Source organism: Bubalus kerabau, chromosome 12 (assembly GCF_029407905.1).
Source record: "Bubalus kerabau isolate K-KA32 ecotype Philippines breed swamp buffalo chromosome 12, PCC_UOA_SB_1v2, whole genome shotgun sequence".
Classification (NCBI taxonomy): Eukaryota; Metazoa; Chordata; class Mammalia; order Artiodactyla; family Bovidae; genus Bubalus; species Bubalus kerabau.
The window spans coordinates 86,252,758-86,314,591 of NC_073635.1; the positions used below are offsets into that span (position 1 = coordinate 86,252,758).

Below are 61,834 nucleotides of genomic sequence, written 5' to 3' on the forward strand. Positions count from 1 at the left end.
GTGGGCGTGGTTCCCGCCAGAGTGAAGTTGGCAGCGTCGTGATGGGATGAAGGGATCCGGGTAAGGAGGGCCAGCCCGCTTCGCTGGGAGGAGGATGAGCAAATGTTTAGTGTCTTAACAATTGCTACCTAAGGAGAAGGTACTTTAAATACAGCCACATGCAAGCAAAAAGAAGGGCATTAAACTCATCCAGAACCAACGTCATTGTCTTGCTAAGAGCTGATCCTTTTCCGGGCCCCTCTGTGTAAAGTTTGTTTCTGAGTCATCTGTAATACGGGCAGACAGGCAAGGCCCAGGTGAATATTGAAGAGGCCTGGAGAGGAGGTGTTTGCCCATAAACGGAGACTTTTGATGCTGAGGACAAGCTTTACTCATAGACTGCTTGGACAACTACATAGGCAGTACGATCTACGGAGTCTGAGATCTAAGTTCTAGCCCTGATAATGCTCAGTTACTTCTGTCTGACTCTTTGTGACCCCATGGACTGTAGCCCACCAGGCTGCACTGTCCATGGGACTGTCCAGGCAAGAATACTGGGGTGGGTTGCCATTTCCTCCTCCAAGGGATCTTCCTGACCCAGGAAGTGAACCTGTGTCTCTTGTGTCTCCTGCATTGGCAGGCGGGTTCTTTAACAGCTGAGTCATAGGGGAAGCCCAGGCATCTTCTTACTAGAGCAAAATATGTCTCCTTACATCGTAATCACAAAGCAAGACTGAAGGTTGTGAGCGCTCTAGAAGGTACTGCGTCCTATGTAAATATAAATATGCATATTTGTGTGTGTGATATTTCTAATTCCCAGAGCTTGGCACCAAAGCAATATTTAGTGCCTTAACAATTGCTACCTAAGGAGAAGGTACTTTAAACACAGCCACACATGCAAGCAAAAAGCTCCTGGTGGTATTAATCTTTTTCATCCCATTTGCCTCTTGCAGGTTTTAAAGCACATCACAGAGGAAAAATGTAAACAAACTAGGGAAGGGAGGCAATGGAGTGGAGCAGAAGTTGTATATTTTAATCAGGAAAAAACAAAAAAGAGGAAGGTAATTGAAAGGCAATCTGGCAGTATTTATCAACATTTCAAATGTGTATTGCCTTTTGTATAGCAATTTCACCACTAGGAATTTGCCTTATGGATATACTTGGAAAAATACCTCGAGATGGTGAGGATGTATAAATTAGGGTAGGTGGGCACAGGCTGTGGTAACCAACCCCACCCCCGCCCCAGATCTTCTGGCTTACCATGTAAACTTGAGTCATCCCACGCAGAGCACAGCAACACAGACCAGTGGAGGCTCTGCTCCATATGGTCACTCAGGATCCAGGCAGGCCAGACCCAGCCTCCCCTGCCTTTGAACTGTGCCCTCTGGAACTTGTGGCAGCCTCATCGTGACGGCTGGGGAGGAGGGAAGCGTGGCAACCCCTCACCTGCTCTTTTGTCCTTCATACGACATCCCCATCGCCGCCCATTGCCTGCAACCTAATTGCAAATGAAGCTGAGAAAAGCACAGGAGTATGTAATTAGCCAATGAACCCCACTGTCTCTGCCACTAACCGTGAGCTACACATGATGTATTGTGTGTCCAAGCTGAAAAACCAAATTTTGCTAGTGGCCAGTGATTTAAATAAGCTGTGATATATTATAATATGGTGGTTTAAAAAATGAATATGTATGTTCGAATAAGGAAAGACCTCCTAGATGTATTATTTAGCAAAAAAAGAAAAGAAACAAAACATGGACAATGTGCAAAGTGTGATCTCTAGAGACATCATTCAGAGAATGCACTTATGCAAGTATACAGTGCTTTTCTGAACAGACAGACATGGTTCTGTTCACCATGGTTGCCATGAGGAATGAAGGAAGGGACAGGAAAAGAAAGATAATTTTTGCCAGATGCAAGCTCAGTACTAATTTTACCCAAAATAAGATAGCTAAAAAGATAACTCTAACACACTAGTTACTAATATTATGAAATTCTTAGTTTTCTCAAGATTGATCATGGTATTTTGGTTCCATGAGGGGGGAATCTTTGTTCTTTTATTTTAAATATGTTCTTGGCCATGCTGCACAGCACATAGGATCTTAGTTCCCTGACCAGGGATCAAACCTATGCCCTTTGCACCGGAAGCTCGAAGTCTTAACCCCTGGACCTCCAGGGAGGTCCCGGGTTTGTGTCTTCTTAGATGCTGAGCGGTGAAAGGAAGTGTCATGAAATCTGTAACCACTTTCAAATGCTTTAGCCGGAGAATCGTGTGCATGCGCGCACACACATGCCCGCAGAATACACACTTATGTGCAAAATGTGAATTGTTGAATCTGCATGGTAGCTCTGTGGCAGTTTACTGTTCTGGTCTTTCAGCTTTCTGTATATCTGAGAATTTTCAAAGTAAAAAGCTAAGGAAAATGAAATAATTAAAAAGCTTGGCACCTTAGGACAGAGAGCTTCAAAGATCCCCCGTCTTCCTGATGTAGGCAGCGTTCACAGGTTGCCGTATTAAAATGTCAGAAATCAGGCATTAAAATCTGAAATGAAGATGCATCACAGAAAGAGTGGAGACCACGGTCTGGTGGAAGGAGCTCTCTGGAAGGATTTCTGTTCAGGCCTAGGAGAAGCTGGGAAACCTTGGTAAAGGTAATGAGACCCTTTCAACTGCTTCATCACTGTCGTAATCATGCTACCTTCTTGGCTGGAGATGCTGTTTGAAAAGTTGGGTTGCCTTGTATCAGATTCTTTTCTGGAATCTGTTCTTCAAGTTAACCTAAAGGAGACTCTTAAAAACAGTGCAGGGGGATGAAAAGCCCAGCGACTGTAATTCACTCCCTCCTGCGCCCTTGAGTTGGTGGTGACTCGCGAGAAGGCGTGTCCCTGCGGGTCATCCTCGGGGAGGCAGTGGTGCTGCCTCGCAGTGTCTGGGGGCCTCTCTCCACATCCCAAATGGTGCTACACACAGACTCTTGTCCGTGGCGCTCCATGCAGGCCGCGGTGTTTCCCGCATTCAGCAATCGCATGCAGCCAAGCCTCGTCCCCATGGCGCAGAGCCGAGGGGCCCGGAGGAAAGGAACCATCACGGGCTACCTTCCATCGTCCGACAAAACGAATGGTAACTTCCTCTTTGAATGTGACACACGTGCTCCTAGAAAGAACATGCGTGGTGCCATCTTGTCTTTTCCTGACCACAGTATGGAGGAATCCATGTGTTACGTGTGTCACTGATGACAGTGAGATTTCTGCAAGATAATTAAAGGAGTTGGTGGTTACCTTTTCTTCTCTCTGCTACAAGGAGAGAAGTTAAAAGGCAGAGCCCTGGTCTCGACAGGAGGAGCCCTGCGTCTGCTCGGCTAAAAACCTTCTGCTGCAAGAAACTCTGGAGGTCAGTCTGGCAAGCATCCCAGACACTCAGACTTCATTTTTTTTCCTGCTGTTTTTGAGCTCAGCGCTAACTACTGTTAGCAGACAGAGAGCTCTCTGCAATTCTTTCCTCAGAACTAGCTACAAGAAAACTACCAATTATAGCCAAGAAACAGTCTTTCAAATACACATACACATTGTAATGTGGGCTGGAAACCAATTGGAAACGTTTTGATTTGCCCTTTAAGGCCAGAGGCAGGCGCTTGAGGCAGACTCTGAAGATACTTTGAAGAACTGTTACACTAAATTTAGCATCTGAACCAGCCCGTTGGCATATATGTAATGAAAGATTTAAAAGGAAAGAAATGTAACCCACAGTAACAAAGACATAGGCTGCTAATGGACAAATACTTCTTACAAAAGATGCTCTGGGAATAAATCATAGAGTGGTTATTAGAGTTGTTACTCCCCTCTTTACATGCGTTTGAGATGCTTCATTTTTATTTGTGAAGGTTTTGAATTGACGACTGGACTCTGAGCTCTCTAACAGGAGGAATCTTCTGATTCATGTCGTCATTTCCAAGGCTTAGGGCCCCGCCTGGCATATATTAACTGTTAAATAGATGCATGATGGGTAAGTGGGCAAGTTAAATGTGTGTGTGTTTTCAGTGGACAGAAGCTTCTAGACTTGTGTAGAGCCTACTGGGCCCCTTGTTAGTGTCTTGGACCAATCTGGTAAAAAGGATCTCTCTGAGGATGCTGAAAGTGAAAGTGAAGTCACTCAGTCCTGTCTGACTCTTTGCGACCCCATGGACTGTAGCCTATCAGCCTCCTCTGTCCATGGGATTTTCCAGGCAAGAGTGCTGGAGTGGATTGCCATTTCCTTCTCCAGGGGATCTTCCAGACCCAGGAATCGAACCCGGGTCTCCCGCATTGCAGGCAGACGCTTTTACTGTCTGAGTCACCAGGGAAGCCAAAGTCACTGCTAATTCTGCTTCTTTGTCATGATTATCTGCTAATCTGTAAGCGTTCACTCCCAGTAAGCTACATAGATAATAGGTTTTGATTTGTTGTGTTTTATAAGCTACACGTCAAAATGGGATGCAAGGAATTAGGTTAAACCTTGTGAGTGAGTGTCCCCAAAAACCCACTTTCAGACGACTGTCCTCGGAGGAGGAAGGAACAGCTATGCACTTCGCCTGGAGCCGGGGGGGGGGGGGGGGGGGCGGGGTGGGTGGAATCCTACAAGGAACCAGAAGCTCCAGACGGGTGTCCCCAGTTCTGAGAGTTGTATGCATTCTCTCAGGCTCATGACACTTCATCAGAAGGATACGAAGGAACCTAAACACAGTAAATGCCACGTGTAAAACAGAAATTTGCGGTGATGTTTGTAGAAACCGCTTACAGACTTCTCAGCATCTTGAACAATATGCAGATTGCCAGGATGACAAGGGGACCAAATACCTTGTAGACTGGAAAGAGGACCTGGCGCAGGAGCTTCTCCTGTGCTGTCGCTGTTGCTTTCCCACCTGATGTGTCCTGGAGCCAGACATTAATCTCGACCACCTTTTTGTCTCCCTTTCATGTGGCCTTAATGAGGCTACTAGACAAAAATGATACACCTCAAAGGCATCTTCAGATTTCAGTCGATTTTAAGCAGTTTTCTTTGATGACCATTATCTCCTCGACTGTTCTTGAGTTTTTATAGATGGAGTCAGGGATGGCTTTAAAAACAACACACACAAAAACTCTGTGATGTCTTTATTATGCATGAATGATTCTTAGGAAATAATAGCGCTCTTAACAACCAAAAGATGTTTTTCAGTCAGGTACTTCTTTGCCACAGACTACAGAAGCAGAGGTGTAAATCAGAAAGGAGGTATTAATAATAAAGACGTGTTCCAGCAACCAGCACGGAAAGAATGAACTACTGAGCAAGTTCATCTCAAGTACAAGGAAAACTTAAGTGAACTTGGGCTCAGTTAACTGGTGGACGAGAACATGACCAATCGCTACCACATTGCCTGACCCCTCATGAAATCTTTAAATAGAAGCTGGGAGCCTGCTCAGAGTGGCCTGACAATGTTTTTAAATAAAGAAAAAAAAAAAAAAAAGATTTGCAGGCATGCTTTGTTCTACTGAACTTAGCTTGACTGCCTTTTGTTTGCTGTTGCTACAAATTGAATGTTTGGGGCAACCTTCAACCAGCAAGTCTGTTGGAACCATTTTTTCCAATAGCATTTTCTCACTTGGTGACTCTGTTACATTTTAGTAATTCTTGCAATATTTCAAACTTTTTCATTTCTATTATATTTGTTATGGTGTGGTCAGTGATCTTTGATGTTACTGCTGTAATTGTTTTGGCATTTTTTAGCAATAAAACAATTTAAAAATTAAGGTCTGTACATTTTTTAAAACATAATGTTATTGCACACCTACTAGACTATGTGTGTGTGTGCTCAGTCACTTTAGTCGTGTCCGACTCTTTGCAACATCACGGACTGCAGCCCACCAGGCTCCTCTGTCCGTGGGATTGTCAGGCAAGAATCCTGGAGTGGGTTGTCATGCCCTCCTCCAGGGGATCTTCCTGACCCAGGGATTGAACCTTCATCTTCCACTTCTCCTGCACTGCAGGCAGATTCTTTACCGCTAAGCCATTGGTGCTAGACTACAGTATAGTGTAAGTATAACTTTTTTATATGCACTGGAAAATCAAAAAATTCATGTGACTTGCCTTTATTGCAGTATTTACTTTGTTTTGGTCCTGAACCAAACTCGAACTATCTCTGAGATGTGCCTGTTCTTAAAAATTATGGCTAAAAGGCTGAACACACAAGAGCAGGGCTTCCAGTTCAGTCAGTGTGTGCAGATTGTTAGAAGTTGGATCTTTCTAGTTTTAACGGCAGGAAGGGGTGGCGAGCAGCCGAGCTCGAGCCGGAGGTGGACTCTCGTTGGGGGAGGGGTCAACGGTCAAGTGCAGCCCCAAGGGGGGTGGGGTTTGACAGTGAACTGTCTTCAGAGCTCTGTCTGTGGGATGCCAGGATAAATAGGAGCTTGCATTGAGATCCTTTTGTACAGAAGACTGATGGCTTTGCTGCGAATCCTGTAAAAAGCTGAAAGCGACCTTCAGTGTGTCGGAGACACGCCCTCTCACTTTACAGGTGAGGCTGCTGGGGTGCGGAGCACAAAGTGATTTGCTAAAACGCCATGGAGTCAGTGGCAGTAGAGAGAGAGCAGGAAGCCAGGTCTTACTTTCATTCATTTGACACATGTGTTGACTATCTACGATTGTCCATGAACTGTGCGGCTCTCCTTATTCTTCATGTCACACACTTACGTCTATAGAGATTTTTTTTTTTTTTGAGGAGTTTGGTTGTTTTTTAAAATGTGTGTGTGTGTTTGTTGTTCAGTTGTGTCTGACTCTCTGCAGCCTCCTAAGACTGTAGCCCACCAGGCTCCTCTGTCCATGGGATTCTCCAGGCAAGAATACTGGAGTGGGTTGCCACTTCCTTCTCCAGGGGATCTTCCCAACCCAGGGATAGAACCCAGGTATCCTTCACTGCAAGTTCTTTACTGTCTGAGCCACCAGCAAAGACCCCCCTCTTTTAAAAAAATACATTGTATATATGTATAATTATATATTATATACATATTTTATATATATATATAATTAGCTTCATGTGAAGAACTGTTTCTAAGAGATTCTGTTAGTTCATTTACCACGGTATAAAAACCTTGAGGTGAATACATTTTTCAGCTTTGGGAGCACACTTTTATCACTAAAAAGTGAATTCATTTATCTGTATTTTGCTAGAAAAAAATATAATATTTTAACATCCCCTTGATCACTGATAAATGCTTCATTACCTGGAAATATGAGGTAGGAAATACAAAAAGAGGAAAATATTTAGGAAATACAGAAATTGTGCCGTCAAGGGCATCTGTTGTGTAAATATCACAAACATTATGCCAAATTCACTGAAAACAGAAACAGAATACCATCCTGGGCCTTTGGATGCAGTTGCAATTTTGCCTCCTGTTGAGCCACCTGAAGACCTCTTTTCTACCCAACCAAAAGGCAGGTAATCAGTCTTTTCTATGTACATTAGCAGTCAGTTTTATTCCTCTGAATTTTATTTATTTTTTCTTCTTCCCCTGATTCTTCTCTGGGTTGGGGCCACAGACTGATACCAAGCTGCACGGCCGGACACTGATATTTTATCATTTTTTTTTTTTTTCTCATTTCCATTGTGAACGTTTATCGCAGTCTTTGAATGGACAACTGCTTTACCAAAAAGGAGACTGACAACAGGGAGAGTCGTTCCGAAGGGTCGTCAGCTGGCCGGACAACACTTGGGGATACAAGGCAGGGAAGTTGCAACCGCGGGCTTACCTTTCAAACAGGACGCAGGGCTCCTGCTTTTGTAACCTCTGCAAGGAGTTTCTGTATGTGACATTTCTTCTCTCTGATCAAGAAGAATCACAACTGTTGGGTACATTTTGTTGTTCTCAGTTGAGGCTGACTTAGTTTGGAAAGGATGGTTTCAAAAACAAAGTGGCAAAAATGGTACTATGCGTGTGACCACTGAAACTCTGTCAGGGGTCACAGCGCTAAGTTGAAAACAGTATTTTGTCATCAGTTTTTTTTTTACTCAGAGTAATCATTCCTGATCGGTATTGAACCTTCAGCTGGGGCACGTGGCTGTAAACTGTGCCTGAACCTTGGATTTGCACTGGAGGGGCAGTGAAATAACCTGATGGGGAAGACGGAACTACTACTCAAGCACCAAGTGAAACTGCAGGCCTCTGGAGAATTTTGTTTCTGGTTTTCGGAAAGAGAGCATTTGTTCGACAAACATGCCTTTAGCCCAATCTGCTGGGCCAAGGCTGCAGACGCAGACTTTCATGACAATCTCCTGAGGGGCTTCTGAAACACTCAGATTCTTCATTTGCTGCAGCCGTGGTCTGGGGCAAATCACTGTGGGCTGGAACGATCTCTGGGTCCTTACTTCAGGGGCCCTTTCTCATCCTCTCAACCTAAAAGGCTTTACTCCTTAAGGAAAGGATTAACCAGAGTTCATGTAGCCAGTGAGGGCTTCCGAGGTAGCTCTGTGCTAAAGAAACCGCCTGCCAGTGCAGGAGATGCAGGTTCGATTCCTGGGCAAGGAAGATCCCCTGGAGGGTCTCACTCCAATGAGGTTCTGAAGTCCTGGCCACTCACTCCAGCACTCTTGCCTGGGAAACACCATGAACAGAGGGGCCTGGTGGGCTGCAGTCCAGGGGGTCACGCGGAGTCAGACACGACTGAGAAGTTGAACACTCATGTGCTGCATAGCACCAGTGTAGGTGGAGAACTGAGCCCTTCATGGTCACCAGTCACTTTTTGGCTTGACCACAGCTCTGCCCTCGGAAATCGAAGGATGACCACGGTGGGGGTCTGATGATCAATACTAAGGCCTCAAAGACCACAAGATTGGGGAAAACACTTTGGGCAGCAGTCACCTTCCCCGGAAGGTGCACAGCAAGGGTGGCTAAAGCTAAATTCACTGCTTGCCTCAGCCCGGCATCACAACATTCGCTTTCATCCGTGCTACGCTTTCACAAAGAACGTTTGACTTTTTCCCTCCTCCCGGGATTATTTTGTGAAGGAAAGGGAAGCAAACTGCTCTGTTTGAATGGAAACCAGATCAATCCGGAACTAAGGTTGGAATAAAAGTCCTTATTCTGGGACTTTCCTGGTGGTCCAGTGGCTACGACTCTGTTCTCCTAATGCAGGGGGCTCCGGTTCCAGGGAAGCTATGGGCTTCCCTCATAGCTCAGTGGGTAAAGAATCTGCCTGCAGTGCCTCGGGTTTGATTCCTGGGTGGGGAAGATCCCCTGGAGAAGGAAATGGCAACTCTCTCCAGTATTCTTGCCTGGAGAATCCCATGGACAGAGGAGCCTGGCAGGCTACAGTCCATGGGGTCACAAGAGTCGGACACGACTGAGTGACTCTCATTTCATTTCCGGTTCGATCTCTGGTCAGGGATCTTGATTCCACATGTGTCAACTAAGAGCCCCCGCGATGCAAGGAAAGGTCCTGTGAGCCACAACCAGCACCCAGTGCAGACAAATAAATAAACAAAAATAGTTTCTAGAAGTCTCTCTTTTCCTCACGGCTGTTTTCACACTGCAGGTCAAACTGCTCAGGATAAAGAGGAGTCCACGTAAAACTTGACACTAAAATGTGAGTTCAGAAGTTTTACGGGGAAACCAAGGGGCTCACGCAGCAGTGTGGGGCAAGATGAGCCTTTATGCTGTGCGCACGGCCTGGTTTGAAAAATGGGCGCGTGCACGCCTATGGGCAGAAGGGTTTGCGTAACTGCAGTCACAGGGAAACATGGGAGGCAAATTAAAATAACCAACAGAAAAAAAAGCCAAAGGAAAAGAAAACAAGCAGGAAAGGAAAATACTTTGAAGGCGCTTTTTCCATAGGAAAAAAATATTTTATTTTTTTAAGAACAAATTCAGTTTGAAACAGGTTTGGAACGTGACTTCATTGGCTGGGGGCTAACTGCAATGTGGAACTAAAGCAGATCAAAAAACCTATGACAGGCTATCAAAATAAAACAAAGGAAAGAAAAAATATTTATAACTCAAGCATAATACTGTGTTACTTACAAATTGGACAACGAAATTTTAAATAAATATTCATGGTACATAATTACGGCACAAATATGCAGCAATTTGGCAACCTTTTATACCATTTTTTTTTCCTCATTACAGTGCAAAGGGGAATGACACTGCTGTTTAACAAGCTGTAGCTAAATACATTGCAAAATTCAGATTTTATACAAAACATCTTGCTTAGACTTTATAAAAAACCAACATTGCTCTATGTACACAATCTGGGTAAGAAAAGCCATTTCTGTCTTGTTTTTCATGAGTATTTTTATTAAAAAGGTGAATAAGGCTACTGTAACACCCCAAATCCATATACAGTAAAATCTGAACTTATTTACAGCATCTTCACTTAAACATTATGGTGCAAATTCCAAAGTCAGGTGACTAGGGATGAGAATACAAGGAAGGCATTTACAGTAACTTTCCAAAGCTGAACCAACTTCAGACAAAGGGACAGTTGGTAGATTGTCATATTCTGCACCACACACAAAACAGACGCACAGACTACTTGTCAACTGCTTGCAGGCAACTCTTCATCAACTCATCTGATTTTTTTTCACAGTTGAGCACATACTCAAAATGTAGCCAACTGATGGCGCACACCTTGGATTGCATTAAAATCAGACTGTTTCCCATTTTTCCCCTTCTTGCCCCTCTCCCCCATCCTAAAGGTCAATTTTTGATGGCTTACAAGAAAACCTTGTATGAATGCACGTACAGGAGAGGCCAGGGTGATGGAAAGAATTACATATGTACTGTGGCTGGTCACCATGGCAACCTTTCACAGAAATATGATATAGATATATATAATATATACTGTCGATATATATTATACATATATGTACACATGTATACCACACACCCACTCACACAAACACACACGCACTTTGGACCAACATCATTTTCAGGTTCAGGAAGTAGAAAGAAGAAGAATTTCTGTGACAACTCATTTTTGCAGGTATTCACTGGAGGTTTGAGAACCTTAAAATGCTGTTGCTTCATTTCTTTTTTTTTTTCTCCCAATTCAGAAAGCAAAGTGTTACCATAGTAACAGGGACTATGTTAAAGATGTCTATTTTGCATAGCACATAAAAAGTAGGTTTCCTGTTTACTCGCTTCTTTTCCCAGCAGGGAAGGGGCGAGGGGAGGGGGGAGAGAGGAAGGAAGGGGTTCAGGCTGAACTTTCAGCCGAAGCCCCCTGGACGTGACCCGGTGGATTCTAGCGAACACTTCAGCCCATGAGGCGAGGAAAACACAGCACAGAAGCTAAAGGCCGGCACATCTTCTCATTGTTGAAAACACGATGCAGTGAACACTGATTTCCTGGTATTTGGGGCTTGCACTTCCTAATCTATGGTGACGTGACATGCCTTCAGAGGACTTGGTTATTTTTGTGTTTGCTCCCATTATTGTTATTTTTGGAGTAATGTCGTTTTTCCCAGAAGTAGCAGTCCAATTGAAAAAAAAAAAAAAAAACAACCACGGAGCGTTTGAGACCACTTAATCACCACAAATGAGTTTCACATCTTCTGGTGTGGACTGTGTGCAATCTTAAAATATATATTAGTAAAACTCTTTCATTTTATATCCCTTGTGTTCTATATACCTATTATAAACACATCCTGCCTTCCTTCTCCTCCCCGGACATCATCATCATTTGGGTCCTCGGGACTCCTAGGAGGGTTGCCGTGTGTGCCTCACCCCGACACAGTACCGGGGACTGCAGTCTCGCTCAGTACCCACCCCTCGCCCCGAGGCCAGGGCGGCACCACCATAAACCAAAGTGTCACAAGGCGAGATGAGGAGAGGGGGTGGCAGGGGAGGAGCGATGAGGGGGTGGGGGGATCTGACCTTCCTTTCGGATATGAAGATGCCTTAATAATGTCTATGATGATGGAATTACAGCCCGTGTGACCTTTGGCTTTTTAAACTTCTAGGTCAGATTTGGCTCTCTGCTATTCTCCTAAAGGCTCTCCCTGTGTTAATAAAATGTGGTAAGTATAGCAGCTGGGTCCGCTTTAAACAACATCCAAAGCAGACCGACGACTTCCCTACAGCTTCACAGCTGTACGTCTATTGCCAGTACCAAGAAAGTCCTGCCCGAATCACCCTTCTCTCCAAGCCTGGTCCTCTACCAACAATGCCCCTTTGTTCCACCCGGCTAGAGAGGGACTATTTATTTCATTATTCCTGTGCATTGCTATTTGATAAGAGTGAATTCCTTCAAATGCACCCTAATCTACTGTGTGTGTCGTTGTCTCCTACTTGCCTCTTAAAAATCTGAGCAAAACCAAAGTGCTGTGCTCTCTAATTGGGGCTTTCCCTTCCCAAATCTTGTTTCAGAGGCGGCAGCACGGAACTGCCTTTGCAGACAGACAGCCTTTGCGTCTCCCCCACGCCCCCTTCTCACGAAACTCCTCGTCTTCCTGGGCTGACAGCCGAGCATCTGGCTGGAAGGCTCCTTTTTACCCGCAAACGCCATTCCTATCAACGTGTGGCCCCTTTCGCTGCGGCTGTTGTTGCAAAAGGATGGAGTAGGAGACGCCCAACGTTAATGTCCCGTGAGTAATGTGAGTGTGGCGTTGGGGGGAGGGGGGATCTCGTGTGAAGGCCTGCAGAGCCCTGGATGACAGAGCGTGTGCAACAGTGAGGACTAGAAGCCAGCGGTCTCCCGAGGCCTCACGCAGCCAGAGTCTGTGCGACAAGACAAGTCCGGGGTGCAACTCAGGAGTGAGGGATCAGGGGCCACGCCCGAGGCAGAGGGCGGCCCCGCCAGGCCTGGAGACCCAGGGGCCTGGGATGCTCCCAGCTCTCGCTCCTGCCCACCAGCCGCTCGGTCTCCCGGCTCCTGCGGAGGCCCGCGGGCGCGCGCGCTCGTGGTACCCAGTGGTACCCGGAGGAGGAGAGGGGCGGGGCGCGCGCGCGCGCACATCTTCTACGCGAGTCTTCCGACGGCCGGGACACATCCTCCGTCACCGCGGCCGAAACGCTACAGACTAGTAAGCTGTCCGACTCCACGGGGCTCTTCCGAGAAGGGGTGTCCCCGCTCCCCGCTGCGCGTCAGTCCGTCGCAGACACAGGGGGTCTCGGACCCTCGGCGGGCAGCAGCGGGGACAGTAAGTTTCCTCCGGGAAGTGAAGGCACCGCCGAGGCTCAGACCTTGTAGTAAATGTTCGCCGGGCTCTGCGGGGGCATCTCCTGGACTATGTACACCGGGTGCCCGTAGTCCCCGCTGACCTTCTCGTAGTGGGGGCAGAAGACACTGTCCGCGGTCCTTAGCGGGATGATGATGTCGCTGGGCTCCGAGCCGTTGTTGTTGCCGCCGCGCTTGGGCGTGGCCAGCGTGCTCAGCGACAGCGTGGCCGTGTGCTGCGGCGAGTGCTTGCGGTGCCGCCGGCGGTACTTGAGCAGCAGCACCACTAGCGTGATGATGATGACGATGAAGATGATGCATCCTGAAGCTATCCCTGCGAATAAGGCCACTTCGGAACCGAGGATATTGCTCCCAGAATGTCCGGCGCTGCTACCGTCTGTGCTGGAACCTGTGGGGAGGATGGGGGTGGGAAGAGCAGTCAGAAGAGTCAGCGCTGTCCCCAGGGGGGGTCTGGAGCGCTGCTGGGGATGGGGGGGCGGGGGTGGGGGGGGGGGGTGTGTCCAGGTGGTAAAACTCAGCGGGGGAACATTTCCCTGGCAGCTAGACTCTGGTAAAGCAATCACCTTGTTTATTAGCCAAATGCAAGGGTAAATCAGAAAATTGAAATTGACCAACTACTACTATATATAAACTAGAAAACCAACAAGGACCTACTGTAGGCGTCCCTGGTGGCTCAGAAGGTAAAGAATCTGCCTGCAATGCAGGAGACCCAGGTTCCATCCCTGGATCCGGAAGATCCCCTGGAGAAGGAAATAGTAACCCACTCCAGTATTCTTCCCTGAAGAATCCCTGGTGGGCTACAGTCCATGGGGTTGTAAAGCATCAGACACCACTGAGCAACTAACAATACAATAAAATACTGTATAGCCCAGGGAACGATACTCAGTATTTTGTAGTAACTGATAAGGGAAAAGAATCTGAAAAAGAGCATATATGCACAGCTGGATCGCTGTGCTACACACCTGAAAGTAACACGGCATGGTAATTATGTTTTGTTTAGTCACTAAGTCCTGTGAGTCTTTTCCGACCCCATGGACTGTAACCCACCAGGCTTCTCTGTCCATGGGATTTCCCAGGCAAGAATACTGGAATGAGTTGCCATTTCCTTCTCCAAGGGATTTTCCTGATCCAGGGATTGAACCTGCATCTCCTGCATTGGCAGGCAGATTTTTTTTTTTTTTTTTAAACCAGCGAGCCACTACTGTACTTCAGTTAAAACAAACAAACACCAAAAAAAAAAAACAGCTAAATGCAAATGGCAGAAGCCAGCCCTGGGGGGAGACGGGGCTCCAGGTGGGGCTTTGATGCTGCTCCCAGACTGCTTCATTTCCCCTCCATACATCATCGTCCATCAGCCGCGAGAACGGGCTGTGACAGGCAGCCCTTGATCTTGCCCCACGTCTCAACCCAGGTCAGCCAGCCTGCAGCCACCACAGGGCGCAGGAAAGGAAGTGGCCAGGTCTTCAGGACAGCGTCTGCCGCTCAGGCGCACCGCTCTTGGACTGCCTTCTGGCTCCCAAGGCTTCCTGGGAATCTCCAAACCCCCTGTGATTAACGACAAGCCCCGCCTACCCGCTGAATGGCGGGAGCGCTCGCGAAGAGGGCTGGGGCCTGGGAAAACGTTCAACCCGTAACTCGTTTGTATTACTTGATTTACACTTAAAATATATCTGGAAGGCAGTAGAAACTCTCACACGGAACAGACTGCCAACCTAAATGTTAAGCACTAAAAAACTGCCTGGCATCATTATATTATCCATTTATCAGTTTGTTATAAGAATTTGACACATCTTGTCATTGAAAGTTAGAAATAACAACTTCCCTCCTTGAGGCTTGGAAAGAGATGGAATATTGCTACAGATGCTAAATTCGTGCGACTACCAACCAGGCGTGCGGATCTGACGTCTGCTCAGCGACCACCACATAACAAGTTCATTCCGGTGGTAACAACACATAGCTATTTGCTCAAAGACTGCTAAAAAAGCGAACTTACACAACAGTCAGTTTTATTCAGTATTCTAAACTGTTGCCAGGACTCCCTTTAATATCTCATTTTACACTGAATTCGTGGGGAAAAAAATTGATGAAACTGCCTGAAAAATGCAGCATTGTGCAATATTTTAAGATGCTACCGCCTTAAATGTAGAAGAGGGTCAATCAGGCTCTCTGTGGATTGGATATAATTAGATGAGGCATTCGAGCCTTAATTATATATACATTAACACTGGCTTAAAGCTAATGTTGCAACCAGCACGATAAAGTGTCAGCCAATGAAAATAACTTTGATCTGAAAGAGCAGTGCTAATGATTGGTGCTGAGATTTGATGGATTCTGCTCTCTTGAATCTAAGACTTTCGTGGGACTGAACTATTGTATTCTGATTGGGTAATTAATAACAACTAACCGAGAGCAAAGATTACGGACTGCAGGAAGTACAAGTGCACGTTCTGGGGCAGAAGTACCCGCCGCACTCTGGTACTCCCCGCTGCGTGCGACACAGCAAGTGTGGTGCACGGTACCAGTGGCACACACAGACTAGTCACACACAAGTCACGCTGCTGTACCTGAATTTGGTTTGACAAAGGGACTTGTTGTTGAACTTCTTCCATTTGTACCAGCTTCGAATTCTGGCCTCCTCGTTGGATCACTATGCCTGGTTGACCCAGCGGAACTTGCATCTATGTGAAAAACAAGCAATTACTTACAGCACAGAGATCTGATGGAATCTACCTTTAGGAGCTGGATCTAAATCTCAAGAGGCACGAATAGCCATGAACATAAGATTCTTTATGCAAAGTACTGTGAGATGCAAGAATATAATTTTCCTTTGAAAGCACAACAGTTCTACTAGTTATTTCAGAGGTTTAGCTAGTGAGGCCATCTGTGGAAACTATAGGGATTCTTGCATTTGGCAGGCAGAACATTGCAGATGACATTTTAATTTAACTGAGCAAGTTGACTGACTACTACCCCAATTTCTAATTAGAAGAATAATTCTCTCTGCACAAGAGGTCATCCCTGTGTGAAAAGGCTCAGTGAACACAAGTCTTCCGTAGTCAAGAGGCAGAAATGGGCAAAATGGCAGAAACTCTAGTTTGCATTCTGGATATTTTAATTGTGAACCAAAGGGGGTGTTTTGCCTTGAAGAAGGAAAAATCTATCTGCAGATACAGACATGGCCATAGACACTGAACCTGACTGACCTCAACTTTTAGAAGTATCTCCAGTAAAAAGAAATGGGCTGCATCAACTTAAGGAAATCGGTCAGTGGCTCGAGGTGCGCAGAAAGGTTTGCTTTGGAAACTAAGCTGAAGAGTGAGTGGAGGCGCGTGTGTGCAGCCCTGGGGGCAGTCATACTAGCTGGGGGCCCAACCAGATCAGAGGCTCCGTGAATCAGCAGACGGTTTTTTACCTTGTCCAACTTTCATGAGGATCTTCATGGCTCTTGTCTGGCACACCCCTCCCTCCTGGTTATCCAGGCCCTCCAAAGACCCATTTGATGTAGCTGATCAAAAATAAAATGGACAAAACAAAAAAATAAAGAAAAAATCAGGAAATCAATAAGCCAAGTTTACATGAACATGAAATGTCTGAAAACAATTCGGAAAATAAGAATTCACTCTTAGTCACAGGTTTGCTGAAAGTATGGGATGCTGAAAGGCAAAACGAAAAAAATAAACAAAGAGCGATGGATGTCACCCACACTGCCGCACGTATGACCTCTGGTCTCCAATGGACTCAAGCGCTTTCTCCTCCCTTTATAATCAACGGATTTCGTCTGAGTCTGTAGATAAAAGGAACGGCATCTTCCAAAAGCTGACTATTTTGGAGTTCAGCCTCCAAAGAGCAGTACAGTAAATACGGTAATTTCAAAACGTGGTAATCATCACCCAGCACCTGCTTCCTCTACTACTGATTTCCTGCCTCAAGAACAATTACCTTGATGCTCCCTGATTGTCAAGCGTCCAAGTTCTATAAACACTCAAGAGAGCAGACTCCCACGCCCCTTTTTCTTTCCCCAGCCTTTCTGGAGCTTAAGAGGTTGTAGTAGAATTCACATCTTCCAGCTCTGGAGTTTTCCTCCTCCATCATTTTGTACTCGACTCGAATGAGTGGATGTGCTATTACCACCACCATCGACCTTGGCCAGACTCATCAACCAGACTCCCTGATGCAGAACTCTGGGTGGACAGAGGTACCCACATGTGCCCACTGCTCTGCGAGTTGCCTGGGACAGCTCAGGACATAAGGCAAGGACTTGGTTCAGGTCCACCAGCTCGATTCCCTTTCCACCTCAAGCAGGAGGGGGAAGGCAGGATGTCTTTTTTTTCCCCAGCAGTCCATGTCCTACTCTATTTGAAGACAAAGGTCTATCTCTTTAGGACAGTGAGTTCTCTGAAGAGCATTGTAACTAAAGCTGAAAAAAGACAGGCTGCTAGCTAACTTGCTGAGGGACAGGATTTAAATTACAGGTCAAGTTCCAGACGAGAAAAGGAGGTGGACGTTTAGACACTTCTATTCCTCCACAGTTCAAGGGCAGGGAACATAAGTGTTTCACATCCAATTCTGCCGTATAAATCCTTCTCTATTATTTTTTTTTCTCTCTCTCTTTTTTTTTTTTCCTTTTTTGGTCATGTTGTGTGGCATTCTGGATCTTAGTTCCCTGACTAGGGTTTGAACCTGTGGCCCCTACGGTAAGCCCAGATCCCTAACCACTGGACCCTCATAGTAGTCTCCCTTCTCTAATTACCAAAGTCGTGCCTACTAACTCTATACTTTTAAAAGTACTGAAAAGGGGACAGACTTTCTGATAAAAATACATCCAATGACATTCTTTTAATGGGCTGTTTGTTTCCCAAATGGCAGGGCAGCAGACAAATCTGGACAAGTGTGCATGGAAATATGTATGCTGTGGATAATTACCTGAGCTGGAAAACAAGGCCTGGGTTGACTCGCTTTTGTGTTCTCGAGTTACTGACTTTTACTTTCACTCTTTTCCTTAATAACAATGGCTGCCTCTTGTGTGTATAAATATCTCTTTGCTTATCTGAGTGCTTCCTTAAAGTCCAGGCTTACAATCATATCTTACTCTTCTGTTCTTGCTGATACTGAGCTTCTCCTGGGAAACTGGACAAAAATTACCATCATAATTTTTTTTTAAGAGTAAAAAGTAGATAGTATCCTCTTGTAGATGTCTGAGAAAATGTTTGGCAGATAAGTTAGAATAAATACCTAAGAAGCTTGCATGCTTTGGCGACTCTAAAAAATTTTTTATTTTTTCTTTCCATTTTCTGTCTTCTTTCCCTTTTGTTTTTTCCAAACCTGAGCTTAAATTTCAAAGTATCTTTTTCTCCCAAAGGCCTAGAATAGTATGGGTAAGTGTGAGCAGGCACTCTTTCTGAGCAAGATCAGAGCAGTTCTATAATTGTCACTTGAGTTTCCTCAATTTAGGATATGTGTTTATACAGAAAAAATGGTGAAAAGCTGATGTCTTTATCTGGCTGACAGTCTCAAAGGTTTAGTTACTTAACTGAAGTGGAATTCCCATCTTTTCTAATTCATACACACATAAATGCACCCCAATGCAAAGTTCAATGACTAAGTGTTTCTTGCTAAAACTTTAACATTGAGCTGACAAATGATAAAAATAAGATTTGAAGGTTGATACACAGAAGAAGAAGAAGAAGAAAAAAAACAGGTAAGGGGAAGGAATATAGATTTATTTATTTTAACCTTGATGTAAAACGATCAAAGATTCAGGTCTAAAAGTAAAAAATAAAGGAATACAGAAAGGATAGACAAGTCACAGCAGAGAAGAGTCACTGGTGAATAACATTCAGAACTGCATCTGCAGACGCAGAAACTACAGCAGACTTCCACTTTGTCAGTTTGGAAGCAGGAGGGGTGCATGTAATTCGAGTGACTTTTCTTTTGATTTTAATTTATAGGTCAGTGCCTTTTCTGAATACCAGTGCCTCCGTGGAGAGCTCCCGTTGGTTTACTCAAAGTGATGTCTGAGGAGCGCCTAAACGTAAAGAACTCCAGAAGTATTCAAATCAAAAGGCCATCTATAATTTAGCATCCACAAACTATACACAGCAGGCAGAAACTGTGTTGTAGCAGAAGACTGCTTTGCATCTCCAACTGAGGACATTTTTAGTCCTTGGGGAGGGGGAAAAAACCCCCTCAAGCCCTGGAGAGTCCCAGAAGGAAACCTGAAGATGCAGCTTTGGCTGAATTCTTGAGGCCAAGGCCACTGCTGGGGTGGGGGCTGGGGATGAGGGTGGAGGGGGGCCAGGAGCAGAAGACTGTGACCGCGGAAGGTTCTTCTCTCCTCTGGGCTCTGCATCCCTTCCCTCTAAGTCCACTTGGAAGTTGCAAAGTTACTAGAAGATATTGAAAATTTCATTCCTAATGTTTGTTTTAGCATCACAATACTTGGCTGTTTAAAACGGTGTGAAGTGGGGGGTGGGTGTGATGAATTAGGAGATTGGAATTGATACATATACCCTGTTGCTTTTTTTTTAACGTTTCATTTTGTATCGGAGTATAGTCCATTAACAATGTTGTGGCAGCTTCAGGTGAAGCCGGAAGGGACTCAGCCTTACAGGTATCCATTCTCTCCAAACTCACCTCCCATCCAGGCTGCCGCGTAACACTGAGCAGCGTTCCCTGAGCTGTACAGTAGGTCCTGACACATATACGCTATTGATACTCCATTGTACAGCACAGGGGACTCTATACTCAAAGCTCCGTGGTGACCTCGATGGGAAGGAACTCCAAACAAGAGGGGATATATGTGTTTGTATAGCTGATTTACTTTGCTGTCCAGTAGAAACTAACACAACTTTGTAAAGCAATGGTACTCCAACAAAAACTTAAAAAAATAAAAGGGGGCTAAACTTTAAAATACAGTTAAGAGGGAATTCCCTGGCAGTCCAGTGGTTAGGACTTGACATTCTCCTTGATGAGACCCCGAGTTCAATCCCTGGTCAGGGAACTAAGATCCCACAAACCATGCAGCTCGGTCAAAAAAAAAAAAAAGAATACAGTTATATGTTCCACCACGAAAGGATATTTGCCTTGAGTTAGGAATGATGTAAGCTGTCTGGAAAAACCCTGTTTTAAGATGTGAGTACCAATGGAAACTTCAGAAGGTAAACTTCACAGCAAGTTCAGTTATAAAATAACTCAAGAGTAACTTCAACTTATTTTATATTTAATCTCACAGTGAAAACTAATGTTTGTCTTCCTCATGACCTTCTTATCAAGGTATGTAGGGCATGTGGTCCTAATTCTAGAGGTGTCCCCTGCCCTCCCTCCGTCCCCAACCTTGAGAAATGGCACAGCTGAAAGTCTTCTGCCCTGATGACACCTCATTATTGGCCATGAACTCTGAAATAAAGCCTCAAGATTAATATTCTGATTTCTGCTCCAACAGCTAGTCACCAACAAGCTTTAAAAGGCTTAGTGGCTGACTTTGAAATAGAACAAGTGCTAATACTTGGGAGTAAAATCTACTTCTACTTCAGGAGACAGTTTTGCAATTATTGTTATTGTTGATTTGAATGTATTGGGAATTTTTAACTGGGAGAAGGTAAAAATAAATTGCTAAGCTCATTCTACTTAATTTTTCTTTGCTTCTCTCAGCCAGCATCATCTAATCCCACCACAATCATAGTGTGACTGTACTAAATGGATGAAATTGCATTTAATCATTTACAGAGAAAAAATAACATTGCTATATCTAAGCTTTTAGTACCCAGAGTTTTTACCCCCCTTGACTCAGAGAAAAACTAGATTTTATCAAATCAAAAATTATCAGAAGAGTATCTCTATCTAGTTAGAAAGGAGGGTTCATAAAGATACATGGGCATTTTATAGCCTGCTTTTAAAAGCTTTTGCTTCTGGGATCTAATTGCACTGAGCCAGTGTATTGAAATCACTCGCTTGTTCCCCCAGGGCCTGATTTTAAGTGGGTGGAGATCATGGCTCAGGGGGGGAGGGGGGGAATACCCTGAGTTCATATTGCCTAAAAGTTCTCTTCAGGTTTGAAAACTACTCGGCGAACATCTGTACCTGCCCATGTATTTATACTCGGACTTAACTGCAGTTTCTCCCTCGCTGCAGGTAGGCAGCGTGCTGGTGATCTGAGTAATAGAGGAGAACCAGTGGGCAAGGCAGACTGCATTTCTGGCTGTGTTTTTGGACTGTGCCCACGGAGAGGAAGTCCTATCACATTCTAATGTGTCTTCACTTGGTGGTTATGGCTCTGCACCCGGGGGAGGGTGAGCTGGAGTCCTGGATCTCGCTGTTTTTATTTCAGTCTTCCACCTCGGTAACTGGATGGAGAATTAACTGCTGGCTGCGTGCCTACGCATACTTGGGTCCGTCCCATGCACAGAGAGGTCAGCACCAAGAAATTCTACAGAGTGGGCGCCTCCCGATGAAGCACATCCATCATTCTTAGGTTAGGATGGAAAGAATGAAACATCGAGATAGCCTATGCAGGGTATTTCATACTACTTTATTTGTTTATTTTCATGGCCACACCTCTCAGCTTGTGGGATCTTAGTTCCTTGACCAGGGATCAAACCTTCGCCCCTGCATTGGAAGCACAGCGTCTTAGCCACTGGACCTCCAGGGAAGTCCCTAGACCATTTTAAAATGTAGCTTACTGGGATGGGGCTGGGATGGAGTGGGGAGCAGGGAAGAGGGGATTGATGGACATCCCCAAAGCAAATCCTTTTCTCATCAGAGAGATGCACCAAAGAGACAGATAATAAGCATACAGGGTCAGGAAGTGAGAGAGTTCAGTTTTCTAGTAAGAATAAAAACTTTGTGTCCATATAAAACTGCACATGACGTAATCTGCTCTTATTTGGTTATGAAACAAAGAGCATTTTATGAAAATCCTCTGTCAACATCGTCTTCTTGGCACTATTCGCGTCCTCTGTGTCATCTGATGCTGGCCTTGCTAATTTTGGTTTCTTTGGGCAGCCCTTCTACACACGGGTCTCCCGAAACTCAACTCAAGAATTGGAAGAACTTGAAGCCTACTACCTGGCACACTGAGGAACTAAAAGAAGCAAAACCAAGTGAGAAATGTGAAAAGTAAAGCGGTGTCACTAGAATACATGTTACACACAGACGGGGCGACTGTTTCCTTCCAGACAGTGGGCACAACTCTGAGTTTCTAAAAGAAAAAAAAAGAACTGAGCTGTGTAAGTTGAAAACCAGAAGGTTGAGAAAAATGTAACTACTTAATATGAACATACAACCCAGGGAGCTGAGATCTACCTATTTCGCGCCCTGACATGAATTCAAATTCAAAACATATGATGTATATTCAAAATATAAAAGACACAGGGATTCAGTTTCTAGAACTCAGTGTAGTTTAATGCCTTGGGTATCATCATAGTTATCCTTTAATATGCCAACTTCGAAGAAAAATTCTGAACATGGAAATGATAACAATCACTAAATGCCAAAAGGAACTTGCCCTTTGCTTTAACTAATAAAACAAAAACATCTGCATAATGTGTCAAAAGGAAGATGAAAAAAACATCACTTCTAACTTCTTTTTTATATGCTTTCCTCTGTGGTTTTATAGTTAAAGGAATGGCGAATACACCACCATGGTTTTCCAAGTCCTCACTATTTTTGCTTGGCGCAGTATCAAAACAAGTTCAGCATTAATTCAAATCATATGGCATTTCACCCCAGAATGCCTGATCTTAGAGTGAAAGTTTTATAGATATTTTTAAAAGTCTCGATTTGAAGGAAGAAAAATACAAAGGAAGATACAGGATGTGTGCATTTTTCACCCAAGGAAGCATTGTTTCAGTAATGATGGGAAGAGTCACTTGAACTTAACCCCACATCATTCTGGGTGTGTTTTGACCTTTTAAAACAGTAAATCAGGTATTTGGAGGTAATAACTGGCTTAGCCCCAGTGACTTCTACACAACACATTTAGTTAGTTTCTCCACTAGACAGAATGATTTGGAAAAATGAATTAAAAACCAGAGTCACAATTTAGCCCCTCCTCCCATATTAAAATACAAGTAAAGATACAAGTAAAGATACCTACTTTGCAGGTAGCGCTACTGGTAAAGAACCCCCTGGCAATGCAGGAGACATGAGACGTGGGTTTGATCCCTGGCTCAGGAAGATCCTCTGGAGAAGGAAATGGCAACCCACTCCAGTATTCTTGCCTGGGAAATCCCATGGACAGAGGAGCCTGGCGGCTATGGTCCATGGGGTCTCAAAGAGTCAGAGGAGCCTGGCGGGCTATGGTCCATGGGGTCTCAAAGAGTCAGACACGACTGAAGCAACGTAGCATGCATGTATCAACAAAGATATGGGTATCCAGTATAAATGAATGCTCTTGCATAAAATGGTATAATTTTATTTTCTCAATTTTAAATGTTCCCCATGAACAGAGAGAGGATATTCTACTGACAACTGAGTAATGAGAGTTTTGAAAAATGTAACAACCTTGAAACAGTTTAGTGAACTGCTTCTGCTTGTGTGTTCATGAAAACATTGTATGACATATTACTTTTCCAATATTACTCTTTGGGGAAACAGGGATGATGCAAAGATACCACTTAGAACTGAGTCTAAAGGTGCCAACATATGTTATTATATCTCCTACGTCATACGAGACTTGGATGTTGAGAGAATTCAACCAATCGCGAGAACAGTAATAATTGAAAATAATAAATATGAGATTTCATCACAGCTTACTCATAAAACCCCTTCCCCATGAGGAAGTATATACAAAGTCCAAGGTGGGGACAATCACTGAAGATGCTAAAAGCCATAGTCACCTTTGATGAGACAGCCCTGAACAGTCACTGACTACACAAAAAACCAGAGTGGAAAAAAATGGGAAAAGGAGAAGAAGTGAATGTGTGTGTGTAAGTGTGGGCACGCATTGCAGGTATATGTCGATGACAGAAATACCTCCCAGGCTCAACGGCTGCTCTGAGATTTCTCTGAGAAAGATCAAACAGTCCTGGAAATAAATCACCGGTCCCCTCTTTTTACAAGAGGCAGGCTTAAGTACATGGGGTCCTTTACGAGTGGCTTACTTTATTTTTCTCAAAATATGGCTTGCAACACCTTGATGTCTTGATTTTTCATAAATTCTGTTGTGGGAAAGCATTCCTTTCAGAGTCTAAAATTTTATTGCTACAAGTGATAATGATTTATGCAGGTAGGATCTCTCATTAGGCAAAACAAAAATCTCAACAAGATTTTTTTAAAAAAGAAAAAGCTTTGCATCAAGTGTGCTTTAAGAGACTGTCACAATGATTCAGAATTGAAAGAATGTGATCATTAACAGTAAAAGAATAATCACCTTCTACACACGACAGTCAACCTTAATATGGGCCAAAATCTACTTCAACAGAGGAATCACATTTTAAAAATAGGGTGCCAACTCCCTGGTGGCCTAGTGGTTAGTTAGGATTGCAGACTTTCATTGCCATGGCTGTGGTTCAAAAAAAAAAAAAATTAGGGGGCCAGATGATCACTTCAATAGAATGACCAAACTCACATTAAAAAAAGAATGAGGTCAGAGTTCTAAAGATAAAACATAATGCCCTATTGTCTATATTAGCTTTGCTTTGGCATTCTGATTTTTTTTTTTTTTAATAAAAATGAGACTTCCCAGTCAAGAGAGAGTGATAATATCTAATAAAAACATTTTGGCCACGAAGAAGCGTATGTTTGGGCAAATTATTTCCAGCACACGATTTCTAGCCCACTCCTGAGTGTTTAACGGTCTTCATCATTAAAATATCTTTGTGGAGATGTGGAAACCTCTAGATAGTGAAGGGTCAGAGTAAAAAGTTCATGGTGGGGCAGGCACAGCCCACAAGCCTCCTGCTCATCCCTAATCACAGGCAATGATATTAATGACCCAGTAATTGGGAGACCGCGGCACTGAAGTGGAAAACTTCCATCTGAGGCAGAGTTCATCTCTAGGTGGTAGGGCTTCACCAGAGACTGAATTAATGCTTGCTGACAGTTTAGAACATAACACTGCAGATGAGAAAATGCATAAAAGCTCAGATGGACATGATGTTATTTGCTTTGACCACCTAGAGACCAGCAGGAACCCCGATAAAGTACCCTGTCTGAATCTGCCCTACATGTGAACCTAATTCCATTCAGGGGACATGTCCTAGACTCCAAAAAGCCACATTTCCCACATGTTTGCATCCTTAAGTTCCTGGTTTAACATCAGGAACAATGAAACTGGGTTACTACACCAAGGCAAAAAGCCATTTGCAAAGCAGGACAGTCTTTAACAACACACAGCCTGGCTCCTCTGTGAAGTGGTCAACTGTGCTCCTGCCAGAGGTTCTGCCTGCCCACCCACCCATCCATCCCTCCCTCCATCCCTTCCTCCATCCACCCATCCATCCACCCCTCCCTCCCTCCATCCATCCATCCATCCATCCATCCCTCCATCCACACAAACTGTATGCTTGTACTTGGCTAAGAAAATCTGAAGTCTCTTATTACCTCTTTTGTACACTTGAGAGATTCTTTATTATTTTTAATTTTACTATTAGCCACTTCTCACTGACAGGCAAAGTACACTGCACCCTTGAACAACGTGAGGGTTCGAGGCCCCAACCCCCAGGCAGTCGGGAATCCGAGTCTAGTTTACAGTGGGCCCTCGGTACCCGTGGTTCTTCCATAGCTTTGAATTCAACCAACAGCAGATCCTAAGGTGCTGGAATAGTTCCTACTGAAAAAACCTGCACGTAAGTGGATCCAACCTGTTCAACCCGTGCTGTTCAAGGATCAACTGTACTTGATAAAACACAAAGCTCCGTCTTACTTGAGAAATGGAACTGACTGATAGCAGCTCTAAAAAGAAAAATGAAAATTCGGAAGATCTGACAAATTGCCGCTACAACCACGGTTAACCAGTGGCCCTTTCTCCTTTCCTACTGCTCTACAGGATTTTCGGAGGTCAATTTCAGGGCATATGATTGAAGCTAGCCATCACTGTGATCATGCTTAGTCGCTCAGTTGTGTCTGACTCTCTGGGACCTCATGGATTGTAGTTTACCAGGCTCCTCTGTCCATGGGGATTCTCCAGGCAAAAATACTGGAGTGGGTAGCCATTCCCTTCTCCAAAGATCTTCCCAACCCAGGGACGGAACCCGGGTCTCCTGCATTGCAGGCAGATTCTTAACCATCTGAGCCACCAGGGAAGCCTGAGGGTAGTTGCACATTTACACAACACAGGCCAGCACCTCTGGTCCGACACGTCTGATCCAAGCACAGACGTCTCTGGGTATCCGTGGTGAGTACCCATGCTTGGGCGTCTGGGTATCCATGCCTGCTACTGGTATGCATGCACTCTGTATGTGTATATGCTGTCTCTGCTGTCACTGTGTATGTGACATGAGTGTCCTGGTATGCAGGATGCTCTGGCTGTAGACTATCTTTCCTCTCCATCTGTACGCAGGTATGTGCCTGATAACCCCGAGGAGCACCGTCACCATCTAATGATGCTGGTCTAAGGGTCTAAGCCTTGGTCTCAGTTTTGCCCGACACTGCACGGCCGTGTGAACTGCACTAAACTACGCACACGTCCTAAGTTTCTGTTTTCTCACGGTGATCAAAATTCCTCTGTCACCTGTGTTTTGAGACTGCACAGTGACAGAGTGTGAGGCCATCACACTTTCTTGTAAGTGATCAAACACCAGAGCCTGAGATTTCAATCAGGAACAAACCTGGGACTCTTAAGAATGATATAAATAAGTTCTTGCCAAGTAATCTTTTCATGTCTGTCTAATGCCTCCTGGCTATTTCTTGAAGTACTTTATTTAGCTTTAAATTTTGCTTTTCATGATAAATATTTAAAGGCTATTAAGAAAGAAATGCGTCCTCATGCTTCCACAAAGTCTCCAGGACTGTTCAATTATTTACAAGTCTAAGTAAACTTTGCAAAAGCTATAAATACAGGTGCTAGGGAAATTAAGATGTAATTTATGAAACAGTAAAGGCAGTTTTATTCTGAGCAATTCCTAAATAATTCTTCTTTCCCAAGGAATTGTCTTCACTCCTCATGTATTCTTATTTTACATGAGAGGCTTTTAGTCTCTCCCCATTGCTTTAAGGACCAGAGTCATCTTGTCCGTTCATAGGTTATTTTGGGAAAAAGGAATGGTGCTCACAGGACAATCTCTGTCTAGCTTTAAATAAGATAAGCTGTCACTACCGCCTAGGTGACGCCATTGAACATGAACAGAGTCTCAACCTACAATAGCTTAATCCTCCTAAACCCCAAGAGATATGGGATAAATACCCCAATGGCCATGACTCCATCAGACCTGCAAGCCAGGCATTTCCCAGCACAAGCTCCAATGAAGCAGAAGTTGAGATTTTATTCCTGAAATTATAAACAATTTAAGCTTTATTCATATTGAATTGAACAAGGAGTCTTACTGATGTTCTCCGCGAGAGTGCCTCCAATACGGTCATAAAAGGATTTTATGTTATGCTAAAAATAACAGAAATGAAGCTCTCATGGCCAGACCAGTGAAGGAAGTATGGTCTCCGTTCGTCTCAGTGACGAGGCAACCGTGATGACTGCATTTTCTCTAGAAGAACATGTATACCACGTTGGGATGCTGTGGAAATGATCAATAAAAACACAGCATCTCCTTTGTGTAACAGGGAATAGAGAAACGGACCTGGCAAGGCTGGTGAGATGCTAAGTGGGAGATGATTATACCTGTAGAAGACTCCGCCCAGTCTGTCTCTTTTGGGTCTTACAGAGGATCTGCTAACAAGCTTGGGCAATTCCTCCTACAAAAAGATCCATAAATGCATGTTTCTCAGTAAGGAAAGCCCAAGGACAAAAGAACTTTTATAATACTCCAAGAAGACAAAAAAGAGGGAAGGTCTTATAATTAAGTTATGCAGCATTACTTAAACTTGTAAAGTCTCCGGAGTTTCATTTTGTGGATGGTTTTTCAAATAAATGACACTTTTGGAGCACATCCTCCCCGCCTGCCAGCTCGCAGGAGCTCACAGGCTTGCCTTTAATCTCCTGCCTCTCACATCCCTCCACCCCCTGCCTCTCCCCAAAGAGACCCCCAGCTGTGCTTACTTGGGGGCCCGCCATGGTAAGCACTTCACATACAGCACCCCACTTAAAGGCACATCATCCCCAGCTGACAGATAGGGGCCTGAGGCAGGGACTGGTTCACTTCCTTGTTGAAGGGCATTTGAAAACCCAGCTGTGCCTGACTCCCAAGCTCCCAACTGGGTTTTCCCAGGTGGCTCAGTGGTCAAGAACCCGCCTGCGAAGGTAGGAGATGCAGGTTCAATCCCTGGATCAGGAGGATCCCCCAGGAGAAGGAAATGGCAACCCACTCCAGTATCCTTGCCTGGAGAATCCCATAGACAGAGGAGCTTGAGGGGCGACAGTCCACGGGGTTGCAGAGTCGACGAGCATTCTATGATGAAGCCAATCAGTTCAGTTCAGTCGCTCAGTCGTGTCCAACTCTTTGTGACCCCATGGACTGCCGCACACCAGTCTATGAAGCCAGCAGTTCTAAGTTAAAAATAAAAATGCATTTAAGTCTTGAGTTTATATGCAAGGCAATTCTATGCCGGGTATCAGACATAAATCCTTACCCCAAAGTCGGATAAGTGACAGGCTCATATGGTCATACTCTTGAACTTGATAATGTTCCGTGAGGGAAATACAGCTTTTGCCACCTTTATCATGTAAATAACTCATCAACTAAAGCCCATAATCAACTGCAGAGACCACACATATATTCTAAAATAAATCTATGTGTCGAAGGACATCTGAAACCTCCCAAAACGATTTTGCTAGGGAAAGGGCTTATAGTACATTCAGCATATTTTATTTTTCGTTTATGTATATGTATTCTTAATCTTTTGGCCATGTCACTCAGCAGGGAGGATCTTAGTTCCCTGACCAGGGATCGAACCTGCACCCCCTCCACTGGCAGCATGAAATCTAAGCCCTGGACCACCAGGGAAGTCTCTATTCAGTATATTTAGTGCCACTTGTCACACTTACTCCCAGAAATAAGGAAACCCAAAACCAAAAAGGAAAACACTCCACAAAAATACAGGAATGGAATCTGCTGTTCTGTTTTGATTCTTTAAGAATGGTGTTTCCTTATATTTGTGTGCAAACATTTTAATTTATTTTGCAATTTTGCTCAGAAGTGGAGCTTATGCCTAAAAAATAGCAAAGCTGACTGAGGAGCTTTCCAATTTTATATGCTCTGATAACATTAAAAAAAAAAATTGCTTTGGAGAATGAAACCCATGATGGGCCTATGAAATGGTGACTCATTCAAATTCATTCAGCATTTCTCAAGGAAGACCTTCCCGAGGGGTGGCTTTCTGAAGGACCACTGTGAACACAGCAGGGTGGAGTTACAGAACAGCGTTTAATCAATCAAACAATCGTTAGAAATGATGCCTTTTAAACTGTTTCACAAATCCACATCTTGGCTATGGGTTTGCGGTAAAAGAACGTACCAACCACACAAGGCTAAATTGGGAGGTGCCCTGGGCGGACAGTGTTCTTCCTAACAGCTGGGCTGTGGGCATGGTTCACTTAAAAATTATCCACACAAGGGCATTCATTGTCACTGTCTATGACTCACAGGGTTTTGGTAGTGTGATGAAAACCTCTTTGCAGGTATTTTGCAAGGTTTTACGCTGTGGCTGGCTGACCAACCCAAGGGACCTTCCTGAGGGTTAATACTGCAAAGGGCCTCCACACCAAAACTGCTGATTCATTCAGCTCTGAATTATTAATCCCCCCCCCTTTTTTTAACTTTTCAAATCCTTCAGCCATTTATTTATTCTTCTCTTTTCATGAATAACTATTGATAAAAAATAAAAACAAATACATACATAAATAACTCTTAAGCACCAACCATGCAGCCCATACCATGCTTAGGTCTAGAAATATCCTGGTTAACAAGCCCACAAAAGCTGAATCTCTGCTGTGGAAGGCACAGATAATACAAAGTGAAAGTGTTAGTTGCTCAGTCGTGTCCGACTCTTTGCAACCCCACGGACTGTAGCCCCCCAGGCTCTTCTGTATGTGGGATTTCCCAGGCAAGAATACTGGAGTGGGGTGCCATTCCCTTTTTCAGGGGATCTTCCTGACCCAGGGATTGAATCCCAGTTTTCTGCATTGCAGGCAGATTCTTTACCATCTGAGTCACCAGGGAAGCCCCAGAGATAATGCAAGTGAGTTATTTAACGATTCCACAGAAATCAGTGACAATGACTCCCAATTTGATATTAGGAAGCAAGCAAATCCTTCTGGGTTATCACTTCTAAAAAGAAACTGGAAACCAAGCATAAATTTGACACAAATAAGGCTGAGGACACAGTTAGGAATGCTTGCCTAGTGTTCACTGGAGTGTTTTTCTGAGACTGGGCTTCCTTTGACAATGGGTCACTTCAGAACAGAGAGTTATTTTATAAACTTTTTTAAAAAATGTAAAGACATGATAAAAAAAAAAAACCTGTAGCTTATATAAAATGTTTGTCTTTGAGGAAATTAAGAATCAGAATATAATGAAAACCAGACCAAACGGCTGCAGTATCCTCACCTTTGGAAGATTTAAGATTGGGAGATTTTATTATGCAAATTAAACCCAAGGTTAATGACTGACCCAGGTCACCGGAAGAAGTCAGGTCTCAACATGAGGAAAACCCATATATATCATTTTGCCCCACACCAAGCAAACAATCATCTAGGAGAAAAACTAATTAGGGGGAACATCATTGTTGTGTCCTTTCTTAGGGGAGCTCAGTGGATACTTGGTAGGTTTAAAAATACATTCCCAATTAAAAGTTAATATTGCCTTCTAAAACTTAAAAAAAGTGTGACGCCTGTGTTATAAACCTGTTAATACTACAAATCAGTGTCTTTAAAGAGTTTACAGTGGATGCTGTCCATTCGATTGGAGAAGAGCCACCCTGACAAGAGACTCGAGACTAGCCGTACACATCCAACCATAAATGGTTTGGAACTGGAGACTTCCACCGTTAGCCAGAATGAGAACAATAAAATAATAAAAGCTGTTTCCTACAAAATACATCAAAATTCAAAGAAATAAAGTAAGTTTCTCATTAAGTTTAGGCAGCAGGACTAGAACCCAGGTCTCAGGGCTCCTGGCATCAGTTCACCTAGGGAATGACCCAACACCAATTCCAATTCAGTCCCCTGGCAACTTGGACTGTTCCTCTCTGGGGGTTATGAACAACTGCTCCAAGTGTCACTTCTCTTCTTCCTACCCACGGAAAGAGACCAGGATACAGTAATGATGCTGACTGGACTAATACTCTTAGTTATGAAGGTGCCTACTAGCTGGATGCAAAGATTTGGAGTTAAACTCATGTAATATACATTGTTGGGCTTCTCTGATGGCTCAGAGGTAAAGAATCCGCCTGCAGTACAGAAGACCCAGGTTCCATCCCTAGGTCAGGAAGGTCCCTGGGAAAAAGAAGCAGCAACCCACTCCAATATTCCTGCCTGGCAAATTCCATGGACAGAGGAGCCTGGAGAGCTATAGTTCATGGGGTCGCAAAAGAGTCAGACATGACTTAGTGACTAAACAACAAGAAATCTTATTTTAAAAAGTCTTTTTTTTTTTTTAAAGACACTGTTGGACTTCCAAAAGCTTAAGATTTCCATTTATTTTACCTAATGACTACTTTATATTTTCAAAGATTTCCCTCTTATTTCACACATATTACCACCCCATCTGCTTGTCCCATCCCTCAAAAACACTTTTCCTTCCATTGTATGATCACTCTGCTTTTAAATCTGTGATTCACCACTTTCCCTTTTCCTTTGTTACTTATTATCCCTAAGCCACTCTCTGCATTATGCTGGTTTAACAACAGGCTTTCCGTCGCTGTGGCGTTCAGGTTCTAGGCAAAGGACAAGGATTAGACGGTTATGACCGCCTTTGTTTTAATTACTAACGACTGTAATAGAAAAACAGCAAACAATACATTATTGAGTACTTCATATGTAGTCAATGAATTGTTGATTTTACAGTTTCTCAAGAGCAGCCAAGAGAGTTTCAGTCTGATCCCCCAGAGACGGTCTCCTGGCAGACAGCAGCTCAGCGGCCCTGACAAACTGGAGCCACCGTGACGAGTGAGTGGGACTCCCAAAGAAACCGAGGAAACGACTGCGTTGCCTGCCTGATGTGAACAGCTGTCCTGGGCACCCAGACTGGGCTCTGACATACCCTGCGCCTGGAACAACCTAACTCCTGTACCTAGTAGGCACAGCCTGCCTCACTGGATTTCACAGCCTCAGGAGTGAGCAGCAGGAGCTCAGAGAGACCCCAAAAGGCACACGGGATGTGTCAAATTAATTATATGGGGAGAAAAAAAAGAAATTCATCAAACAAACCTAACTTTATTCTTATTCTTCCAAATCCGGTTTCAGCCTGCCCATGCATGACAGTGGTTGCCTGGAGCTCCCATCCTTTGACCTACACGCTCCCTGAGGAATGGGTACCATTTTACCATCTTGCTCACTGCTGAAGCCTTAGCACTGATGCACAGTTTCTGGCACAGAGTAAATACTAAGTGAATGGATGGATGGACGGATGGATGAATGGATGAAGATAAAAGTCATCGCACAAGATTCACCTATCAAAATCTCACCAATGTTTCTTAAAAATGGTTTTGTCAGTAGAGATGCTGAGTATATTCAAATATATCCACTTATTTCAATGCTACAAAAATTCTAGGAGGCTCTTTCTCTTTAGGTATTTATATTAATGCGTATTACTAGTACAGGGTCCTTCATTCAATTAAGGCTTCTTTTAAAAAAAAAAAATGAACAATTTTCAGCAAAGATTCCCACCAAATTATTTGCCACAGTAATAATTTTAAGGAAACAAAAATGGATACAAACCTATTTAGCTTATCCTAATTTCTATAAAATAAATGAATAGAATTATACTTACATATAATGTAATAATCTCTGTTCTTCTGAAATTCTAGACCCCAGAGGTTAGGGCTGAATTCTTGGAACTTGATAGTGAACTTTACATCTTGGTCTGGTCTGGCACAGTTGAGAAGAGGGGTATTTTCCTTCTTAATAGTGCATCTGTCTGCTTGGTCTTTGTCCACCATATAAACTTTATAATATTCATACTGGCCAACAGTTTTAGAGTCCACCTTGGGGCAAATAATATCCAATTTGTCTCCTATCTGTGGGTATAGTACCAGTCCTTGTCCAGGTAGAAATCTACAAGCATAAAAGAAAAGGTACCATTGAGTTTATTTTAAAAAATTAACCGTGTTAATGATAATGACAGTATAGTCAGACAACATCAAGAATTCCAAACTGCAATTTCATAGTTCCACACTTTTATTGATCAACAGTATCTGAGTTCACTTTGCCGACAAAAGTCCATATAGTCAAAGCTATAGCTTTTCCAGTAGTCATGTCCAGATGTGAGAGTTGGACCATAAAGAAGGCTGAGTGATGAAGAATTGATGCTTTCAAACTGTGCTGCTGGAGAAGGCTCTTGAGAGTCCTTTGGACAGCAAGGAGATCCAACCAGTCCATCCTAAAGGAAATCAACCCTGAATATCATTGGAAAGACTGATGCTGAAGCTCCAATACTTAGGCCACCTGATGCAGAGAGCAGACTCATTGGAAAAGACCCTGATGCTGGGAAAGATTGAGGGCAGGAGGAGAAGGGGGCAGCAGAGGATGAGATGGTTGGATGGCATCACTGGCTCAACAGACGTGAGTTTGAGTAAACTCCGGGAGATGGTGATGGACACGGAGGCCTGGCATGCACAGAGAGTGGGACACCACTGAGGAAACTACCTGAGTTCAGATCAGCAGGGGATGCATGTATTTAGGAACTAAGCTTTAAAGAAAAAAGAAAGAAACAGAAAGAAACCACACGCCTATCTTTACGCAGTAGGATCAAGTCACCCTGCTGATAGTCCTTTCCCACCCCCTCACTTGTAATATTTCAGTGCTCCTTTGTGTAGCTTCACAATGCCTTTTCCTTGATGGTGAGTCAGACCTTCCCACTTGTTTGTTATTTTTTAACCATTGGCAGCCTCCGTTTATTGGGCATGCCACAGAAAGACGCCTCAATTCCAGGGGATGGTGGATGCAACTAAGACTTTGTTGTCCTGCTAGCTTCCATTTGCTGTTGATGCTAATTAACAGACAAGTTTCATCAAGAATGTTTCAAATTACTTATCATAATTAGTCAGTCACTGATCAAACAATGGCTCCTTTATTACCATGAACAAAAGGAACGTCTTACAAACCCATAAAAAGCTAACCAGAAATAATTAGTTGGAGGATTGATTCAGCTGCAAGATGAAAAGTCCCCAGCTCAGGAGGACAGCGTCTACTGTCCTGGCCCCACAAACCATTTTCCCCCTCCCTTGAGATATATTTGCTTCAATTAATTCTTAGGTGCAGATCTTTAGAACCCAAACTCCTGATACACTATGCCCATGATGCTTACTGCTAACAGCCTCCCTCCTCCCCATTCTTTCTTCCCAGCCCTGCTGCTGAAAGATCTTTCCTATCAGGGAGCTCCTCTGAGAACCTGAAACAAGGGCTTCTTAGTGAACATCCTTCTACAAGTGCTAACATTAAAAACACACTTAGGAAACCCATCTCGTTCCCTCCAAGGAAACCAAGCCTGCAGGCTCATTCAAGTATTAAAGTCTGAGAACAAAGCGTCATGTCTGATCCAACGTTTACTGAACCAGAGAAGGCCACCAGCCATGACCATGAATGGGACGTAATTCACTGACAGAGAGAGAGAGAGAGAGAGAAACCAGGAGGAATGGGGCGTCCCCAATTTCAAGTCGATACTGAAGGAACAGATGATGATGTGTGCTAATGAGCGGTATGAATTTTTCTGAAACGTGCACGAGGTTGATTATAAAGCATCACAGAACAAAAACTAGATAGCAGATTTATGTGAAAAATCAATATTCCTTGTGTCAGAAAAAAAAAAAAGCAAGTTGCACACAATGGCTTGTCACTTTTCCCCAGAATGTGCCTTTCTACAATCCCAAAGAGAGGGTGGCCCCCTTTCTTTCTTATATTGTCTTAACTGAGATTCCTAAAGCAGGGATATATGACACTTTTTTTAAGTTAGGAAAGAAAGAACAGTGGATGAGAAGCACCTGACAAAAATCTTTCCTTGAAGCAGAACTCAGAATGAATGACAAGTCTCAGACAACCATGCTGTGCACCCTTGAAGAATTCTCTAGAACTGTTGCAAATGTAGATCACCACTGCGTAGGAGCTTCTCGGGGAACCTCTGGGGCATTTCTGCAGTTTTCTGGAAAGCTGCTTGGAAAACTGGACTCCAGAGGACAGCAGGCCTCCAGCGCTCTCTCTCCAGCCCGAGGGTCAGTGGTCTCCATCTTTTCTGTGGCTAAAACCCGGCTCTGGCTTCTGGTGGACAGACTGAAGGGCAGAATCTGAATGTTTGAGGCTTTTTTAGTCTTTTCTAAGTGGGGGCCAGGAGACTGACAGTCCATATAGATGAGATACAGTGAGTGTTAATGCTGCTCACCTTCCCGACACATCATTTTTCTCATGTCTTATCCCTGGACCTTCTTAGGAAATCTTCACTGCATCTGAGAACCAAGGGGGGACTCCTGCCTGGGGTTTCCCGCCCCTCTCCAAACATCTTCCCCCCTAAATGTGCTCCGAGAGCAGCCAGCACTCCGTGGGCACCTGTGTTAGCTGGAGTGAAATCTGTAGCCTGGATGCCCAGACCTGCCTCCTTTCAGCTCTGATCTCCACGCTGAGCGACCTTCACCCTGGACCACCAGGCTCCGGACCTCAGGATCCTGAGACAGACAGACCCATGCTCTTGCCCATCCACTCAGTTCCTATAAGACATCAGGCCCATCCCCACCCGAAAGCCATGTATCATCTCTGCACATCTCTGCGCTCTCCCACATCACGCCTACGTCTCAGGTTTGGCTCACCATGCTCTTTCTTCATTCAAGATGCTACCCAGATCCTGTTTCCCTCACGAAGATGATTTTTTCCTGTATAACCAAAGACTTGCTGGTGGTTCCCTCTCCGCCCCCGTGAGCCCCTCCTCGTGACTCTCTCTTCACTCACCAAATCCAAGTTCCAGTTTCTGCTGGAGCTGATGGGGCGAAGTCAAGAACAGAGGACACACGAACTGGTTTAGCTACAAGCATCTCCATGTTTCAGACCAGATTCTCAGGAGGTACTGATTATATTGGCTAAGTCGCTTCAGTCGTGTCCGACTCTTTGCGATCCCATGTAGCCCGCCAGGCTCCTCTGTCCATGGGATTCTCTGGGCAAGAATACTGGAGTGGGTTGCCTTTTCCTTTTCCAGGGCATCTTCCTGACCCAGGGATCAAACCCTCATCTCTCACGTCTCCTGCATTGGCAGGCTGGTAATGGTCATTGACAGGGGAGCCATGTCTGGGGAGGAGTTAACCCAGGGGATGCTTTTTGAGAGGGAGGAATCTCAATTGCAATAAGCATATTGGATGCACTTACAAAAAGTAAATCCTGATGAAACCCACTATTCCTAATGCTTGCAAAATTATCAATTCACTTTTCAGAAGGCATTGTGGCAGAAAGTCAGGCAAGGATTTGCTCCTTCACTCTGAAAACTGGTTTCAAGGGTTCCTAAAAAAAATTATTCCTTCTTTAAATCCATACAACAGGACCTGACACTTGAGCACTTTAGAGGTTGAATTTTTTTAAACCCGCCCTACTTATTTAAACTTACATGCAGAGTACATCATGAGAAACGCTGGGCTGGAAGAAGCACAAGCCAGAATCAAGATTGCAGGGAGAAATATCAATCACCTCAGATATGCAGATGACACCACCCTTATGGCAGAAAGTGAAGAGGAACTACAAAGCCTCTTGATGAAAGTAAAAGAGGAGAGTGAAAAAGTTGGCTTAAAGCTCAACATTCAGAAAATGAAGATCATGGCATCTGGTCCCATCACTTAATAGGAAATGATGGGGAAACAGCAGAAACAGTGTCAGACTTTATTTTGGGGGGCTCCAAAATCACGGCAGATGGTGACTGCAGCCATGAAATTAAAAGACGCTTACTCCTTGGAAGGAGGATTATGACCAACCTAGATAGCATATTCAAAAGCAGAGACATTACTTTGCCAAAAAAGGTCCGTCTAGTCAAGGCTGTGGTTTTTCCTGTGGTCATGTATGGATGTGAGAGTTGGACTGTGAAGAAAGCTGAGCGTCAAAGAATTGATGCTTTTGAACTGTGGTGTTGGAAAAGACTCTTGAGAGTCCCTTGGACTGCAAGGAGATCCAACCAGTCCATTCTGAAGGAGATCAGCCCTGAGATTTCTTTGGAGGGAATGATGCTGAAGCTGAAACTCCAGTACTTTGGCCACCTGATGCGAAGAGTTGAGTCACTGGAAGACTCTAATGCTGGGAGATTGGGGACGACAGAGGATGAGATGGCTGGATGGCATCATCGACTCGATGGACGTGAGTTTGAGTGAACTCTGGGAGTTGGTGATGGACAGGGAGGCCTGGCGTGCTGCGATTCACGGGGTCGCAAAGAGTCGGACATGACTGACTGACTGAACTGACTGACTGACTATACAGGTATATAGTAATAGATATACCAGTGCTCAGCACACTCGTTTCTTTAAGTGATGAGAGATTATGGTTTCTCAGTGGACAAATGATTTGGGCTGAATTTCCTGCACACATTACCACTAAGTGCATTAAGCCCAGAAATTCCTTTGCCTCCCAGGAGACTTCACGGTTGTTGTTTTTTAATGAGATATAGTTGATTTATAATATTATATTACTTCCAGGTGCACTACCTTGTGATTCAAAACGTGTATGGTTCTACTCCATTTACAATTATTATGAAATACTGATTATAGTCCTGTGCTGTACAATGTACCCCTGTAGCTTATTTATTTTATACACAGTGGCTTGTGGCTCTTAATTCTCTGCCCCTCCCACCTTCCTCTGCCTGCCCCCCTCAATTAATAACCACTGGTTTGTTCTCCACATCTGTGAACTTTTCTTTTTGGTTACAATCACTAGTTTGGTTTTTAGATTCCACACTTAAGGGATCACAAACCGTACCTGTCTCTGGCTCACTTACTAAGCAGGCAGGATGCCCTTCAGGTCTATCCAAGCACCTTCACTGTCTCTAAGGCAATGGGGAGCATGCAGAGTCAAGTGAGGGTAACGACCGAGACGCCTGCATCTCCATCAGAGACGCTACGATGACAGAAAGTAGGACCCGGATGTCAGGACTTCACAATCTGGCTTCCTGAGGGCAGGCAGCTCCCAGGCGTGGCTGACTCAACACAGAGCATCCAAGTGCTAACATCTGGTAGATGCTTAAAGAACCAGCGGCAGCTAAGACACACACAATAAAATTAAGTCAAATCTAGTGCCACCAACTAGCTGCAGATCACAGGCACGGAAGGGATTCTGAAGAAAGGAGGAGCTGGAGCTGGGATGGGGCTGGGGGAGGTGGGCGGGAGGGTGGTGGTGCTGAGAACCGAGCGGAACCACTCCAGCAGGTTGCGTCTCTGGACAGTCAGGGGCGCTGCAGGTGGAGTTCTGGATTCGTTCTCCCCAGAGTCATGGGTATCGGCAGTTTTCTGCAACCCTTCCCTGGTTACAATGCAAAGCCGTGCGCCACCCCCAGAAGCGAGGCTGCTTTTGAGCACTGACTCTTCCGTAAGTGAGCACCGATCACAGCACCCTCCACCACGGTCTCCATTCAGTCCCCGCACACGGACCTGACACGCAGACCAGATGAGGACACGCGTGCCGCACTCGAGATGCGACAGGAAAAGCCCCCGCCCTGCACACTTCTCAGCTCCGGTTGCACTGCCTTAAAGCATAAATCAGGTTTGGGGAAATGTAGCTTTCTCTCAATTGAGCTTTTCATAGAAAAGCCACGCAGTTAAAGGCAAATCAAGAGAAAGAAAGTCAATCCACGTGCATGCCTCTGCCCAGGCGTCAGAGACCAGGATCCGTAGAAGACTGATGGATCCATCTTCGTGTCCATCTCAAGCCGTGTCCAGGGAGCCAAGGACCAAAGGGTGAGGGAAAAACGGACCAGACGTGCAACCTGTGTTTCCAATGTAATGTTACAGAGCGATCTGGACAGTTGGTGAGAATCGCAGAATGTGTGTGGGAAGAAAACGGCGTGGATGCCCTGATAGTATCATTTCCGAATGGAAAACAACGTGTCCCATAGGTTAAAGCCCAGGCAGTGACCACAGAGTTCTGTTTTTGAAGCCAGGTCACTTATATTTGCATTTTATCACCTCAAGATTGCTCAGAAATGTTAACAAGTCAGACCACACAGAACATCTGTGTCCTGAACATTTGGTAATAGTAAGACACTTGTCTTATTGTTGACTTGGGAATTTTTTTTTTTTTTAAGAACAATTAGGGTGGGGACAACTGGCTAATTTTAAATTACTACACTGACTCTGCCTGTTGTTTAGTTGCTAAGTCGTGTCTGACTCTTTCATGACCCCATGGACTGCAGCCTGCCAGGCTCCTCTGTCCATGGGACTTCCCAGACAGGAATACTGGACTGAGCTGCCTTTTCCTTCTCTGGGGATCTTCTTGACCTGGGAATCTTCCGTACTCAGGGATTGAACCCTCATCTCCTGCATTGGTCGGCGGATTCATTACCACCAAGCTGCCAGGGAAGCCTAGTGACCCTACCTAGTGAATATCAAGCGCAGATTTCCTTCTGTGTGATGAGATCATGTCCATTTCTATAGCCAAATAAGCCCAGGGGAAAATCCCCACGTTTGTAACCCATGCCACAGAGCTGAGGTTGTTGTTGTTCAACCACATCCAAAAAGGAAAAAAAAAAAAGAGTGGTTAGGGGTCTTCGTCAATAATATCTACTGGCTTTTGATGGAAAACAAAGAATAAAGAGACTCACACTGTCTCATGTCCTACATAGGCGAGCATACACAGTGGGTCAGACCCCCTTCGGGGCCAGGGGCTCAGAGTCAGGGCAAGTTACCCTGCTGCCCTCCTGGGAGGGGGAGGCCCGTCTTCCCACCCATCGGGGGGCTCGCGGTCAGGATGGCTGCCCAGAGTGTTGGGGCTGTGGTTCTGGGTCTCTCCCTGGAGGGCTTCCGTGGGAAGGCACAGGAGTGGGGTGAGCCGAGCAGAAACGGGGAACTCCTATGGTTTTTCAGTTTTTCCCAATGAATCACTCCCAAGCAAGACAATAAGATACGGTGACTCTGAGCCAAACCCAGGGACAGTATAATGTGGAACAAAATGGAAACTCTGAGTAGGGTTTCTGAAGTTTCCCTGCCTGAAATTTATTATGATGATGATTATTTTGGTCATGCCACACAACTTGTGGGGTCCAAGCTCCCCAACCAGGGATGGAACCTGTCCCCCCTGCTGTGAAAGCGCAATCTTAACCACTGGACCGCCTGGAAAGTCCCTGATATGAAATGCTTTCCTAGTAGGATCTGTTTTTATCTTCTGATTACCTATCAACCTGAATCCAAGTTTTTAAAAGTTATTCACCAAACTAGACTCTTAACACTTCCACGGGGAATACTCTGAATCAATCTAATAACCTAAATTAGACTTTAATGTTTAATAATCTAAATTAGATCTCTAATAATCTCAATTAGATATTTCAACTCCATATTCATCACTGTGGAAACTTTTAAAATAATGCAACCATTACGTGACACAACATTTTTTTTTTAATTTATTTTATGGGAGTAGAGCTGATTAGCATGTGTTGATTTCTGCTGCGCCCTCCTTCCCAGGTGGCTCAGCGGTGAAGAATCCACCTGCAGTGCAGGGAACACAAGTTTGATCCCTGTGTTGGGAATATTCCCCTGGAGAAGGAAATGGCAACTGACTCCAGTATTCTTGCCTGGAGAACCCCATGACAGGCTACAATACGTGGGGTTGGCAAGAGTCAGACAGACATCTAATCAACAACAACAATTCCTGCTGTGCAGCACAGGACTCAGTGACACATACATCCTTTTTCATATTTTTTCCATAAGGTTTGTCATAGGATATTGAATATAGTTCCCTGGTGACACAATTTTCCTTAATGCTTTAATCCACACTAGGATCCCATGCTTGTTTAAAAACCTGGCATAATGCAGTTAAAGCCGAAACTTTCCACTTAGAGGAGTTTAGGGGTCACGACAGATCAGAGTATCACACGTTACCTTCTCCAGTCTGGACCCTTCTGTCGACTAGCATCGCACGCCCAGGTTTCACAGGTACATCAGATGGGGCAATGGTTGCCTGCCTGCCTTCCGAACCAGGCCCGACAGAACAGCGAGGTCCACAGGAGCCGGGAGCTGAGCTGCCCGGGGCTGGCTGCTCACGGGCCCACAGTTATTCTCTCCAGCCCCTCACGGACACCCCGTTTTCCTTGCTTCTCTTTTCTCCCTTTCCCGCTCCTCCATTCATGCCCCCATCATAACATACGCCCCTCAGGACAAACGTGCAAGGACTTCTCACACCTTTCTTTGAGGTTGCAAAAAATATGTAGGTTGAACCTAGAAGGACAGCCAAATCACTGTGGCCCCCTTGATGCTCAAAGAGTCTGAAAATACTTGAAATAAGGAGCCCTTGCTCTCCTGAAGGCAACAGCACGTCTAGGTAGACGACTGGGGAACACAGGGAACTGCCATAGGAACAAGGGCAAATGGACACACTGCTGCCAAACGCAAAACGTCCCGCTGACCCAGAGCAGGAGGGACAGGAATGAAAGGACGCAGACAAGGACGACCAGCTTCTGCGTCCAAACAAATAACCGGGCCAGGCAAGCGCCCTCCAGACAGGCATGACCACCGAGCTTCTTGTTTTAAAGTGTGTCAGCTCCGACTTGGAGTCCTCTCTGGGTACTGTGGTACACACACAATTTCAGCATCTCTCTGAGGATCTAATATTTCCATATACTTGTGGCAGGTATCGTCCGGCTGAGAACAGGAGCACGTCACTCATATAACAGGACCCATGCAAACCCTGCCAATGTGCAAACTGGGGGAAGGGACCAACAGGTGACACTCTTCTACCTCTGGAACAAAATGCCGAGCAAATGCAGTTTCCGCGTCTGAGTGAATAGACCTGACTTTGGCATGCGTGTCTGTCAGTCACTCGGTCATGTCTGACTCTTCACGACCCCGTGGACTGTAGCCCACCAGGCTCCTCTGTGCATGGGATTCTCCAGGCCAAGAATACCGGAGTAGGTTGCCATGCTCTCCTCCAGGGGACTTTCCAGGAGACTGCAGGGATCCAACCCAGGTCTCTTGCAGTGCGGGTAGATTCTTCACCGTCTGAGCCACCTGGAAGCCCATGTGTATGGCTGATTTTATTTTTCCTTTCGTTTCAGAATTACATCATTAGACGCCCATGTGCACACTGCCATATTCCAAACGGAGAGCCAACAAGGACCTACTGTAGAGCACAGGGAACTCTGCTCAATGTCATGGGGCAGCCTGGGTGGGAGGGCAGTCTGGGGGAGAATGGATACATGTATTTAATATACGTATGGCTCAGTCCCTTCACTGTTCACCTAACACCATCACAACGGTGTTGTTAATTGGGGTATACCCCAACACAAAATAAAAAGATTCGAAAAACATTACATCATTAGAGTTTATGATTATTCAAGTAAATGGCTAAGTTCAGTTGAAAATACACACACATATGCATAAACAGAGCGTGTTGCTCTGCTCATTTCACTGACCAGACAGAAAACACAGACGCCGATGGTCAAACGCAGGGCCTTTATCTGAGGCTGCTTTGAGCTACTGGATGGTGGACTTGGGATGACTGTCAGCTTTCTGCGTTTTTTCAGAATTCTGTGCGATAAACATCAAATGCTTTTGTAATCTGATTAGAACATTCTGCGTCAAGGCCCAGTTTGAAGAACAAACTACTACATTCTGGAGCAGTCTTTCATGACTCCAGTCTAAAATAAGATTTTTCAAGGCCTGTAGACTTTTACACTTTTGGGGGATGCATTTCCTGAGAATGCAACTAAATAAAATTATCGTTCTCTGAACTGCAGTCTATTTAACAAAGCAGTTCTTGAATCTACAAAAGCTGTATGTGGTCACATACAAGTAGTTTATTCAAAAAGATGAAAACTATGGGATACAGTTTCTGCTTAATCATTCAACTGCACAGATCTGGGAGTTGGCTAACATTTCAGGCACGCTTGAGTCCCAGCTTTAGGAACAAGTTTTTATTACCCTAACAGTTGGCACACCCCAAATCATACCACAGAATAGGCTCATTCACAAGCCAGAGTACACTTAAGTACACTCTGAGTTTACCATGTTTTGGAAAACATGCATTTTTCCCAGAAAATGCTTTTATTTTTAATTAAATGTCAGAGGCTGCAGGGAGAAGAGCAGTTGGTGTGTAAATCGCTGTCTCTGAAATTCTGAATGAGGACAAGCCCGCTACTGCTTTGCTCGCCACGGCACACCTTCCTACCTCCCTCCTGAAAACAACGGACTCGGTGCTAGAGATGAGCCCAAACCCTTAACCCTGTGACCTCCCCACACATTTGGGGCTTTGCAGAGGTGGAGCTAAAACAGCATTAACACAGCACCCCGAGATTCCTTCCAGAGATGCTCAGTGCACTTGGGAACAAAAAACCCCCTCCCCCCAAAATGACTCAAACTCATGAGTTTATGAATTTGATGGCACATTTCATAAACAGGCAGGATTTTCGGGCTTGCCTTACTTCTGTTTAATGCTAGATTGCTGCTATGGCTTAATACAATCAACTCCAAATGCCCCAAACAGAAGAGCTTGTCTTAAATGAATAAAAGCAGGGCCCAAGAAAGGCTTAGGCAATATCGACCATAAGAAATACTCGGGGAAACCATTGTGCTGTTTTTGTGGACAGCCCTTTACTGCCCCCTTTTGCACTCTAATATCAGAACAAGTGTCTGCACACTTACTCTGAAACCAGAGAGATAGTGGGGTGTCTCTATAGGGTGTCAGGCTGATACAGAATTAGGTTACCAGACCCCACCTCGGAGGAACAAGTAATTACCTTAAAACTTCAAGTAAACACACCACTCACTGTCTTCTCAGTGGCTTGAAAGCTCTAAGAAATAAGGTAGTCACTGGAGGCTTTAATTGGCATTTGCAGCTTTTGATTCCAATGTGTATGGGTGCTGGGACAATTGTCTGTTTTCACAGGTGTCCCTTCTTTCACATTTTTCTAGAAACAAATATCATCTGCAACATGAAACTGATTTATTCAAGGAAAAGAAAAGGTATATAAAAGCTGGCTCTACAATTTGGACCATTACAGCGGTCTTAATCCAAAAGCTGGTGGGGGGTGGGGAGGGGGTGGGGGTGGAGAGTACATCTCAAACTTCACACTGAGGACAGGCAGCATCTTTTCAAGGAAAGGAAAGATGAGAAGCACTGAAATTCACACGGGCGGTGATCGCAGGTGCCCGATCCAGTTCTGCAACTCTCCAAGGGGAGGCGGACTCCTCATCTTCGCAGGCACTTGAAAGAACTGTAGACTGCGGTGACTGAAGCAAAGTTTTATTTAAGTCCTGATCTGCAAGGACGCAACTCCGGGCCCCCATTCTTGGCCCAACGACCTCAACCTGCATTTGGCAGTATGTGTGTGCAGGGCGGTGTATCCTTTCATTTCAACTTAATCCATTTCCCTCTGTCATTCTACAATTACCGTACAAGTCAAAATAATATCAAATTTCACAGCCTCCAAGGCTGCACAATGGGGCGAAAACTGACTCCCTTTGATGTTACTCTTGTTTGTTATCTGTGATATAAGGCTCAGAACACTGGTGGCTTAAAGTGAATTTCAGTCTCCAGTGCTCAAAGACATGATGCTCAAGCTTTAAATTTTCTTTTCGGAAAATAACACAAGTAGGTATTTAATTTTTTGATCCCTACCACAATTTTCTCCATAACAAAACCCTCCAATTCACAGAAGGCTCACCTTTAACGAGTCGAGGTTGGACTAGATACATCTTTATTGGTTAAGTTAGAATTTAAGAGTGGGAAGGGTAGAGGTCATGGGTTCCTTTTCTCAGGTTCACAGAGGCTAGTTAATCTCCAGCATGGAATTAAAAACAAAAATCAACCACTGGGCTCAAAACACAGACAAAAAATTCAAGGTCTGTCTTTATGGAAGTGACCCAAACATCTCCTTCAAAACTTTCCAAAAAAAAAAAAAATCATGCCATGAATTTTGTAGCTAAAGGGTTGGGGGTTGGGGGGTGAGACAGGGAGGGCTGGAAATGCTGGGATGTGCCTGGGAAAGCGGCTGGTGGGGGGAGGGTGAATCACCCAGGCCAACCTCTGTCAGGCTGGCCCGACCACTCGGCCCCATTATCGAAACAGGAATTGCGTAACCCTCGCAGGCGGGAGCCGGTGCAAGCGGGCTTCTTCCCAAGTGTAATTTGCGCCTGTACGGTCTTGCTCCAAAGTATGCTCTTAGCAAGAGTCTATAAAGGAAGGTGGGACTCTCTCTATTCACAGCTGAGGGCCCAGAAAGAAAACCCAGAAAACCAGCTTTCCTGCAGAAAGCCATTCGAAGGGCATTTCCAGCCAGGTCTCTGCTGTTTCAGATCGAAGTACGGACCCCCTGTGCTCAGCTACCTGAGTGGGAACACCACAGGGAAGAAAAGCAGGACACTGTCCAGAAACAGGCTGGCATCTTAAGGAGATGGACCTGGGATCTCCGCGCAGCACCACCATCGAGGGCCTTTGAGCATCCCTTTCATTTCCATCAACACATCTTTTAACTTCTAACAATTGTGCCCATTGAGAGAGACCATCCAGCCACGTTTTATGGGTGAACGAAACCTCTCCCCTTTGGTGGGGAAAACAGCCTTGAAAGAAAGGACACACCATGGGGGTGGGACGCCCACTCTCCAGGCTGGAGTGTGACCCCAGGACTATTCACCACTGGACCCCAGGGCCCCCAGCCCAGTTTGCCCCCCTGTCAAGTGAGGGCTCAGTGAGTGTCTGTCTAATAGTAGAAAGAGCATTTTCAGAAGTAAGGTTTAAGAAAGAGGCAAGATTCCCGGTCTCTCTTGCCATAAGCAGAGAATCCCCTTGCCAGGCAAGCATCAGCTACCAACACAATTTAGAAGGCTGCCCGCCAGCCCTTCACAGCCACCTACGCAGTTGCCTTCTGGAGGCTTCCTCCTTCCTCACTCCAGAGAGGGTCAGGGACAGGTCTGCTGTGGGCGGGTGATGCTGACCATTCGCCTGCACCTCCCCGGGCTGGGCCACAACCCAGGGAGCAGGGGCAGAAGACAGGAAGAGAAAGCAAGCAGTTCCTGAAGTCAGGTCTGCGCCATGATCATCAGAAAGGAGGAAAACCAGACTGGGTGACGGATTCCCTTGCAGATCACCCCCAAGGTGTGTACACTAGGGAGAAAAATGTGGATGGCATGCCGCCGTAACTTTGTGGACCACATATTTCCTGCTCGGTCGCCACCAGCAGCCTGGAATGAGCTGGACCGAAAAACAAACACTATGGGAGTTCACCACCCTGAGTCACCCAGGCTGCTACTGAACTCCAGGAGGGGAACTGGACCATGATGAGATAAGAGGAGGCCCTGACTTGGGCAGGAATGAGGGCTGGAGGTGTGAGAGTCCCTTATCAAGCCCCCCAACCCATGCCAGGGCTGCAGGTGAGCAGACCCTGAGCCCTGAGGGGATGCAACGGGGTTGGGGAGGATCTGCTTGGGAGTCAAGAGCATCCCAGGCCCACTGATCCTCCCCGCCTCGCTTCCTGAAACAAACTGCTCCAAACTCGCCGAACATCAAAAGCCAGATGGGCTACACTGAATGAATCCACAGGCAGGAAGCCAGAAGCCCAGTTTGCTGTAGAAATAGGCCTGGACTTGATTTGAGTCTTCTCAGCTCTGACAAGATGGAAGCTGGCTCAGATCCCAAAATCCAAAATAAAATGGCATTTAATTGTGACTAGACTCTAAAAAAGATGTCATCCTATCTCCTTAGCTTGACACGTGTACAGCATCGAACCCCACGGAACTCTCCACGAAAACCTGACCTTGTCTTCTCCCAGCAAAGAGACGATCAAATGCTCCCATTTTTAAAAGGAAAATGTTAATAGTCAGAGGAGTAATATTCAATAAATGCATTATTAATATGATGGACTTTTGTAACTGTCTAGCTTCCATTGGGTAAAACCTTGTTATCAAAGATTTAAAGGATCCATTTAGAATCACATGTCCATCACAGGAAAGACTATAAATCAAGATGGACAGGCGAAGAGTGATACCCCAAACCTCCTTTCAACCCACCTTGTGGGTACTGCTTTGAGCACACGTAGGCTTCATTGGGTTATGTGATTTCTAACCACTCCATGCAACAGCCTGAGAAAGAGAGCTGGAGAATTTAGAGGAAGGATCCTGGAGTCAGAACACTCAGGTTCAAATACAGACTGTAGCACCTATGAGCTGCATGAGTTGAGGCAAGATGAGGAGCTAGTCTCCACCTTGGTTTCCCCATCGCTGTCACGGGGGTCATGACAGTTCCTCCCTCGCGTGGTCATTATGAAGTCTGAATGAGTCAGTATTTGCGGGCAGTTAGAACAGTCACAGCCCCCAGCGTGTGCAGCAGGCAACTGTCGTTCAATGAAACAGACTGTGCCCACCAGGTGAGGAGGCTGCTAAATAAGCAACAGCATGGCACATGAATGCCGAAAGGCCACCCAGCTGTCTTTGAGTATTCATTCAACAACCCAATGGCTTCCCGTGCCCTGCCCATAAAGGGGGCTCGCCCAGGATCCAGCCTTTCCCCAGCCCTGGTGGAGAAGCTGAGTGAATTCAGGGTTATAAATATTACAACACAGCACCAGGGCAGGAAGCAGAGGAGAGAGCATCCAATTTGGTAGCAGAAGGGAACTAAAAAGGTGCTTCATGTAGCAGCAAAGTATGCAAGATGAGTGGAACACAGGCGGCTAAACAGGGACTTTAAAAGGTGCAGGCACCACATCCTAATCCTTACTAACATTTTATTTACTTGGCATCTGTATGTAGAAGGCAAACTGAACCAGACAGCCAGGCGTACAGTAGATGCTCAGTTAACTTTCAACAGGAGGAGCTGACATGTATCGGTTCGTCGTGCCAAGTCCGGAGCTAGAATCTTAATCCTGAGCACAGTTCTAGCAGGCTTCTTCTTCAGTCCTGTTAGATCATTGTCCCCCACTTTAGAAATGGGACAAGTGAGAAACACAGGGGGTTTTGCTCCCAAAGCTACACAGCGAAAAAATGACTAACCTGGGAGTGGGCTCCTACAGCCAGATTCCAAGGCCCGTCCTCTTAAGCAAACTAAAATAGCCCTGGCCTGGCTCACTTTGCTAAATTGAATCACCTGACCTTTCTATTATCAGCACAGACCTTCTGAAAACCAATAGCTTCTGCTAGTTCTCCTGAGAATAAGGGGGCTAGAATCGCTGGGTTAGCTGTCCCACAGGGTCTGTTTGTTCACTTGTGGGCATCTGTCTTCAAGCTCCACTGAGACATAGGAAATGAGGCAGATTATTAAAGACATACGGTGTAGACAGTGGCCACCCTTAGCTGAAACGTGTTTCTTTGCTTTGCTAACTGTGGTTCTGTTTCGGAGATCTCCAGGGGTTTTGCTTAGTGATACTGTTGTCTCTCCTGACTCAGTTTCCCCTCCCGTGGGAGGAACGCCGATCCCTTTCTTCCTCTGCGCCCATGGCCACCCCGGCCACGCAGCACTGCATAGACCTTATTTGCCTTCCCCATGGGATACCCTTACTCCCTTAGGGTTTAAGTCTCTTGAGGGTAGAGACTTCTCTTTTCTGTATTCTCAGAGCCCAGTGTTAACAGACCTCACTGTTCACAAATGCTCATCCAACAAATCGATGAATTATCTACCATCAGTGATCAACCAGGCAAAAACAGAGGCCAAGAGCTGGGAGACAAGGGCCTCTGATTTCTTCAGCGATCCAGGGCTTTCTTCAGTGATCCTTATCAGCCTTTCAGAGGATGGTGATCTAATCTTGAGCCATTTTCCAAAAAAAAGTTGGAAAGAGGGCAGCCGTTCCTAAGGTGTGGCATCAGCTGACAGCTTGTTAGAAATGTGAATTTCAAGTCCCATGCAGCCCTCAGGAATCCGGAACTCTCGGGGAGGGCGGCCAGCCTGTTTTAACAAGTTCTCCAGGTGATTCTGATGGTTCTAGAGCCACTGGGCTGGAGGGAGCACCCCAGGATCAGGTGATTTGTTAACAGGGGAAGCCAGAAACAGACCTCTGGGTTGTGACTGCTCTTTCAACTAATACTTATTGGATGTCAATGCTCGCTGGTAGAGATTGATGACATGAAAGAATTCTGCTCCCTGCCTTTTAGGGATAGGCTGGGTGGTGGGGGATTAAGACTTGCATATGAATCATGACAGTGCCATGTATCATGTTCTTTCTATGCCCTGGGTATTTAACTAAAGTGCTGTGGGATTATAGGGCCAAGATTTAAAGAAACTGTGTTTGATCTACGCCATCAAGAGAGAGCAGTCATTTCAGGGGAAACGGTGACCTTTAAGGACAGTCCATTTCTCATGAAGATCCATTTTCCCATAGACAAAGTGGGGTGCAGGGCTTAGGAGAGCCTGTTTTTATCAAAAACGTACCCCAAGAACCTACTATGCAGCACAGGAAATTCTACTTGATGCTCTGTGGTGACCTAAATGGAAAGGAAATCCAAAAAAGAGGGCTTATATGTATACATACAGTTGATTCACTTTGCTGTACCCAACATTGTAAAGCCAATTATGAAGGTGGAGTGAAAGTGTCAGTTAGTCGTGTCCGACCCTTTGTGACCCCATGGACTGTAGCACACCAGGCTCCCCTGTCCATGGGATTCTCCAGGCAAGAATACTGGAGTGGATTGCCATTTCTTTCTCCAGGGGATCTTCCCAACCCAGGGAACAATACTCCAATAAAAATTAATTAAAAAAAAACAACACAATATGCAATCATAGAGAAGGTCAATCTTATTTTTAATTATTTCCCTCATACGATTAGACATTTATTTTCTGCTGATTGGAGTTTGCAAGATTAAAATACTTATTGTTTAAAGGTCATGTATTTAACATAAAAGAAGGGCACTACACATTAGATGATATTCCTAACACTGACTATGCATATATTTGTACTGAATATAAAAGAATAGAGATGAAAATACACTGTTTATTGCAAAAAAAAAATGTACCCCAAATATAGTTCTGGTAAGCTAATAGTGGCTCATCGGTAAAGAATTCGCCTGCCAATGCAGGAGACACGGGTTCAATCCCTGGGTTGGGAAGATCCCGTGGAGCAAGATAATGGCAACCCACTCCAGTGTTCTTGCCTGGGAAATCCCATGGACAGAGGAGCCTTGGTGGGCTTCAGTTCATGGGGTCAAAAAAGAGCTGGTCACGACTGAGTGACGAAACAACAGCAACCGATCTAAGTGAAAACTGACCTCTTCTAAGGCACTTCTGAGGCCTCTTCTAGAGGCACTCTGAGCTGGCCTTGAATAGAAGCAGCCTGGCCCCACTCACTCATCAGACAGTTCCTATTTGGGACAAAAGTTTCGGGCCACACTGAGCCAGTTTTACAGGTAGAAAAAGCAAGGATTGAGATCCAGAAGTGCTTCCTCAGGTGAGAGCACCACGCTGGCCCTCAGGTTCATCAGCTGGTACAGGAGATGCTGCAGAGATGCTAGAAGGGCCATTTCAGACATTAGCTCTGCAGCTCAGAGCTACTGAGGTGCACAGGGTTGGGTGGGTAGCACCCATCACCACTCTGGTGGAATGCAGGAGTACTTAGTACGTGAAGAGCAAAGAGTTCTGTCTCAGAAGCAAGAGAGACTTAACTAGCACCCGTGAATACCTGTGGGCTCCCCAGGTGGTGCCCATAGTAAGGAACCTACCTACCAATGCAGGAGACACGGGTTCGATTCCTGGGTCAGGAAGATCTCCCAGAGGAGGCCATGGCAACCCACTCCAGGATTCCTGCCTGGAGCATCCCATGGACAGAGGAACCTGACGGGCTACAGTCCAGGGGGTTGCAAAGAGTCAGACACGACTGAAGCGATTTAGCACGCATGCACATTAATACTTGTAGAAGGACCCAAGGACTGTAATTAAAACTGGGTGCCACCAAACGTAAACTGAGAGGAAAAATCTGGGTGGTTTTCGAGTTTCATACAGAAAACACCAAGAAGATGAAGTTTTCGGAGCATGTTTCATTCACAATCTTCTGAATGCCTGCCCAGTACCAAGCAGTTAGAACATTCACCTACCCGTGCTCTCGAGAATGGAAGGAGCGAACTATTAACACTTCACTACTGCCAATTTTGTCTTCATATTTTGTTGGGGGAATTACGAAGAGCAGAAACAACCTGTTTGCCTTTGATGGCGCTTTCTCCTACTACGGTGTTTTCTTTGAAACCAGCGCTGCACTCACCAGCCACAAAACGCCCTGGACTAGAATTACATATTTGATATTTATACATGAAAAGGGGAATAAAGACCCTCTGCCGCTTCTCCACGGGAGCCACAGAAATTGGCGCACCTGGTATTCAGCGCGCGTGCAGAACAGTTCATAAGGGATCACCTTCTCTTTCCACGGGGCCACCGGATCCAAACATCCTGATCCCTAACACTCCTGCAAGGGGTTCTCAAAGGTAGGACGCGAAGCTGTGGGTTGGAGGCTGGTTCGTAAACAAGTGGCAGGACTTGCCTGCATCATTTCTTTAATCACTTTAACCCTGCTCCTCATAGAAAGCTGGAGGCCAGGGCAATTCAGCGGCTGCTTTTGTCACTTGCCTGCCATAAATATGCACCAGCCTGCGACTGAAAGGCTGAAGGAGGCCGCAAGCTTGCTGGACATTTATCATGCTCTGTTCCCCGCTAACAAGCAAATACTTTCGCTGAATGGACCATTAGGGCTCATTGTCAGATACAGAATGCAAGGTGCTGGGATGTGACCAGCTTGTAAATGAGGGGGTGCCCCTTCTCTTAGATGAACCTGGCCAAACGCACTGGGTCTTTTGACATGATTTCTGAATTGCACTGGAGAGGAAGGTAGAGTAGCAGGCCCTGAGGAGGGCAGGTCTCTGGGCCCTCTCTCACATGTGTGGAATGGTGAAAGCTACCCCGCAGCGACCAGAGAAACAGGCAACACGTGTCAGAAAGCCGTCGCCCCGCACCGTCCAGTTGGCTCTCTGAGAATTAGGAACAAAATCCACGAGGTGGGTCTAAAACAGAATAATTTCGATTTAGTGAGAATCTTCAGACACGGGACGCGTTCGTCTAGAAAGTCACCACGCTGTTTTTCCGAGGATGGCCACCAAATGCCCTCCACCCACTCCAGCAAGTCAATCACCCTGGGCGGTTTGTAGCTTTCAGTATTCTCAGCCTCTTAAAGAGTTCAGACTTTCCTAAAGAAATGCTGAGACTTTTCTAAGATGCCAAATAGGAGGCAGAAAAAGCAAAAATCTCCTTTCTGGCCTGACCTAACTTGCTGATGCCACTCTGCCTGGAACCCAATCACGGCTTCAAAGGCCGACTTTGGTTAATGACTAAAATGCAAAGTGTGCACCTCCAAGACAAAAGCCTGGCCTATGGACAGAGCTGTTCAGGGCACAGGGCAGCAAGAGCCTCTTCTGTTTTTAAGTTTCAAGCTGGCAGCAATCACACTTTTACAGCCTTACCGTTTCCCCAACGGGGGCCTGTCCCATTCAACTCAACTCACGGTTAGGAGTGAAAGTCTCCACCGGTAGGGGCATATCGGATTACTACCTATCCGAGTGAAGACGCAATTCCCCCTGTGATTTTGCTTAATTATACATTTTTTTCCCCCTGGGGGTGGGAAACAAAACTCAGAGAGGAGCTCCCTGGCGGAGGCTGGGGTGGGGGGGAGGTGATATATAAATGTTTAGCTCAGCTTTTCCCTGGGCTGGGGCTGAAAGATGGCTGAAATCAAAAGGTCTGTGTTTTCTTTTCAGGTCCCTGTGGCCCTTCCTAGCCCCTCTGGGCTCTGTTCATCCCCAGCAGGTCCCTGCCTGGAGCCCAAAGAGATGAAGGCAGGTACCGCCAAGGGTGGCTAATCCTACATTACTGCGGCCCCTGTTAGGCCAGGAGTTAAAAAGGAAAAGCTTGCAGGCCTGAACTCACTGCAGTGAGCCGAGGTTTTAATCAGCCGCAACCTCAACCTCTGGAAAAGGCAGTCAATGGGAACCTACCTTGGCCATATTATCCGCCACCAATGAGCAAGAACTGAGCCATCTTTTCTTCCCGGCTTCAACCATCCCGGGCCACAAGGGGGGCTTTCATACCTTCTAATCCGAGTTTCCAAGTCTGTATGGCTCCCACATAATAGCCAACAGCCTGAAGCAAGGGCCTTCCTTTCTACACTCTTTTCAGAGACGTGTCATTCCCCACATCCAGCTAATCTATATGTTGCCATGGCTTCACCCTTTATCTGCCTTTACATCTTATGAACTGCATGGATTTACCACATTATTTTTATCTGAAAGACAGAAAATGGTGGTTTTATTGCCATACAATCAGATTACCGCTGCTAGCTTCTCTATGCCTTTTTACCATACTTCAATCAAAAGGGATCCGTGTCTTTTTACTCTGCCCTTGATTTACATTACATCTGTAAAGACCCAGTCTGGGTTGTAATCCCCTTATTAACTATGACCAGGGTTGATTTGCCTAAAAATAAAAGCAAATTGTGTCAGACCCTTTCACTTTGTTTTTGATTCGGAACTACAAAATGGATTACTAAAGAAATCTTCAGAGTTCACACGGCTCGTATAGTACTGAATTTAAAATGAGAATTAAACAAGTCAAACAGGAGAGCCATGTCCACGGTCTACATTTTCCATCATGGGAGAAGGGCTGAATTGCCTATGTCTTTGTGTTCTTTGGCTTTAGAGAGACAATGAAGCCACAGGAGTTTTTCCAAGCTGTTCGGAACTCTGTCCCTTCCCCACCCTACCCTTCCCTCTTGCCTTTTCTTCTCCTCCTCTCTCCCAGCCCCATTCTAATTCCTCCCCTTAAAAAAAAAAAAAAAAAAAAAAAAAGGAGTGGGGGGAGCTCTTTCCCAAAGATCTAATTCCTGACTAGCAGCTTCTAGTCTGCATATGTTAATGAAAATATTTTAAGCAATTGAACACTCCCCATTTAAGGCTCTACTTTACTGCACCAAGAGCGAGCGCCTAAGTCAGTCTATGCAGATATATGAAAAGTGACCTGAAAAACAGGTTTTTATGGCAGCAGCCAGAGGCTAGGCGGCCCCCAGTCCCATCTGGATGATTATTTTCCTTAGAAGAGCCCTCCTTTTCGTCTTACTTGCAGCGGGAGAGTTCAAGAATAAAGTTTTCATGGAATGCTCAAGAACTAGCCTTCTTGTTCTTTTTCCTTTCTCTTCTGATGAGGCCCTCCAGGCTGCATCTCCTTCCCCTGCCGCTCCCATCCCTGTGACGCGTTACTGCAGTCATGCTGGCATCTCGAATCGCTTCCCATTAGGTGCTCGCGCTGGAGACGCAGGTGGCTGGTGGGGGGGTCGCTCTCAGCCACCCCCGGTACTACCTGAATTATTTCAGTGCGGGGCCAGGTAGCAAAGTCCCTCTGCAGGTAATCATCATGCTGACCCACCAACCAGAGGATTCCTCTCGGTGTATTTCCAGATAAAAGGTTTTACGATAAGGATTCTGAATATACCGCTGACTCTTCAGCTGACTCCGTCTGGAGGAACCAAGCCCATCAGCAAGCGGTTCTCAGCCCGTACGGGGCTTGATGGCTCATTTACCTGTCCCCCTGCTTCAGCCCGGCACGTTTCGGGACGCGGGGAGTCATTTGCATGTCTTTGCCTCCTAGGACAAGTGTCAAGAGCTACCCTTTTTGAAAGATTTTGAACGAAGTGCTTAAGGAATCATCTTAACCTCCAGCTCCCATTTCTGAAGCTCGAGGCTGTAATTGCTGAGGTTAAAAAGTGCAGTCCCTGGACACACGATTCCCAAATCAATTCTCTCCTGGTCTGAAAAGAAGGCTCCCAAGCCTGCAGTGAGATCCCGAGGCCTCCCCGGCTTTGTGCTTGCCCTGGCTCGGTCGTCCTGTGCAGCAGCGACAGTCCATTACCTACAGTTTATCATCCTGACAAAATGTGAGGGCTGTGGATGTGAAAGCACGAACAATTCCACCCCTGGTGCTTTGTGCTTTTTTTCCCCCCTCTCTATATTAAAACCGACAAGATTAACCCAAACGCAAACTGGGGAGCATAGTTCAAGGGGCTATTGAATCCTTGCTGAATGTGCATTTGTTTACCTACAAAAATAAGAATTTCAGACACAATGGAAGGCCGGCCGGCTTATATATGGTATTGAATGGACTGTTTAAACAGCACTATCCATTGTAGTTTATTTTATCAATCTCTGACAGGTCTGTATTTATTCAGAGCCTGACTGTGGCGGAGCCTAAGTATTATAGGTTATCTGGACATTATCCAGCCATTCTTTTGTATCAAGCCAATCAATATCAGGAATTCACCATTATGTAGGGAAAAATGACCTGAGAAAAGCAAAACGCTTGGTTAACTAGTATATGGGGCATATACTAGGGAACAGCACTCCTAGACAGAAGAAATGAACACTCCAAATTCAACAAAGCTAGTGTAATTCATTCCAGAATTCCATACCAATACAGACTTGCTCACTCTAAAGTGAAGTTAATAATAAATATATATACGTGTGTGTATTTTATAGAGTAAACCTTTTTTATTTTTGGCAAAAACATCATGCTTGGAAAAAATTATTCTACTGAAACGTTAATTAGCAATGAAAGCCAGGCTCTGCTTTTCTCTCCAGAGTTAAAAAAAAAAAATAGCTACACAACCGAAATGGCCACAGTTGACACAACTCTTCCATGAACCTGTGGATGCAGGGGCTAACTTTTCAGTCAGTAAAACTTCTTCAAAACTCTCCAGGGGTGGAGGCCGGGGGCGGGGAGAAGCGGACAGTGTGATTGAAGTAGTTATGGAGACGGTGAATTTACAAAGGATTTTCTGGACTGTGTCTCCAAACAGCTGCTGTGTGCTCCCTCTGTCCACCACCTGCTAAAAAAGCTGACCTCTGAGTGAAACAAACCTAATTACTGATGGCCGCTTCATTACAAGTGAATTGTTCTACACTTGGACAAACCGATGGGCGACTTCAATGCAGTTGATTACTCTCCTGCCACGTCGTCACATTTCCTGACTCCCCCCCTGGAAATAAATATGCACCCTCCCCCAACAAACAGAGCAACTCCTTGGCACCCCCCCCCTTTTTTTTTAATTCATTCTCAAACTTAGAAAAGGCTCTTTTATAGCATTCCCCCAGGAAGAAATCTTTCTGATCTCTCAAGCTAGCATTCAGCTGCATAACTGAGTTAAGTCGACTTTCGCCAGGGAACAAACGATCCTCTCCTCTAGGCCAGCCATTATCGTGAAGATTATAGAAGAAATTCTCCTCTTGGGGGCCAGAGACAGCTCACCAACAGCAACACTGTCGGTGCAGGGAGGCAGGCTTCTCCACAACCAGGCCTCCAGGAGGGCTCTAAATCCGAGCCCAGCTCAGAAGAGCAGCCTGATCCTCATATCAGGCTAGTGAGTATCAGTCACCAGTTCCCCCAGCATCTTAGAGGAAGAAGATATTCAGGAGGAAACCGTAGGCTGAAATAATTACTGCACTACCTTTATTGTTTCCAAGTAGCTATTTGCAAATCCCACAAACCAGTAGTTAATAATGCAAAAAGGTGACTTCTACTGAGCTGGAACCTGAAGGGGTTAATGGGAATTTCTTTAAAGACAGGGATGTAAAAATTAAATCTTATTGGGAGGAGGAGGAGAGTGGAAACCCAAACCCAAAAACCAGCCCCCCAAAGCCAGTCGGTGAGTGAAAGTGCAAGGCAGGCCCGGGGAGGAGGCGAGGGCCAGCTCGGCGACAGCGCAGGGAAGAGTGACCCCTGTAGGCAGGAAGCGATGCCGGCCGCCCTGGGCCGGCTCCACGGGGCCCGCTGCCCTGGTCCTGCTCCCGTCTCCCCGGGTCCCGGGTGCCCGGGCCCAGGCTCCCAGCCCCGTGTTCTCCCGCACCACCCAGCGCCTCACGCTGCGGGAGCGGAGGCCAGCTCTCACTGCCAGCACTTCCTCAGCAAATACAGTATCTTACACCAAGGTGAGGAAACAGAAACACAAGTCCATAAAGATCAGGCTACAGGGAAAGAGACTGCACTGAGTAACTTTTATTATACACGGGAGCAGTGTTGGGATAAAACCATCCAGCCTCGTGCAAGAATCTCGGTTTCATCCGCTTTATAGCCGTGAGGTTTTTTCGCTCTTTACCAGGGAATTCTTGGTCAGCATGTTGGTGAATCTGAAATTCACCACTTTTAAAAGAAGCGTGGATATAATTCTCTGATTGAGACGTGATCTTCCAATCAACCCCACCCCACCCCCATCACTTTATTCCTAAATCCACGGCCAACTCAGCTCAACTTCGTATTAGGTCATTGATTTCGCTTCTGATCTCAAATGCTGACTCCGGGAACGACCAGTGTCTTCAGACTTTCCCCGCCAAGTTTCCCAAGGTCAAAAAATCCCATGGTTCTGTAAAATAATTTTGGCTAGGATTTGAAACGTCTCCCGAGAGTGAGGTAATAATGCAATACTGAGTGCACAGCTGACTAATTACCAGTCACGGCCATATACGTATATATATATTATATGTGTATATTTCGAAATGGATCGCCTTTTCTAAATGCTAAACGTAATCGGGCTGCTCACACTGAAACTTAATCTCCGCCAGGCCTGGCTTCTTCGGGCTGCACCTTTCGATAAAGCAAATCGGACCCAAGGCTCCCATTCCCGCCCAGGCTCCCCAAGCGCGAAGGCTTCAGGAGCTGTGTGGCGACTGGGCAGGGCCTTAATGAAGCTTTTGCGCAAAGCATCCTTAAAATCAAGTTAGCTTTCGGGACCACAGAGTCCGGCCCGTGGGTTTAGAAACGAAGGGACAGGCCGACCTGCAGACGGTTCCCCGGGAGCAGCCGAAGGCCGGTCTCCCGGGCGGGGAGGGAAGGGCTCGCCGCCCGAGTTCTCCTGGGCGAGCGAGCTCCCCGCGCACCCTCGGGCAGGCGGCGCGGCGCCCAGGCGCGCGAGCTCCGGGCGGCCCAGGGACCCCCGGCTCTCTTCTCCCAGGAGCGCTCCGCTGCCCCCCGGCCTGCTTGCCCCGCCCGCCCAGCCGGCCCGGCCCGCGCCCCGCCGCTCCTCTGGAGCGCGGTATCCTCGCGTCTCAGGAGCCCACCAGCCTCGGCGCGCCAGCCGGCCCTGTTTGTGGCCCCGTTCTCCGCCCTGGAGAAGTCAGGGTCAGGGATCGCCATCGGACACCTCTCCGGACGTGACACCCAAGTCAACAAGGCGCTTTTTTAGCGCCCGGGAGCCTGTTCACAGGGCGAAGAGGACGAGGAGGGCGCCCCTCAGGGCCGGCGCTCCGGCTGCAAGGCCGAACGGAGTCACCACAAAGCGAAAGGCGGCGGGGGTGGGGGAAGAGGGGGCGCGAGGGATCGAGCATCCAGAAACAGACTCCGAGGCTCGGCGGCCCGACCCATCCTCCCTTCGGGGCTGCGCGGAGCGGCGGACCCCGGGGCGGCGAACGAGGGGCATCGTGGACGCTACTTACTTGGAGTTCGAGGAATTCCAATAGATGGGTTCTAAAACTATTGATCTGGAAATCGCAGTTCTGCATAAAACCATCAAAACTCCCCAGCAGTACTTCCACAAGGAGTTCCTCCTCGCGGCCATGGCCAAGCCGCTCCCAGCTCCGCGCGCTCCTGGCGCCGGAGGAACGAAGTGCGGGCCGGGAACTCCAATCCTCCGGGCAGACACAGGGGAGACCGCAGGCAGCTCCGGGGCGCGCCGATCAGCAGCTCCAGCGGTCGCCGAGGCTCGGGGGCGCTCTCCGCGGGGGCCCTCAGAGCGCAGGGCGGGAGCGCACGCGCGGGGCGCGGCGGCGCGGCGGGCTCGGGGCTCCGGGGCGCCGCGCCGGACGCAGCTCGGACAGCCGGCTCCCGTGCGGCTCCAGGGTGCCGGGCGCCGGGAAGCGGGGAGGGCGCGCGGCCGGGACACAAAGGCGGAGAGACGACGCGGCGGCGGGCGCGGCGCCCCGAGCGGGGCCGCCTCGCACTATAGATCCAGGGGGCCAGGCAGCGGCCCGAGCCCGCGGGCGCCGCTTCGGCGCCGTTCCATGTCCCGGAGCGCGCGCGGGGCGCGAGCGGCGAGGGGCGCCTCCGGGCGCACGGGGAGCCTCCACAGTCCTCGCGGATCCCAGCCCGCGGGGCAGGCAGGAGCGGGGGGCTCGGTCCTCACCGCGAGCGCCAAAACGCGCGGGCGGGGCTGCGGGGTGAGGGGGGCCCTTTGTGCGCGGGGAGGGCGCCGGGACCAGGTCCGCGCGCGGCTCCTCGCTTCAGCCGGCGCCGCCGTCCCCGCCGAGCAGAGTCCGCTTGGCCGGCGCGCTGTCAGAGCGCTATAAACGCGGAGCCCCGCCCCGTGGCGCGCCGCCCATTGGCCCGCCGCGCGGCTCTCGCCAGCCAGTTGGGCGGCCGGCCTGCCCGTCAGCCTCCACCCCGCCCCCCACCCGACAGTGGGCGGTGCCAGCTGACAGGTGAGCCCCGCCCCCGCCCCCGGGCGGGCGGTGCGAGCTCAGCAGCGCCGGGGAGCCCGGGCCAAGGGGGACTGGCCCGCGCGCGAGCCCCTGGCGCCCCCGGAGCGGCGGCGTGGAGACGCTAGGCCCCAGCGGGCGAGCAGGAGCGCGGGCAGCGCGGGCCACCTGTCCCTGCGCCCAGCAGCGCACGGCAGCGCCCGGCAGCGCCCAGCAGCCGCGATCTCAGGGCCCAGCAAGCACCCTAAAGTTCGGCAGAGACACCACGGCGAGGGCGCCCCTTTTCCCTGCGGAGGGGAAGGCGGTGGGTTTCCCGAGGGTCTTCCTCCTTAAGAGGCAGAGGACTCTCCCCCCAAATATCTGCGTAGAGGGGCTCGCGGCCCCTCGCGCAGCCCCTAGCCATCCCCTCTCCAGGGCTTGTCGGTGACGCTTCGCACACCTGATTTCTGCGCCAAACGCTGGCCGAGGCGCCCGATCCCAGTGCACGGGGGCCGGGAGAGGCAGAGCGCGTCTGCCGGGGATCCGGCGGGGTGGCCGAGCCCCGAGGCCCTGGCCCCACGAAGGCAGCGCTTCTCCCCGCGCGCGCCGCCGGACAGTCTCCTTGATCGGGACACGCTCACACCTCCCCAAGGTGACCGCGAATTTCGGGGGTGACGGGGACAGAGAAATGGAGGGGCGGCGGGCATTCTTTTCTCCGAGTCCCTGTGGAGCGCGGGCCCCCGGAGCGCCGGGACGCGCCGCGCCGCCGCTTCCGCGGACCCACAGCGCCCACTAGCGGCCGGCCTGCGCGCTCCGCGGCCACAGCGGAACCCTCGGGCGGCCGGTACTCCGCGCGCGCGCCCCGCCGCGCAGAGGGGCCGCGGGCGAGATCGGCGGAGTGAGGAACCGCGGCGGGAGCGCGGCGGGGGCGAGGCGCTGTGCACGATTGCAACGATTCGGTTTGAAAAATTTATGTTGTATACCTACCTACAGCATGCTTTAAAAAATTCCTTTCTACACCAGGTTTCCCTTAATGTTTTAAACGCAAAGAACCGGTCACTATTATTGCTACGAAATCTAAATTTTTAAGACGGATTATCCACTAAATTTAAAACAGAATTACTTATATGGTAAAAAAAAAAAAATCTCGTTTAGATAGTTTGAGTTTCCCTTTCCCTCTTCTTTATAATAACTTTGGAAGGGTTTTATGGTGCATTCAGTATTCGGTTTTTGGACATTAAGAATATACATTTCAACTGGGAATGTTAAAACTTTTGTGAAGGCTACTTTTTGAGGCTGAAAATACCAAGGCAGGCGAGGTACCCAATACATTCGTATTATTCCAAACAACTCTTTACAAGAAGAAAACTGTATTCTCTGCATTTGCTAGTTTTCAATGAAAGCCTCCAACTTGCAAAAGTATTTTAAAGTCTCAAAGACAGCAAACCGATTGGAAGTCACCTGACTCCCAGAGGACTGAAAAACTGGGAGCGAACAGGAAGTATATTTCACGTTTTTTTTTAATAAGCTTACATTTAAGGGATTCATTTGAAACTTAATATAAAGCTAGCTTATAACCCTTTAAAAGTACTAAAACCGAGTGTCTCAGTTTAACATTTAGCTGTTTAACATTTAGCAAACTTACGTTGTGAAATTTAAGTTGTGACCTCTTAGCGCCTACATCCTCTCTCCAAGTAAACCAGAGGAAATACAGGAAATTTGCATTGTCTGAAAATAACCCTGGCTTCCATTTTTAGTCAATCAGATATTCTCACATCCAGAGCATTTTACCTTGGGGAAAATGTAAATATACATGTTTAAATGGCTTCCTTTTAAATTAAAAAAAAGTGTTCTTGAC

At 46.4% G+C, this 61,834-nt stretch overlaps 1 protein-coding gene across 1 annotated transcript; it reads right to left on the reverse strand.

The window, feature by feature from the left end:
* Positions 1 to 9,810: 9,810 nt before the first annotated feature.
* On the reverse strand, positions 9,811 to 59,518 carry EFNB2 (ephrin B2). Its single transcript, XM_055542990.1, has 5 exons — positions 59,020 to 59,518; positions 33,201 to 33,484; positions 16,577 to 16,669; positions 15,729 to 15,842; positions 9,811 to 13,552 (listed from the first exon to the last, which is right to left on the reverse strand). Exons 1-5 carry the CDS (start codon positions 59,139 to 59,141, stop codon positions 13,164 to 13,166), a joined length of 1,002 nt encoding a protein of 333 aa, XP_055398965.1. The 5' UTR covers positions 59,142 to 59,518; the 3' UTR covers positions 9,811 to 13,163.
* Positions 59,519 to 61,834: the final 2,316 nt, after the last annotated feature.

Excerpts from the sequence above, each read along its gene's own strand:
- EFNB2 (XM_055542990.1), bottom strand. The coding sequence starts at position 59,141 with ATGGCCGCGAGGAGGAACTCCTTGTGGAAGTACTGCTGGGGAGTTTTG. Across the intron at positions 33,485-59,019 it reads TGGAATTCCTCGAACTCCAA|ATTTCTACCTGGACAAGGAC; the intron begins GTAAGTAGCGTC and ends TTATGCTTGTAG. Across the intron at positions 13,553-15,728 it reads CTTTGTCAAACCAAATTCAG|GTTCCAGCACAGACGGTAGC; the intron begins GTACAGCAGCGT and ends TCCTCCCCACAG.